Raw genomic sequence first — 69,865 nt, forward strand, 5'->3', positions numbered from 1 at the left:
GAGCACCTACTATGAGGAACAAGGCTGAACTAGAAAGAAGAAAGGAAATACTTTAAATGACAAGCTGGGGAGAGGTCACTCCAGCAGGTGACTGCTGTACCCCTTATCTTCATCATCCTTATTAGCAATCACTGAGGGCACCATCGGCCATGCCCTGGGGCTGGGATTGCCATCATGGGTTCAGTCTACTCAGGGAGGTCAGACGCAAAGAAATGACAAGTAAGCTAGTTGCATATACTGAAGTAAGAGTAGGACACCAACCAGAAAGTGTCAGGGACCAGGGAAGGGACTGCAGTGCCCTGCCCTGGATGAAGTTCCCAGGGAGAAATGGTGGATATGAGTAGAGAGGGACAAACTGGCATAGACAAGGGACAGCAAAGAGAACACAGGTGGCATGCTCAAGGGACTGTGACCAACAGTTTATTATTCTTTTTCTATCACTTTGTATTTTGGATCCCTTTCACATACATTACCCCAGGAAATGACTCTGCTGTCCTTCACAAACCCCGCTAAACCCTGGAACAGATGGCCTTCTGTTCCAGGGAGTTCAGTGGAATTAAACGAATTCCTACTATGGGTAAATCATTGTTAAGTATTGCAGGGTATATAGAAAAGTGTAAAATATAGTCCCTGCCCTCAAGGACAAAAAGGATTTTCCTTCTGTCAAAAGGCCAGGGAAGGAGATCCCGGGACGACTCTGCAGCAGTGAAGTCTTATGTCTGACAAAAGGCAGCAGGCTCTGGGCGGTGTGGACAAGCCGGAAGAAAATTGGATTTACCATCCATCAAGATGCTCCATTTGGGGGTGGTCCAAAAGGTTATTCTGGTGACTCTGCAGTTTCCTTCTCAGAATTGGTTACTGAGCTCGAGTCAGTCTGTCCTTCACATTCTTCCCAGTATATTACTCCACAAACACAGAAGCCCGTCTGCAGCCAAACACCAGTTCAGAATCAAAAGCCAAAGTCACTGTAGATGTGCCTATAACTCATCCACCGCCGGGCCACTGAATAACATCCCAATCAATGAGCAGTCTTGGACTCCGCAATTAATCCTGGAGAGGAAGAGGCATCAGGACAAGAACAAAAGAACCAAAATAAGACAGTGCATCTGTGTAACTTCTAAATTAGTCAACCGTGGGCAAAGGGAGGTCTGGAACTTTTTACTCTGCCCAAAGGTAACAAAGCAACCTTATCCTGGTTGCTAAGCACTAGTGCGAACTGAGTGAGAGGAAGCACAGTTGAGCATCACCTGAGATAAACGGAAATGCAATCTTACCTCGGGATCCTCAGTCTGATGATGTGGCTACTGCCATGATGGAGCAGTCCATGGAAGAGTCTCAGGAACTTTCCAAGTTGGGTGGGCAGCATTGCCAGATACAGGACAAAATTGGCAGAAGCCTGTCAGTCATGTCTCAAAAAGCGGGTGACAGGAATATTAAGCAATGAACTAGCTATATGGGTCAGCCAGAGGGCCTGTGAACCGAAGATTCTGAGTGGTCAGCACTCACAGAGGCGTATGTGACCTCCTGCTTCCTCAGATGGCTAAAGGTCAAACATGGTGAGAAGGAGCTCTCTGGAGCCTTGAGGTTCTGTACTCTGAATTTTTAGTTGAAAAACCTCTTTTCAAGACAAAAACACACCAGAGGACATTTGGAAGTATTTCCAAGAACAACTTCACATGCCCTGACTTTGTAACAGAGGGAGTTGCAAACCTCACTTCAAGACAGTGGAGGCGGAATCCTTGCCGCAGGCGAAGTCTAGAGGAAGGGACTTGTACATTGTGGATCAAAGCGGAGTCTTCACATCAACTGAGTCTCCCACTTACACCACCCCCTTATTCAAAAAAAAAAAAAAGCAAAGAAACAGCCAGTACAGAATCTTAAGACTCTTTATTTAAGAGAAGGATCTCTGAGTCAAGCTGCTGTATAATCGAGCCAGAAAATCTACTGACTCTCGACGGTCCTGACTGACAGCCTTTAGTCTTGGATGTTAAATGAAATGTTTGTCTTGATGTTGTTTTGAACCAAGGAGTCCATAAGTCCACTTTCATGTTTAATTCAGAAAATTCCATTTCATGAAACATCAGGCTCTGAAGTGAAGAAGTGGGCACAATCCTCCTTGCATTAAAACCCCCAAGGCAAGCATAAGATGCTGCCCAGATAACCAGTGGTAACGTGCCCCCGAGGAGGATGTCACACAAGGAATCTGGATGTTGAGAAAGTGGATGATTCACCCTAGAACTTTTTAAAGAACTTTTTGGGCAACTGAATGATGTTTTTAAACATACTGGGTTGCTAAACCTGTCAGGAGAAACATCTGGATCTGAGAAAATCTGGCAAAGCTATCTGAATGAACACCAACTGTTCTCTATCCTAAATGTTAAGATTATTTTTAAAGGTTAATTTATAGATATTTGGACAACAGGGGAAAAACTGTCTGGTGGGCAGAGAGTTGGACAAGGGAAAACAGAGGAGAGGACAGACAGGCTGTGGATATTCTATGTATTAACACACCCTTAATAACAGGTCTAACTCCACCCACAGAATACAGGCCATCCTAGGGTTGATGGGCTGACAAGCTGCTGCCAGGACATTTCAGATTCCCCAGTCACACAGTCTCAAGGTAACTCTGGAAACAGAGTTCTCTCCAAAAGCTTTCAGCACTTTCATGGTCTCTCTTTTACCCATCATTAAGCCAGTTACGAGCATTTCTGAGCATTCAGGGTTTCCCAAGATACTGCAATGAAATACTGATATCCCTAGGTCAGCAGTGCTTCTGAAAAACGCATCTCTTATAGCACAGGACTGGACTGGGGAACTAAGAACTCTGTGCTTTATTTCCAACTCTTTCTCTGGCCTCCTGCTCACCGCTCTCTTCACTACCCACTATGTCTCTGAGCCCTCAAGAGGTGGTGCTGGAAGACAGGAAATGCAGGCTAGCACCAGCCAGGCTGGTGTCTGTGGGCCACTGCAAAGTGACTTCAAGTTAACTACCAGCTACTCCCCACTCACTTGGCAGACAATTATCAAGCGCTGCTCCTGGCCAGGCCCCATGCCCTCAGTTACTTTCTAAGTTTCTCCCACCCTCAGAGATTAGGTTGGAAATCATTTTTCTCTGCTCTTTCTTAATTCCTGCAGTATGTAAGCCTACATGACTGAATGAGAGTTGGGAATATTAAAGACATTTATAAATTATAATAAAGGAGTCACATATATTACAAATGAGAGTCTGTTATTTAAAAAGCCACAAATTATCTCATTTAGATAAGACACTTAACAAAATATACATCTTAAAACTTTGGCAGTCAAGAATGCTTTTTATAATTGCTTCCATTTGAGAAACACAATTAAAATGGGTTAAGAATTAATAGACACAACTTCACTCAGAATATGTAAGAAGCGTCACATGTTTTTCTGATATTCCTCTTTGTGATTAGCTAACCACGCACAGGAGGAACCAAAGTCCAAACGTTCACATCCCGAAGTGGCGGTGCTCTCAGGGGGCTTCTTCCCTCAGTAAGCGACAAGTGGTGGGGGGAGGAAGCATTACCAAGATGCACACAATCCAGTTCCTTACCCAGTCTTCTAGCATCATCAACTGTCAAACCATTTGCTCCGCTTTGCAAGAGGAGCTCCTTTAGAAGGTCCCAATAATTTCTGCTTATATTGTTCCACCAGCTGGTTGAAGCGAACTTCCGTCTTATTTCCTTTAGCTTTTTTTCTAGGTACCTACAAATGAAAGGAAAGGAAACATAAGATAATCAGTTTCAAGCATTAAGCATTACCTTACCCTCAGGCCAGCCAAGGGAGAAAGTTAGGTTCAGAGATCTTGTCCACCACATGAGGGACTTCTAGGGAGTGATCCCAAAACGATTGTCCATCGGTGAGAGAACAGACCAGGAATGCCTAAGAGAAGGGCCCCACTAAAACACCGCTCCCACTCCAACTCTCAAATGCTCACACAGATCTCCTCAAGGATGAGTCAGCCTCGAGTCCGGATGGTCTCACTTGCCCTTTCCTTCACCAAGGATTACAGGGCTTCAAAGAGACCTCCATAAGATAGTCAGCTGGGTCAGAGGCTTCCCAGAGACACAGATTTCTTGAGTAGGATGAGAAAGCAAATCCATCTTGTACCCTTAAAATAAAGGGACTAGGCAAGGAAAAAAGAAAATTTGACCTCAAGTGATAAAGAACGTATGACCGCCCCTTTCTACTAAAAAGAGCCAGGGCCCCTTGGAAGCTAATGCCAGGACTGATAAAGTAATAGATAAGTGGGGACATCCCAGTGTTAGAAGCAAGGACACCAGCACAGGCAAGGTTATGTCAGGACTCAGGAGTCAACCTGAAGGGGCTTCTGCTGGCCTCAGATGGGACAGAATAGTGACTGCATCTGGCTGAAACATGTCAAGCACACAGAAACTCAGGAATTCACAATGCTACAAAAACCTTACTGGTAGGGCAACAACTCATTACTCTGGGAACTGATAAAAAGAAAAAAAAAACTCAAGCAATTACCTTGCTTTCCCTACACAAATGGTATGCCATGGTAACCAAACAGTTGATAAAGGAAGGCTCTTTTTTCTAGAATTTTTCTTAAAAAACACATAAGGGTTGATAAAATTAAGAAATTACCATTCTGCAACTCGCACTGAATACAGATCTAAATAAAGAGCAAAAAAATAAATAAATAAATAAATAAAGAGCAATCATCAATGGGTGCTGAGACTTTACAAATGAAGGGGTGAAGCAGACAATCTCTAAGGCTACTGATGAATCAGAGCATCACTAGAAATGGGGGAACCAAGGGAGGAAGAAGGGGGCGACGGGGCAGTTAGGGAGTGTGGACTGACACGCACACTTTGTAGTATTGTTTAAAATGGATAACCAACAAGATCCTACTGCATTGCACAGGGAACTCTGCTCAATGTTATGTGGCAGCCTGGATCCCTGTATACAATGGATACATGTATATGTAGGGCCGAGTCCCTTTGCTGTCCACCTAAAACTATCACAACAGTGTTAATCGGCTATAATCCAATACAAAATAAAAAGTGAAAAAAAAAAAAATGAGGCAAGCAGACACTACGCACCTTATGGTACAACACAACAGAAAGCGCGCAGCACCAGCTATGAGAGACTCTCACCAAGAAAACTGAACCCAACTCCAATCAAGGCTCTGGGTCTAACGTCGTTTGTAAGCAACATGGGGTATTACAGGAACAAGTTAAATGACAGCAACAAGGAAGAAAGCAGCTAAATTTAAAAGGTAATATATTCTAAAAGGCCAAGGACTTGGCTGATCCAGCAAATTAATGGCATGGAAAAAAGGGTGTAGTAAGGAAGACTGGATATTATACGGGAAAAAAGATTTAAGAGATTTAAAAACCAAGTACAGGCAAGTCCCTGGTGGCCCAGCGGTCAGGACTGGACACTTTCACTGCTGCGGCACTGCTTCAATCCCTGGCTGAGGAAGTAAGATCCCAGCTTTTTGTTTGGAACCCAATTTATACGAACCAACTTAAAAATATGTATTTTTGAGGTAACTGGGAATGTTTTAATATGGGCCATATATTAGCTAGTAAGGGTTTCTTATTAATTTCATTAGATGTGATGATGGCATAACATGTGTCTGTGTACATGTGTGTTTAAAGTGAAAGCAAGTGTTAGTCGCTCAGTCGTGTCCCAATCTTTGTGACCCCACGGACTGCAGCCTGCCAGGCTTCTGCTGTCTGTGGAATTCTCCAGGCAAGAAGACTGGAGTGGACAGCCATTCCCTTCTCCAGGGGCATCTCCCCAACCCAGGGATCAAACCCGGGTCTCCAACCCTGCAGGCAGATTCTTTACCATCCGAGCCACCATATGTGTGTTTAAAGCCTGATCAGCTGGAGATGAATCCTGAGATATTTTTCTGTGCAATATACCTCACTTCTACATGGGATACATCTACAAGTGAGGTAGAGTTCACTGTAATATACTCATAGGATGGGGTGGGGGGTGCGTAGGTAAAACAAGATAATTGTTGAAGCAGAGTGACAAATACATGGGGTTCATTGTATTCTTCTCCCTATTTTTAGGACTGTGTACCTCCACATCTGCAGCCCTGTACATAACTGCAATCTAGAAGAAGCCTTTTCCTTTGCTTAACTAATCAAGGCTCAAGTAGCTGCTGACCCTGGCAGAGCTGTACCAAAGCCTCAGGGCGTACAGAACTTACCTGCTTGGAAGATAATTTCTGCTTCTCTTGCTTCTGGTGGTTTGTCTGGGGCTTTGGCTTCTTGGGAGGGAGAGGCTTCATTTTGCCTTTGTCCCGCAACCTGAAACAACATGGTCAAGTGTCACCCTGAGTTCTTCCTCTAATTGGCACTCCTGAGGTTTTCTCAGCCCAAAAGATAAAATGTCTCCTCTTATACTGGCTCTTTCTAAGCCCCTGAGAAATCAAGGGATACTGCAACAAAATGTCCTAGGGCTCAACATTTGTATACTTGTCTTTTGCTTTGGCTTAAAAACCTCAAGGGACTTTCAAAAACCATTGTTTACTTAACAAAAATTTCATAAAGATTGATTTTTGTTGACAGCATTAATCTGTTGTTCCAGACAGAAACCTCAAGTAGGTGGGCCTCAGAGACAGCCATCAAGGCAAGAGGAAGCACTTCAGAGGAAGAGAAAAACGGCATGAGAGCCCACCCTGGAAGGCTCTGCTGAGGCGCCCAAGGCCAGTCCTGTTCTGGCCTCCATTTGGTCCAAGAGTGACTCTGCCGGCACAGAGATACTGCTTGCGGGACTGGCGCAACCAGCATCCCTTTTATCCACACAAAAGCCTCAAAGAGGAAAAATGGTGAAGTAAGACAAACCCTCTGAGAAGCCATCCCACTTCTCACCTGATTTTGGGGCCTCGGTGTGAAGGGAGCGCCAGGACCTTTCTTCTCTTCTTCCCATCAGGCAGCTCCACGTGCTCCACTTCGGCCTGGGTCTGGAACCCTGCCCACGAGACAGAGCCCGCCGGCCCCTTCCGCTGCATGGAGGCCTGGCTTTGCTCCTGCATGTGGTTCTGAGCTGCTTTCTGTTGCTGCTTTTTCCCAGGCTCTGGTGGTATCTGCTGGGGCTCACCAGTTCCCGGCCTGGATTTCACTTTTTGCTGCAGAAGACGAGAGAATGCTACTTGGTTACTAGGTGAGATTTATTCGCTGGAAACACTCAGCAGAAGAGGACTGAGTTTGGTGAGAGAAGGGGAATTCTTCCCCCAAATAGTTAGAGACTTTAAGAAAGTGAACACAAATAGTTCACAGGCCCTGACATTGTAACAGAGGGGTACCGGGTAGGGGACACAAAACAACCATGCAGAAATGAGGGGAAAGTGTAGGTACACCCCAAACTCAAAATCCAGCAGAAAACAAACAAGAAAGGCCCAGCAGTATGGGGCAAAGGTGTAATGGGAATGAGAAGAAATATCTGAAGTAATGAGAGTTGAAGATTTTCAAACTTAACAACAGACACAAAACCACAGATTCAGGAAGCTCAGACAAACACCAAACAGGATTTAAAAAAAAAAAAAAAATGTACATCTAGGCATATCATATCAAATTGCAAGAAATCAAGGAGAAAAATCTTTCCCCAGAGGTGGGGAAAACTCATTACCCACAGAGGAACAAAGTTAAGATTACACTGGATTTCCCTTCAGAAACCATGTGAGCAAGAAGAAAACAGAATAAAGTGTTTAAAGTATGTGTGTGGGGCAGGGGAATCACCAACCTAGAGTTCAGTATCCATGTAATTATCCTTCAAAAGTAAAGGAAAAACAAAACTTTCCCAGACAAACAAAAATTAAAGAAATCTGGGGATTCCCTGGGGCCCAATAGTTAGAACGTGGTGCTCTCACCGCCAGGGCCCTAGGTTGATTCCTGATCAGGGAACTAGGATCCTGCAAGCCAGTTGGTGAGGCACCTACCCACCTCCAAAAAAAAATTAAGGAAATGTATCACTGGTAGACCTGCATCACAAGAAATACTAAATGAATTTATTAAGAGAGATAAAATGATAGGTTAGAAACTCAAATTCACATTAAAAAAAAGGAAGAACCTTAGAGAAAAAAATAAATGAAATGAAGATAAGGAAAAGACATGAGAAGGAAGACATAAAGTATGTTGCATATTTATTTTGCACAAGTGGGGGAAGACAAAGAAGATTCATGTGAAATCAATGCAGTAATAAGAATGTTATTCTGTCCTTTTCACCTCAGAAATCTAAATAGGCACAGTGAGAGAACAAAGATCTATTATTAATTTATGCCTCTTATGAGCCAGTCTCTAAGTGGTAAAGGTACAGATGAAAGAATGAAGTGTCTACTTTTTAGGACTCGCAGCCCAGTGGAGAAAAGATATATAAACCAAGTAAAAAACTAAAAAAGAGTCTAAGGAAGATAATGAAAGCACATGTAATAAAGTCTGATCTCTTTTGAGAGAGGTGGGGAAATGCTACTTGGGGAATATAAGTATGGAAACTGAGTAGATGTATCCCTGAGTCAGGGGAAAGGGGCACAGAAAGATGGGTATGTACATAAGTGCAGATAACAAATAAGGCCACCTGAATTTTTTTTTAAATCCAGAAGTTACAGAATCACCTCTGATTGAGGCATTAAATAATTCTATAACTACAATAACAAAGCTGCCTTGAATAATAAGCAGAACCCAGGTTTTTTCAACCTAGGGTCATGGGATGAATCACTGAAACTCCTCTTCTATGGGTCAAGCTCATGATATACACCATAAAGACCCAGAACACAGCAAATGTTTGGTATATATGCAAGTTAAGGTACAATATCGATGCGATCTGTAAGAGTTATGATATCAAGAATAACCTGGCCTTCTATGTCCTGTGGCATGATGGACAAGAGAATGAGTACTGACTGTGTAGCTTGTGAGACAACTTACACATGTTAAACGCAGATGATATTACACCTATTTTTATAAACTAGAAGCTGAAGCTGAGAGGGGTCGTAACTTGCCAAGGAACTCAGAAAGGGGCAGAGCCTGAGTTTGAACAGGCGTCTTCCTGTTCCCAGAGCTCCTCTACATTACACTAGACTAGAAACAGTACTAAAACTACCAGGCATCACACTTCTGGAGCACACAAGATGAAAAAAAAGACAGCTGAAATCTACAGGTAATGTACAACTTAACCTTGGCTGTTAATTTTGACATGTACCAGCACCAAGCACTGCTGACCGGTAACAGTATCAGGCTGGTTCTCCTGTCCCTTTCCTTCTGTGGAGCTATCCCCAGCCCGGCCAGCAGAAAAGAGATGGCCTGCAGAGTTCTAGGAAACTAAGAGGAAAGGGTAACCACGAACCTTGCAAGGCAGAGACCTAATTTAAGGGACTAGAACCACAACTGAACAAAACAAGAGCTTAAATATGGTCTGAAAAAAAAATTGAACTGTATGTTTACACACAGTAGAGTTTATGTGATGCATATATTACCACAATTAAAAAAACAAAGAGAAAAGAAAAAAATTTCAATTCTGTACCTGGCTGCGCTGGATCCTTAGTTCCTTGACTTTAAGCTTCCTTCGATCTTCCAAAGAGAACTCCACTATTGGTCTCTGCAGCAGTAGGAGACAGATTGTCATTCATTTGATTTCTTAATCTCTGCAGGCAATGAGCTGAGATGCTCGTCACCCCCACCCCCACTACCCTCTTGCTTGCAAGTCAGAGGGTGATGCTCACTTCCCTCTACTTGAAGGGCAAGGGGCCGGTTCTGCAAGCAGACTACCCAATTTAGAGTTCCCTCCAATCATCTCATCACCTGAATCACCGCTCACTTCTCCAAGGCCTTGCCACTCTTACCCATCACACAAGTGTCAGAGGGCTTCCCATATGGCCCCCGGAGGACAGATTCCCCCCACAGGACAAGGCTCACTTTCTGAGGCCCGAAGATCTCCGGATTGTTGTTGATGTGGCGTAGGGCTGCCAGGGCATGCTCGTGCTCCTGGAACTCTGCAAAGGCGTAGCCCAAGGACTGACCCTTAATTTTCCCATAAGCTCCTTTCAGGTCTCGCATCACCCGACACTACCAGTAGAGTGAGGAAAAGAATCAGTAGTTAGAGGATAAAGATCTTTAACAGCTTCAACAAGAAATCAGGTTATTGAAACAGTCTTCATCTATATCACCATCACAAGAGTTTTACTGGAGTAACACTTATGAATGTCTGTTTTATTAGAATATACCTACTGAGAGCACAATACACATTAAATAGGTATTTTATTGCTTTCTAAGGGTTTACAGACATCCACATAGACCTCCGGAGAAGGCAATGGCACCCCACTCCAGTACTCTTGCCTGGAAAATCCCATGGACGGAGGAGTCTGGTAGGCTGCGGTCCATGGGGTCGCTAAGAGCTGGACACGACTGAGCGACTTCACCTTCACTTTTCACTTTCATGCATTGGAGAAGGAAATGGCAACCCACTCCAGTGTTCTTGCCTGGAGAATCCCAGGGATGGGGGAGCCTGGTGGGCTGCCGTCTATGGGGTCGCACAGAGTTGGACACAACTGATGCGACTTAGCAGCAGCAGCAGCACACAGACCTCCAAATAAGCAAGTAGATAAACTTCCCAAGGAAGAATTTTAACGGCTAACTGCTTACATGACAGCACATATGAGCTGAGAGATACATGGTACTTGGGACTGTATAAGTCAGCACCAAGCCTGAAGTGCTGTCTGCAAGTCTCCAACTGAAGAAACCACTCAGAAGAGATATTACTGAAGAAGGGAAGGATGAAGGCCTGATAGATAAGAAAGTTCAGGCATGAGGAAGACCCTGACCAACAAACAGTCTCAGAAATACAGGGAGAAGCTTCAGCTGTATTTGCTCAGAGCTCAGATCTCCTCTGGCATGATTTTCTCCTAAAACTTTAAGCTGTACCAGGCGTCTTGGGGCACCGAGGAATGGTAGGGTATTTTGGGAAAACTGATCATTTACATGGTTTTACTCCCAGGAAGCTGTGGTTGTCAGGAAATGGAGAAGTCTAGGTATCGGGGACATGTGGACGCCGCATTTGGTATATGTCCAGTATCTACTGTGTGTGCCTAGAATGGTGCCATGTACTGCAGGGAAATCGAGAAAAGCATATAGGCAGCCGGACAGGCTGCACAGCCCTCCAGGCTCCTCAGCTGCCTCGCCCAGGCCCGGCCAGGGCTTCGCCTCGATGCAGCATGGCACAGCACCCTCGACTTCAAGCTCAGAGCCAAGGTGGGTGGTGAGACCATTCCAAAGGCCTCTAGTTCATTTTCTGGGAGCAGGTGATGACGGAGTCAGTGCACACCCGGCAGGACCATGGCTATTTAGCAACCTACATAAAAATGGCAGCTTTTGCCAATTTGAGAATTTACCCGCCTGGATCTGGATTTATTCTGGACCTTCAGAGTTGTGACTGTGATGCCCAAGGCAAAGAAGCTGACAGTCTTTTGAACAAAGCAGAAGAATGAAAGAACTGAGTCAGGACAGTACTGAGCAGGTGAAGTGATTACCACCCACAGCCAGAGGAGGGGCCATCAAGAGATACTGGCCCACCACGGACGGCAGACTGGCTGAGCACAGCGTCAATGAAGCGGCATGTGATGAAGACGCACCTTAGCGAAACATTAAAACTCTACACTCAAAACAATGTGGAAAAAAAAAAAAAACAATGTGGAAATATCCTCCATGGGGATGTTACTAAATATTCCATCTCTTGGCACTACTGGTAGGTTGTTTTTATTTTTGAGATGAACATTTACATTGTATTAACCTGTGGCTCATCTGGCATGTTTTATAACAGAGCCATAGAAACTGTGTCTTGATACTCTTTTTTTCCTTAGTTTTCTTAGTGATTAAGAAATTTGGATTGTATTTCAAAAGAAATATAACTGATTTTTCTTGCTTTTTAAAAAATTTTTATTGAAGTATAGTTGATTTACAATGTTGTTAGCTTTCAGTGTATAGTAAAATGATTAGGTATTCATTTAAAATAAGAAAAGCATAAAATGAGGCTCTTATCTCCAAAAAGCTTACTATCTTAGCTGAAACACTATACTTACACATACAAAAGATTTAAAGAGAAAATTCAATATAATGCAAATCCTGTTAAACACACATACATGTCCCTAAGCGATGACAGGTGTTAGATATGCAGACTCTTACTAAGCACTGCAGATGCTGATGAGAAATTACACAACTGACTCCTATGACAGTAACTCTTTGAATGGTTTTACCAAGAGTGGCGTCAGCTATGTTCACATTCTCTCCTATAATTCTCCGAATGGCAATATCATACGTTTTGAAGAGGATTTCCAGGAGTAGGAAAATAGTTTACGGTGATGAATCAGAGCAAAGCAGATTCGTCATACTGGCTATGCTACTTATTCAATAAACACTGACCAAGAGATGACTATGTGCCAGGTACTACGCCAACCACTGGGAACAATGAGATGACACCTGCTCTCAGAGAGCTCAGTGTGGTTGGGAGAAATGACTGATGAACGACTGACGAACAATCACAGGACAGTGTGGTAATAAATGCCACAACAGGAGTGTGGGGGTGCTGTGGGGGCAGGACAGAGGTTTCTGTAGTCACACAGAGCCTGAGGAAGTCCTGGTGTGAATCCAGAGTTTGTCTAACACAGCTGCTGAAGACCCGAGTGATTCCCCGTGCTCACCACAGGGCACGGAGAATTTCCTACAGCGCAAGAGCCTAAATGGCAGTGAAATGCTCCTCTAAAGAGCAGAGGACATGGATTATTTTCTCTGCAAGAAAACTAACATTACAGCACCTGGTATAATGCTGAGAATGCAGCGGGTGTCCAATAAATGCTTGCTAAATTAAGTCATGAGCACAGATACTTCTGCACATTCTACTGCAACTTGGTCAGATGTGAAAAACAGTTCTTAGAAGAGGGAAAAAAGTTTTTTAAACCCCCACAAACCATGAAAATCACCAAACTCAGTCTTGTCTGCTGACAATGAGCCCAAAAGAAAATCTGTCAATCTACTAGCACGATGGGCGTGCATGCTCAGTCACATCCGTTGTGTCCAACTCTTTGCGACGCCCTGGACTACAGCCCGCCAAGCTCCCCCGCCCATGGGATATCCCAGGCAAGAATAAGAGTCGGTTGCCATGTCCTCCTCCAGGGGAATCTTCCTGATCCAGGGATTGAACCTGCGTCTCCCATGTCTCCTGCAATGCAGGTGGATTCTTTACTGCTGAGCCACGAGGGAAACCCACTAGCACCACAGCCTGAACTAAACATGCGCTGTGACCCAGGATGAGCGCCGAAGTCCTGAGTGGGAAGGGCCAACTCTCACCTCCTTGATGCGCACCGCCTTCTCCCCTCTGGTGGCATTCAGCAGCAGCTTTCTGAGCTGCTTGTCATCCACGGCCTTTGGGAGATTGTGCAGGCACAGCCTGGTCCGGGAGACAAAGATATTTTGGTCCTTGAGTTTCTGATGCTTCAGCAGCTCGAACTGAAAGAACAACGAATTGTTAACAGTACAATCCACCCTTTAAAGATACAGACACATAATTCTCCAACAGGAAAGAACCATGACCCCAATCCAGTAACCACACATCTAGAAAAAAATATGGGAAATCACCCACGCTGCAGCCTTTTGATGATGCCCAGCACACAGGGAAAGAAAGGTTCGAGGAGGCAAGAGGGTGGGTGGGTGATAAGATCATGGGCTCTGGAGTCAGGCTGAATTCGAGAAGTTACGTAACACTTTTTAAGCCTCAATAATTTCACCTACAGGGTAGAACTGCAGATCAAAATATAATGCCGATCTTTCAGTACTGATGTGAGGCTGAAATAAGGCAATATGCATAAAATCCCAAGCTCAAATCTGGCCCAGAGCAAATAATAAATAATACTGTAGTTAAACATCTATGCCAAGTCCTTACCTATCCATCAATTCAAACATTATTTAGTCCTTCCAAAAGGAAATGGATTTACTTAAAGAATACGCGACAGAATACTGTCTTGTCTCAACTCTGCCACCTTGAGGCAAAGAAACGTCAATAGAAACAGATTCCAGAGCCTCACCTATGTTGCACAAAGCACTGGCACCAGGACAACCTATCTCTAAAGTGAAAGGGTGACCTTCTTCTCCTGACTTGTTTGTGAAAAGCAGCTCAGTAGAAAAAAGTTTTTTGTTTGTTTTAAGGTTTTTACATATCTTGATTTTTATTGACATATAGTTGATAGAAAAATTTTTAAGTTAAACTTTTATCAAGTTTCATTTTTGCCACTTCTTATTTGGTAAAGGTACTATTACAGCAACTCACAAAATAAATACCCTGGAAACGAATATTAAAAGGGCTATTTGAAGGGTTATCATGTTAAATTCAACAGTGCAATTTTTCTCCCAGGAAAAGCTGTGTCTGCTGTTTAATGCATATAATCTAGTGAGCCTTTTGCTAGGAAAATTCACCTTAAGGAGAATTAAATATGTCACTATCGCATTGTGATCAGAAAAGGGCATCCAATGCCCCCCACATACCATGATCTCCAGATGTTCACTACCAAAAACTGTCGAGGACACCAGTCTAGGACCTGCACACAGAAGAGACACGCTGCCTCCGGCTGTCACTATATTCTCATCTCTGTCCATCAGCTTTTGTACTTATAGGTTCCAGAGCTAATTCTATTAGTGATCATGCATCTTTACCTTTCTAGGCTGGCTTAGCTTTGTGAAAGTAAGCAACAAGGGCAAAAGTATACATTATTGGAACAAAGATGGCCAAGCAGCAAAGGAACTCAACAGTATCAGTTATCACTAGAAATCCCATAATATGGGGTTTTCCTAAAATGATTTCATAATCTGGAGGTACCACCCTCCCTCCACCAAAATACATCTTATCTCTCCCTTCCAAGACTCACATCCACACTTCCCTCCCTGTTTACTCTAGCCCACAATGACCTTCCTTTCTCATGTTATTCTGCATTTATACTGCCACCTAATTATATATAGCCTGAGCCTCTAAGTGTCTACTTCATGATCTAGAAGCATACTATCTGGCAAACACATACTGTTGGGCATTATGAAAACAAAGAATAAGACCCAGTACGTGTGTTGACAAGATATTATGTGTAGCATCGGGTTAGTGGCTGTTCCACCCGTACACCTGTTTTCTAACAACAGTGTTAAGTAGCGCCTGTGACCGATACTTGCTTGGCTCTTTGATGAGCACCTTTAGTATTATTATTTATCGATTTATATTAAGTCCTGCAGAACCTGAAGCTGGTGCCTAATCTACTCACTCGTTCTCTCTTGGCCATATCAGCAGCACTCACACCCTCTGCAGCCTTCGTCCCAGCACGAATCACTGCAGAAAGAGGGAAAAAGGCCAAGACATCAGCAAGGGAATTTTCACTGAGCAATAAGAGGAATGTGATGTGAATGATGCAAGCTCTCTGAAGAGGGCCCAGAGGACTATGCTGGCCAGGACACAGTGGTATCTGGGTAGGTCCAGAAATAGGCTACAGGGCTAAGTTCTTGTCTATGAGCTGCTCTCAAGGACTAAAACTCTGAACATTTTGTGATTTTGTTCCTCTTCTTCCTTCCCTTCAAAAAATTTCATGCTGTGCCCAAAGTCAGATGGGAAGGCCTAAAGGAAGTTCTGGAAATACGTACATTTTAGGCATCCGGAATGCCAATATGCTCTACCTATGACCTGTCCTTGGAAATCTCCCTGCTCATGTATTTGGGAGCCATTGCTAAGCGGCGAGATAGGCCAACCAAGAGAACAGCCACACTGTAACACAGGGCCCAGTCTCAAAGGTTAAAGGCCTCCCATTTGCTAGTTTGGGCGGTAAGGTGCAGCAGGTGGCAATACTGTGTGACCCAAAGGAAGGAATTCTCTCTTTTGTCTTAATGAAAGCTAATTTCTGATTATCTTTCTGACACTAAGGAAAAGGTACTCAGTGCATATTTAAAATCCATGAGTAGTCCAAAAGAGTTATTTTAGTCATAATTTTTAACTCCTTCAGAAAAGCCATCAGAAATTATGACAAGGGACAAAGGTAATTTGGGTTTTTCCTCCCTCTTTGCCCTAATAATCTTCTGATGAAAAGGTCTAAAGGCAGTCAGTCAGTCAGAAAGGAGAACGGGGACTGGCTACTCTGTGAACTGAGTGAAGGCTTTCTAATAGAAAGCTACATCTGCTAAAGTGGAAAAATAATAATATACCACAGTTAAAGAGGATGCAGGATTTTTAATTTGAAACATGCTCCAAACATACTACTGCCGGGTCGCTCTCATGGCAAGTGGCCAGCTACTCCAAATCCTGGTTCCCCTCTCCCTGCCACTACTCACAGCCTTCTCGGGCCAGATAGAGGTTACGGGTCCCAGTCGGCTTCTTCACCTTCTTTGTCCGGAGTTTTGCAGCCTCATCACGGGTCACTGCCAAGTCAACCTTAAGCTGCCGGCCATCCAGTTTAAGTCCACCACCCTGAAACAGATTGCGACCTCTCTCTTAAAATTCATGATGAGTAGAAACTAAGCACCTGAGAAGAAGCACCAAGGAAAGGGAAAACAGCAAACCCCCACTATGGTGTGGACCCCCGCCTCTAGGATGTTTTAGGCCAGCCACATGCAAGTGGATCACTGAGCCGAACAGTATTTAGCACAGCTGTTCAAAGGTCACATGTTCATTTGTTTTCAGGGAGTTGATTAGTCCCAAAGTAGGACCAAATTAAGAAAAACGATCTGTAAATAGGCAAATTTTTAGTATGCTAAAGAAAGCTAATGAAATGGTAGTTATAACTCTACTCATGAGAATTTAAGAGACAATGGCAACACACGATAACTTAGCTCAAAACAAGTTATACTTGGTTATAGAATACACAGAAAAATTCTCTATCACCTACACACTTTCTCTCTCAAACATTTACTCCACTTCACAGATGGCCTTAATCCCTTCTTGTCCCAGTCTTTCACGCCATCAGCCTAGGATAGAGACTGATATACAGAAACTGATCCATAATATAGATTATTATACCTGCTTCCTCACCTATAAAGGATAATGATATCACTACTTACCTTAGAAACAACTATAGGGCTGATGTGAAAATTAAACAAGGTCATGCGTGGAAAGCTCAGTGCCTCACACACACTGTGCTGTACTTAGTCGCTCAGTTGTGTCCGACTCTCTGAGACCCCATGGACAGTAGCCCACCAGGCTCCTCTGTCCATGGGGTTCTCCAAGCAAGAATACTGGACTGGGTTGCCATGCCCTCATCCAGGGGCTTTTCCCCACCCACGGATCGAACCCAGGTTTCCCACATTGTAGGCAGATTCTTTACCATCTGAGACACCAGGGAAGTCCTAACACACATTATGTGTTCAATAAGTCATAGCTTTATTATTTTTATATCATTGACAATAATAATAATAAAGTTTTGTGGAAATATCAGCTGTTGCCCCTGGGAGCTACTATCACCTAAGTTACAGAGTAAAGGAAACGTCTTCCTTACCTCAGCCTCTGGAAAAGCAGCTTCAAGACATTTCTGGGCTGCTTCTTGAGTCATGAACTGGGCAAACGCACAGCCTGCATAGAGAGATAAAACTAAGTGAGATCCCAAACTCCCATGGCCCACCTGGAAGCCAAAGACAACACTATGCATGGCGGCAGCCTGACATGAAGTGGAAGGGGTGGTAGCATCCTTTTGTTAAGTACAATGAAACTTACTAAAAAGCACTGTGTCCAGCACCAGGGGCTCAAGACAGGCAAGACAGCACACCTGCTCATGATGAAATTTTACTATTACTTCCTTCATCTTTTCTAATGCTTCTTAGAAACTTTAGTCGCACCATCTCATGCAATGAGAAATAGCCACAAGAAATACTAGAGAAATTCCAGCCTAATGTTTCAGTATCACTTTCTACGTGCTTGTTAGAGGACCAAAAAAAAAAAAAAAGCAGCAGCAGCAGCAACCACTTAAGCCTGAAACTACAGATCTGTCATCAGAATCACTTAGGAGGCATCAGATGAGGGCAGGTCCAATTCCTGGATTAAAAGTCCCTGGCCTCTATCCCATGAATATACTGCTGAACTGGAAAGTCATGAGCTCAACTTTTGACTCCTGCTATAGAATTTCCACAGTCACACCTTTCACTGGTTAGAGGCAGGGCCTATCAACTATCCAAATCTTTTGCTTTTGATAAAAAGCAGCTTTTATAAGGAAAAAAAAAGTTCACTTTACAGTAAACTAAAAAAAAAAAAAATTAAGTTCCATAATACTTTGTTAGCATTCCTATAAACCTTAATTCTTCCCTCACAGAGGAAGGCAGTGCCCTATTTCCTAGAGCTACTGGGACACAGACCTTTAGCACCTCTAAGAATGAATGGCAGCTAACTAACTGCAAATACACCCATGGCAGGCCAACCCAAAGGCCACATCTAGTGAGGTCTTCCCTGCCTCCTGCAGGCAGAGCTAAGCACCCCTGCATCCCTCCCCTGCCCCCGCACTCTACCCCAGCCATCCTTCACTCCAATTTCTATTATAAATGTCAGGGAGCATCTTCCCCAAAAGACTTGAACATCTCAGGAAGAAAGCCCATGTTTCTTGGCTGTTTCTACATCCAAAGCACCTACCATAACGTCCACCATTAGTAGATACTCAATAGGAAGCAACAAGTAATACAGAAAGAAGTTTAATATGAAGAAAATAAGGTGGGTTCTTCTCTCTGAATGGGTAAGAATGTTATCATGGGAATTTCCAGGGTAACTACTGGGTCAGTTTTAACACTTCCCTAAAAGTCTTCAGATAATACTTAGCCCTTCCAGGCAGTAAAATAGCAGCTGACAGGAATGAGGGGTAGGAGGTGGCCAAGGCTGTGTGAGTAGGCAGAAAAAGTACCAGGAAAATCTAATATGAGCTAGGGAAAGACAATGTATCATGGGGAAAAAAAAGCAAACTATGCTTATTAAAACCATTAACTCTCAGCTAACATTAACAGACCAAGAAAGAGACTGAGCAATTCAACCACAGACTCCATTCTAAAAATGTCAACCCAATACATCAGAGCACTCAGAAACAGATAAGAGATGATCAGAGTCAAGCAGTATCGGACAGTACTTGCAACATTCTATGCAATTCTAGTTGCCCATTTTCAGAAAAATAAAAATGGAGAAGGTCCAAGAAGTATGATTGAGTATCAGAGCTAAAGGCACCTTAAGTGATTACTGTAGTTGAACCCACTCATTTTACAGATAAGGAACGAAAGCCCACAGTAGTTTAATGGGTGCCAAAAAATCACCCGGCTGGTGATTTAGCCTCCAGAAAGCAGTTTAGTCTTTTTTCCATTATACTACTCCATTTTACATCTTCTATAGCTATATAAAAACTAAAAATGATCAGGTTTCATCAAACTGGAAAATAAGAAGATTTAGAATGGAGGTAATTAATTCATAGATAGGCTCCAGAGAGCTCCAAAACACTCAGAAATGGCATTTTTATGAGGATAGGGTTCAGAGTTCTTGCTAGATCTCAAAGGGATCAAGGACCAGAATGAATTAAAAAGTCACTGCTTTAACAGAACAACTGCACTTGATAAAATCAAAGATTATGAATGGGCTGAAAAGATGCTTATCTAACAACAGTATATCAGAATGAGGAGTGGTCAACCTTTAAGTTCAAAAGAAATAGCTTAGGGGGAAAAAAAAAAAACAGCACCACCACTAAGGCAGCACTTCTGCTTTTCCTTTTGACTGCTGGCATTGCAACAAAGTTTCCATCAGCTTCCCTCACTAACAAAAGCAACTGAAAAATATCTCAGTAATTTCAAGCACTGTGGAATGATTAATACCCATGAGATGCTATCACATTTGAAATTCAAAGAACAACAAATGGAATTCATTACCCTAAAGTAAATAAGCAAGAGCTTAAAAAGCTTAGACAAAATTATGGCTGGCAGCACCATGACAGATGCTGAGTTTGACATCACTGGAAGACAACCTCAGAATGTCCTTGGAGCTTCTACGGATCACAGAAACCTGGAAGATGGTGGACCCCTCAGAGTGGCACACTTTATGCTCTCATGTAACCTAGTCAGTGCCCATGACAGTGGTCTCAATCCTTTTGGGCCTGACCAGATGACAGCAAATACCTTTAGAATGTTCTGTGTCTGGATGCAAGACGATACGGACATATTTAAGATCTCCAAATTGCTGCAGGAGCTCCCCAAGGTCTTCTTCCTCTGAATCGAAGGACAGGTTTCTATGGAGGACAATCAGGTCACAAGAGAGGTAATTACAAAAGTGAGACCCTGTGTTCCAGTACAAGGTGAGTGAGCCAGACATCATCTGAAGTGGTTCCTTGGAACTACCCTCCCGAAGGATAGCACCAAGGGGTGACCCCCCACTAGCCAGGCCACCGATGTATGACTGTGCCCATTGGCCATAACCGACTGACCCTCCTCTGTTAATCAGATTCTCTCTCCCAGGAATATAAAACTTGAACACACATATACAAAGACCAGAAGTTGTAGATACAGATTCACCTCAAAACAGCAGTGTAGGGAGCTGAAAATGTTCTGTAACATATATATGTATCTCCACATATAAAGGTATATGTATATCTGTGGCTATATATATGAAAAATGTCACTGGGTTGTACACATACTTTACAGAATACATGTTATACCTTACAAGGGATAAAACAAGAATGAGTGTCTTCAGAGAAAGGTTCACACAGTCTTCCACAACAAAGGTCCCTTCTTGAGGTTTGCTCTTTGACAACTCTGATTCTGTGAGCTACCCTAATGTTCATCCAACAAACCAGGTTTTTCACTTAAATTGGCCAAAATTAGTTTCCCTTACAACCAAAACACTGACAGCAAATGAGAAGTCAAACATCTCTCAATGTCTCCTCTGTACTCCTATGAAATCTAGGTTTCAGTTAAAATTTCACAAAAGTCAGAAAATCCTTCAAAATAGTAACTCAAAACCAAACATGGTAAAGTTTATTAGCTATGTACAAAAAAAAAAAAAAAAAGAGAGAGAGAGAAAGAAAACTACTATTTCCCTTGATGGGATTAAAAAATGTTGGAAGGAGATTTTGTTCTACTAAATTTCAACACAGTGTAAAGATTCCTAACCAAGTTATGCACAGCCTTCCAGGGGCAAGAAAAAGAATCCCAAATAAATATCTATAATTTTACTTCTCTTTTGCTCAATTAACAGCTCCATAAACAGTTTTATCTTATTAAGCAACCAAGATAAAAAAGATTTTCTGCAATAAGACACATCCTAGCTACATTATTGCTTCTAATTTGCCTCATCGTGTTCATAGCCTTCTCTCTTCCATCCCTTTACTTACTAAGTTCTCTTTAAATTAAAAAGATGTGTAAAGAAGGGAATCTTTGGTACTGAGGTCATAGGCTTCTAAGTGTGACATTCCTCATTCCTATTACACAGAATCCTCTACAAACATGAAATTATTTATATGGAAATTCCAAATAACACAGTAAAAAAAAAAAATGGAGAGACGTGCTATAAAGGAAGAAAATGGGCTACAGCACAGCATGTATAAGCTGAAATCATCCTTGTTAAGTATTTATGATATGAACACATGCGTGGGTATTCCTTGAGTGGTGATGAAAGTTAATTTTGTGTGTATGTCTTTTTGCCTATTCATTTCCTAAATTTCCCACAATAAACGTAAATTACTTGCATAATGAAAACCATCTTTAAAAGACTGTACAAGAGAATAAAACAGAAATCTCTAAAGTAAGACCCAAATAGCCCTAGCAAAATGGTACTTAAGAAAGGACGAAAAGGCTGTTGAGGTGTGCCAAGGACATCCTGACTTCCTGAAAATGCCAACCTACAGCAGTCAGTACAATGGAAACAGCAAAGTCAACATGATACAGTATCCCCCCTCTCGGTTTTCCAGGAAACAGACAGGATGCTTCACTTTATGGACGTGACTTTAGATCAGTCAGGCATGAGAAGAGAATTAACTTGGGACAAGAGGTACCATCCCTCCCCTGCACTCACCCTAAAACAAAGGCCAGAAGCAAGATGCTTCTATTAATAAGTTGAATTCATTTGTTCCAATGCCGCCACCCCAATTACAAAGAATGAAATCTAAACAAGGACAAGATACAGACCCCTGCTGTTTACCTCCTGTGTATAGCTGATTCTCCTACACTTTTCTCATTGTGTGCTACACTCCTAGGCAGGTGTGCTGATGGTCTTACATGCATCTAACTTTTTGGCCTAGCTAACAGAATTAGTGAAAAAAGAAGAAGAAGAAAGGAAGGGAGGAAGGAAGGGAGGGAGGAAGAAGAGAAGAAAAATTCAGAAGGCAACAGGAACAGCAGTTCTCCAGATAAAAAGTCATACCTGATAAAGACAGTCTTCCCTTCATTCACATCAGAAGGTAATTTCCTCTTCTTCTTCTTCTTCTTTGAGACTTCTATATCCAAAGTAAAAAGAAGCAACAAACTGAACTTAAGACTAGTGTAAGCCTTACAACAAAGAGCTAAGTTGTTAAATATATAAAGATCTTACATAAATTAAGAAGAAATCCAATTAAAAATGAACAAAGGATACACAACTAAATATATGAAAATGCTCAAACTCACTCCTAATTGAAGAAAGACATATCATCAGAAGTGAGATACTATTTTTCACTGAAGATTGGCAAAAATCAAAAAAGACAGACGAAATCCATTGTGGTAAGGGTGTGGGGGGAAAACAGAGTTTCCCATACACTGTCTGACGGTAAACCTTCTAGAAATGTAAAATGTAGGACATCCAAAGAGAAAAAAAAAAATATATTCACATAGACAAATATACATTACACTTTATGCCAGTGCATATACATTCATGTTTTAGCTTACAGAAGTATTATATTAACTATCCTCAGATACACAAGAAACACTGGCTGTCTGGTGATTTAGTCGCTAAGTTGTGTCCAACTCTTGTGACTCCATGGATTATAGCCCGTCAGGTTGTCTCTGGGGAAGGGCCTTAAGTGGCTGTAGATTTGGGTTTAAGGGAGATTCATTGATTTTAAGAATTGACATATATGCTTATATATATGAAGAAAATTTCTGGAAGGATACAAAAGAAATAAAAGAGGTTACTTTGGGGGACTACTGGGAGGATTGGTGAGGAACTTTTACTTTCTGTATTATACCCTTTTGCACTATACATATATTTTAAATTAATTTTCTCTCATTATTGTCTATCAGTCATTTTTTTCAAGTGAAAGAGACAGCTGAATCTAGTTGTAGAACTGAGGTCTCTCAGTGTAAAAGCTTCTTTGCTTCTAAGGTGTCTACCATTCTCTCCTCACAGAAAAAGTTTATTTCCTCAGATTTCTCATATGGTCGAATCAACATGCCAGACTTAAAAAAAAGGGAGAAGGCAGATCTGATTAGTGAATAAAAACCTCCAAAGAAACTAAAGGACCACTTATTGACCACTCTTGATTCTGTAATGACCTGCCTCACTCAATAAATAACTGGAGTTTAAACCCAACATTCTTGATGAAAGTAGTAATATGGTTTGGTTACAGTTTTACAAAATGCCCCAGGAGGTCCTTTATCCCCATTTCAATTCAAAATTGTTGTTTATACTCCACTACTGGCACAGAACAGTAACAGTGATAATACTGGTAGTCATTAGTAGTACAAATAATTTAATCTTCACGACCCTATGTGGTTATTAGAGCCATTTTATAGATGAAGAAACTGAGGTATAAAGAGGTTAAATAACTTGTCCCAAAGTCATACCTCAAGAAAGGAGCAAAGACAGGATTTGGAACTCTTTGCTAAACAAGCTACACCTGTGATCTCTAGGCAACATGGGGTTTTATTTTCTTACTTCACTCCTGTTCACCCAGTATCCAGCACTGCAGGCATTCTGAATATCTATCTGCTGTCTGAATAAATCAAGGTGTGTATATCAGAAAAAATATCAACAACCTCAGATATGCACATGATACCACTCTAACGGCAGAAACAGAAGAGCAACTAAAGAGCCCTTGAAGAGGGTGAAAAGGGGAGTGAAAAAGCAGGCCTAAAACTCAACAGTCAAAAAACTAAGATCATGGCATCTGGTCCCATCACTTCATGCCAAATAGATGGGGGAAAAGTCGAATCAGTGACATATTTTATTTTCTTGGGTTCCAAAATCACTGCAGATGGTGAATGCAGCCATCAAGATGCTTGCTCCCTGGGAAAAAAGCTATGACAAATCTGGACAGCGTATTAAAAAGCAGAGACATCACTTTCCTGACAAAGGTCTGTATAGTCAAAGCTCTGGTTTTTCCAGTAGTCAGACATATGGATGTGAGGAGTAGTAATGTTAGTCATTCAGTTGTGTCTGACTCTTTGTGACCCCACAGACTGTAGCTCGCCAGGCTCCTCTGTCCGTGGAATTCTCCAGGCAAGAATACTGGAGTGGGTTGCCATTCCCTTCTCCAGAGGGTCTTCCCGACCCAGGGATCGAACCTGAGTCTCCTGCATTGCACGCAGATTCTTTACCATCTGAGCTACAGAGAAATCAGTTGGACCATAAAGAAAGCTGAGCACTGAAGAATTGATGCTTTTGAACTGTGGTGTTGGAGAACACTCTTGAGAGTTTCTTGGACTGCAAGGAGATCAAACCAGTCAATCCTAAAGGAGATCAGTCCCGAATATTCATTGGAAGGACTGATGCTGAGGCTCCAATACTTTGGCCACCTGATGCAAAGAACTGATTCTGGAAAAGAGGCTGATGCTGCGAAAGATTGAAGGCGGGAGGAGAAGGGGACGACAGAGGATGAGACGGTTGGATGGCATCACCAATAGACATGAATCTGAGCAAACTCTGGGAGATGGTGAAGGACAGAGAAGCCTGGCGTGCTGCAGTCCATGGGGTCGCAAAGAGGCAAACACAACTGAGCGACTGAACAACAGTTAATAAAGAAAAGGTACATTTTTCTATCCTGACAGGTTCAAAAATCACTGTCACATGCAGCATCTATTGCAACAGTTCAAAGAGCAATGGGCATTTATTTACACACAATGTGGAAGGGGGTATGCACAGAGTAACATTCATTCATCAGTTCCAAATTTTTTTATCTACATTAAAAAAAGAAAAAAAAACCTCTGCAAATGCAGAAGTGTTTGTTGGTCTTTGCTTGTTTTCTTGCCAATTTGTGACTGAAAGTCATAGAGCCAGATCAAAAGTTCCAGGAGAACAAGGATTTTTTTTTTTTTTCAAAGTTTAACATTAGTAGGTGTTCAATAAGTGTTTCTTTTAAGTGAATGAAGAGGAGAGGGGACTTGTTTTGCTGAACTGAATGGAGTAGTGGAATGCCAAGATCACATTCTAGTTAGCAGAATTCAAAAACTGCCTCTACATCCATCCTAGTTACAGCTAAAGCCAGAAGATTCTATCAGCAGCCATCTCACATCTAACTTGATGAGATTCACATATTTTTTAGAAAACTGTTGGAGGAGGAGGCCATAAAAAGAAGACAGCAGCAACAAAGGCAACTAATACCACTGAGTGTCTACTGTAGGGAAGGTACCCTTCTAAATGTCAGGAGATGAGGACCTCTAATATCCAATCACAGATGAGGTAATGAGGACACTAGAGGCAAGGACTTGACCAGACCTATACAGCTGGAAATAGAAAAGTCAGGACTTGAACCCACGTGATTTGACTCCTAAGCCCATGCAATAAAAGGTAAAGATGACTGCTAAAAGGAACTGAGCTTTTCCAGATAAAAAATTCTGAATTCAATAGTCTGTTGCTATAATAATGGATTACTTTATTGCTGTTGTTAAGTCTCCATCTTGGAAGGTGTCAGTGATTCAAGCACCTCTGATGTTGAGTAGCACATACCAAGCTGAGTTTCCGGGGTTTGCTAACGTTGTTGTTTTAGTAACTGTGTTGTGTCAGACTCTTTTGCGACCTCAAGAGCCGCAGCCTGCCAGGCTCCTCTGTCCATGAGATTTCCCAGGCAAGAATACTGGAATGGGTTGCCATTACCTTCTCCACTACCAACACTGTAGTCACTTCAAATAATACCTCTTAATTACTGAGGAGAAAAAACACCCTCTTTGGGTTTTCAAATCTACTTCATATAGTTTGTTTTTTTTTACAGACAACAGCAAGAATGGAAGAATACAGCAGGGATGGAAAAATGAGTTTGTCACCATTTAACAGAATGTAATTTTAGTACAAAAAGAAAATAAGTAAATTAATGAGAGAGGACCTACTTTGGTGGCAGGATATAATATCCTGTTTATCCAGTTATTCATTCAACATGGATAATTCAGAGAGAAAGAGAGGCAAGACCTCAGCAGTAAGATAGGTTTTAAATTCCCTAAGAATCTTAATCCTCAAAACCACTCCAAACTCATTTAAAAAACAAAAATATGTTTAGAAGAAAGGAATATAAAGGTTTCACTTTCAGCATTTAAACACAAGTTTGACAGGACATCTTAAGGTCCTATTTAAAAAGAGGCCTGAGTCGAACTGATGCCCATTTCTCAGTAAACTATTTTAAATTTAAAGGTGTTTACAAAAAGTCCAGGCAAACCTTCCTCCTCTTGCTCTTCACTGCTGGTATCACTCTGAGCCAGGTCCTCTCCACCATCAACACTATCTCTTTCCTCCAGGTCTCTGTCGTCATCAGAATGCTCCTCGTCACTGCTTTCTACAGGTGCTGGCCTCTTGACTGCTCTGCAATGGCACAGATCAGAACTGAGGTTCTGGGCTGAGAGGGGGCCCTTATCCAACTTTACCACTCATGCCAATTCTCCAATGTTGGGGCCAGGGAAAGATACCATCTTCCTCTTAGGGACAGTCCTAAATCTTCCTCTGTTGTCTCAGAATACACTGAGCCACTTACCTCTTGTGAATCTGTACAGGGTTGGGCAGCTTTGATTCTTTATCCTCCTCCTCCTCGTCATCATCATAATCACTCTCATTCTCCTCCTCCTCCATATCCTCTTCTTCCCTGCCATTTTCTTGACCCAATTTCTGATGTTCAGGTTCAGGCCTCTTCTCCTCACCTTCACAGTCGATAAAGAAAGTTAGGAATTCATCGAGAATCCAAAACAAGGTCATTTAAACAAGAGTACCTAACACCCCAAGTTACTGGTTCCTATGGTCTTACAGACACTCATATATTTTTCTTATTCTACCCAACAAGAGAAAGTATGAGAAAAAAAAGCAACAAACCCCTCACCCCTGAGGTTTCCTTGGGGGCTGGTCCATTCATCAGAAGCCTTAAGGTTAATCTGGCTCAGCACCTGAGCCCCTGCAAACAGTCCACCGCTGTGTGCCAGGCCCGCACGAGGAACACTCTCGAGCCCAGCCATGAGCTTTAACCTCTGTGAGTCCTGTCCTCTGAGCTCCTGGTGGCTTAAAAGCCAACTGTTTTCTAAATAAAACTCAAGTCTTAAGCTTCCCTATTTATAATGTTCCATCACTCCATATTATGAAAGCTGAGAAAGGACAGCAAGTAGCAGGGACAATGAGCTTGGGCCCCACTACTCACATCCACATCGAGGAGTGAGCTTAGACTCAAAAGGTCCTGTTTGAGGACCAGATCACCAGATGGTACAATGCGGGCTGACACACAGTTAGGACACACAACCCCTCATACTCAACACCACTGCATCTTACCTGGGACAGAAGTAGACTGTGTGTTTTTATATTTATCCTTTGCCACGGCCCAATCCACAGCCACTGTCCGCCCTGTAAGACACAAAAGTAGCATCAGAAAGGCGTTCTTCTCTTTAACATTCCTATTTCCTATAAACAACTTCCTAGTCATCAAAGATAGTAATGGAACCAAAGGAGGCAGGTAAACTGCAGACTCAGAGGCTGTTGGTCCTAAAACAAAACTCCTGGTAGGTATCTATTCTTTTAACCCTTAACCTTTTTTAACAGAAGTTTTGTGTTTCTACAGTCACTACACTTGGGATAAGATAGACTACAAAAAATAAAGCGTTAGAACAGTGCTTCCAGTTAGATCAAGTTTCCAGTTATATTAGCAAGAGGGAAAACAAGACGTTCTGGAATAAACTGCACGTTACTCAGAAGTTAGGAAGTCTCCAAGCCAATCCCTTCTTAAGGCATAGTACCTGGTAAATCAATACCCAAAGTAACCTCAAGGTCAGTTTAGGAGCCCACATATGCTGAATAGGGATCATAATCAAGAGGGAAGAATGTGCTAATCCCACATCCCCTAGACAGCAATCTGCCTGTTTATCAATGATTATTTCAGTGACAGTTTTTCATTAAGAGATTTAAAGGACACTCATCACTGAAAAAAGAAAAAGAGAAGGCTGGCAAGGGTCCTGTTGAGTTTAACCCTAAGATCAAGTCCTAGGAACAGTTCACTAAAGCAGCTTCTTTTTTTTTTTTTTTTTTTTTCCCACTAAAGCAGCTTCTATATTAGCAGTGAGACTCTCAACAAGGCAAACACCTCTCGGAAATGTACAAAGTGGGTTACTGCGTTAACCTGCATGAACACCAGAAATATCTGAGTCAATGGTATGGGCACAGAAAACTTACCTTTTATCTCTTTCATGTTCACGCCTTTTAGAGCCTTTCCTGCTTCTAGGAGGTTTTTAAATTGAACAAAAGCAAAACCACGCATCTTTCCATCTGTGTGCAAACATAACAAAGAAATTAGAGGTAGCTGGAGGAACCAACAGACACTAAGAAGGACTATACAGCAACCTGGACTGGCGAGAAGGCTCAAACCCTGCCAGGCAGTCAGCCCCCTGCCCAAAGCAGGAGCCTTTATCCTGCTACCATTAGCCTGACACAGGCTCGGGAAAGCAATGCATTAAACTCATCTTCTAAAAGGAGTTCTGATCTAACTAAAAACACCATCTGGGGAATAAACATTGTTCTGTGTCAGGCACTATACTTTATACATATCATATCATCTGGGGCTTGGAGAGTATGACCCGAACCTTATATTTCTATTTCAAATAGTGCTTAGTTGAAAGGTGACATGGAAAAACACCATTATGTAAAATAATCTAATCCACACAAAATAAAGGTTGGCAGGTACCTGGTTTCCTGGGGATGTTTACTTCCAGGATAGTTCCAAACTGAGAAAATACTGTCTTCAAGTCATCTTCTGAGCACTAAAGCGGAAAGCGAGAAAGAAAGAGGTGTTATCATGGCAAATAAATATAAAACATCAATTATTAAATTAGTTCACTGGGAAGAGCTTGAGTATTTTTACTCCTTTTAAAATCTTGAGACTAGGACATCAAACATTCCCAAACAGAGGACATCTTGCTTTGTACCTAAAAGGTAAAAAGGACAGACATGAGAGAGTTTGTCCTCCTCTCCCAATCTCAGCAATAGTTTCCACAAAAGGAAGACATCTTCATGCTTTCTGTCCGCAATAAATTCTTGTTTATACAGGCCCATTTTCTGAATTCAACACTGCTAAAGTTCATTCCCAGAAGGAATGAAGCCCAATTATACCACCCTGGTGGGGAGTTCAACCAACAAGCAAGCCTTGGCTCCAAGAGCTTTCAGAACACTCACTGTTAGTTTTCTCTCTCTTACCTTAAAGCTCAGGTTTCGAATAATTAATCTGGCTTTCTTATCTGCCACTTTGGCTTTTTTAGGCTTCAGCTCCTTCTTTGGGGACTCTGAATTTTCTGAAAAATAACAGGCAACGAAGTAAGTATGTGATCCTCTCAGCCCAGAATATCACAGGAAAGAAGTACTAGCAACAGAAAGCATTTATCACAGGGTTAAGTATGGCAATGCCCAGCAACAGCAGGTTTTCCAAACTCGTAAGTAAACAAAAGGCTAAAATGAGTAACAAAACACACTGGATGATTGTGGACATCAAAAGAAAATTCAGGAAGCTTTTAAGTCTAGATGTTATCCCCAGCCAATCTACAGTCCCCTCACTCCTGGGGGAAAATTCCTTTCAGTTACTAGAAACTCACCAGTTTTCCCCTTTTCCTTGGACTTATTTCTCAGTTTTTTCTTGGCAATGGTCACGTTGATCTTGCGGCCTTCAAAGGTAGTAATCTCCTTGAGGGCCCTCTGAACATCCTCCAGCATAGAAAAGGTGACATAGCCGAAGCCTCGACATGCCTTACTCCCTGGAACAGTATGGGGGGGAAGGATTAACAGTAAGCCAAGATCTCTAAACCAGTAAACTCTCACAGCCCTAAACTGGCAGATATACAACCAGGCCAGCCAGTTATCAGTTGGCCAAAGTTCTCAAGAGGGAAAGAGACAAGATTAACATGAGAGGCCCCCCCCATCTCCTTTTTCCTCAGAAATTGTTAGGCTTCCTCTTCTAATGTGGTGTCTTGGCTGTTAGCTCCCTTTCTTCCATCTTTCCTGGTAATCTCAAGAATATGGAGGACTCTATAATATGCATTACACCTCCAAAGAAGAACTCAACATCACACAGAACAAAACATCATCAGAGAAGGTAGGAAAGATAAGTATGGTAGTTTCAAAAACTACAATGAAATAATTCAGTTACCCCTCCTCAGAAGAGAGGACAGATCAGCAATGAATGCGGGGGGCCCTGAGGAAAAAAGCTCAAACAATAAACACTGCTTCAGGAGCCTGCAGATACTATTACCGTTATTACCAAGCCTTAGAAATCAATATCAAATTAAACCTTTCCAAAGCAGCTGTAAATCTCTTATCTCATTTTGTCAGAACATACCAAGAAGGGAAAAGCCAATATTGTCATCGCATTTTTCCAAAGGAATCATTGAAGATGAACAGTTGCAAATGTCAGCTGTAACCCACCTTTGCCCCTTCTGGTGTGCTTTTTTAATTTTAGTTTAATATTTTTGTGTAGTAAAATTTTAAGTAATTTACTGCATCAAAGAAGAAAAAGACAGACCAAGCAGTCTGCCTACTACTCAGAAAAGAAACAAAACTCCACATGCTCTCCTTTACAACTATACCCTAACCTGCTTTAGGGTGCAAGGCTTCTAACATAGGACGCTGAGCCACATAAACTGGTTAAAGTTGACACCTGGCACTAGGAGAGCATACTATATATCTTTATCCTTGAAACTCCTCCTCAAAAAAGCCTGCCCACTCACCTTTCAGAAAACAAGAACAAGAAAAATCAGGGCCCTTCCTAATCAGTACAACCAAAAATAAAAAGCAGCTAAAACGTGAAGGAGTTTGCTGACAAAATAAAAGCATGCACTCACAAAAACACTGTCCTTTATAAACAATTACAACAATCCTGTGAAATTATTCCCATCTTAAAGAGGGTACGTGGCAAGTTCAAGTCACTACTACTGGTAAGACCTCATCGGCCACCCCCTCCCTCCCATCCTTGGAAGTAGAGGACTCAATACATTCAACTGTCTAGACAGGAAAGCACAGTTTTTTTTGTTGTTGCTGTTTAAAGGGAATAGGAGCTTTTGTTAAAGATGCTGACTATGTACATAGCTACAGGTAAGGTTACATGTAGCCTATATTCTGAGGACCCAAAGGAGAATTCCCATTCAAAGGCCTGCTCTTCCCTGGAACGCAACCAACCATCGTAGAGCAGTGTTTCTCAGACTGGTTTGACAACCCACAGTAACAAATGTAATTTATAGTGGACCCAGTTGTTTATATATTGGAAAAAAAAAAAGTCATATGAAAACTTCTCCTTTACCATACATATATAGATATACTACTTTATTAAAAAAAAAAAACTCCAGTCATGAACCACTCAAGACCCACAAACGGACAATGATCTGCCGTTTAAGAAATACTGCTGACCAGCACTCTCATTTGCCCATATCTATACTTAAAATGATAAAGGCCCCAGCTGTGTGTATAGCAATCAGAGCCATGTCAATGATGTTAAATCTAATTTCTGTTACTAGCAAAACAGAAGATAATGATGGAGTGATTATTAGCACACTGTTAGCCTGCCTACTCACACACTCTGGTACCATGGGGGAAAAGAGGGGTACCCAAGATATTACTTCAAACCAGTTGCTAGCCTGAAAGGCAAGAAGGTAGCCACCTATAGCGACAGACTGATGACTTGAAAGGAAGCTAAATTTGTGTTCTGGGCAACATCAGGTGCCAGGTAGTATAGTCTAGGTAAGAAGAAATGCTTCTACAATTAAAACCCTTACAATTCTTACTCATTCTAATACATGCTAACCCTCCTTCATAGTGATGCCATGAATATTAAATAGAATGAGAGGCAAAAAAAAAAAAAAAGAATGAGAGGCATATGGCAGTACCCCACAAGTCAGTAAATACTTTCCGTGGCTCAAGTCAAAACCCTTGGAGTCAGACTTGACACTTTTCTTCTCAGACCCCAAATCTGATCCATATTCCAATCACGTTTTACCCTTTTCACTACTAGAGCACCTGGTCCAACCCCATGACCTTTCACCTGGATTACCACAAAAGCCTAATAACTGGTCTCCTGACTCCTGTCCTATTCTTAACAGCCTATTCTCAGCATGGCAGCCTCAGAGAATCTTTCAAAATGCAAGGCAGATCATATTCACTGCTCCCTGCTCAAAATCAATGGTTTCCTATCTCAGAGTAAAAGTCAAAGTCCTTTTGATGGCCTGTAAGGTCCTACATGATCTGGAAGGACCAGGTGGCACCCGCTAATTCTTCCTTCACTCAGAGCACTCCAGTAACCCTGGTCTCGTCTATATTCCTCCAATATACTATACGCACTCCTCTTCAGTATCCTTGAGCTCCCTCTGCCTAAGCTGTTCCTTGCACTGAGAAACACAAGTTCTTTCTCTCACATCAGTAAGGTTTCCCCTGTCTATCCTTCACTCCTCTACAGCTTCCCCACCACCACCACACATACCTACAGAGACTCCCTATCTTTCTTCCCTGACTTATTTTTCTCCTCAATATTTATCACCATCATCACTATATATTTTGCTCACTGGCTGTCTTCCACATCCTGAACACAGAGCAAGACTTTTGGTCTGTGCACTACTGTATCCCGAGGACCTACAACAGTTGCCTGGAACCTAGTAAACATTCAATTAATATTTACGGAATACATAAATGGGTGAATGAATAACATATTGGTTAAGAGCTCGGGGTCTGGTGATCAAATTCTGAATCCACTGCTTACTAGCAGTACGAACTTAAGCTGAAGTTACTAAATTTCCCTAAGCCCTAGATTTCTCATTTGTAAAATGGAGTTTACTCTCCACCCAAGAAGACTGCTGGGGAAATTAAAAGAGGTAACAGATGAAACTCAAGCACCGCACCTGACAATCAGCTTCTTCTCAGTAAGTCTTAGTGGTGTTTTATTAAGTTGAGTTCAATCCAGTCGCCTGGTCGTGTCTGACTCTTTGCAACCCCATGAACTGCAGCTCGCCAGGCCTCCCTTTCCATCACGCTGTCCATCCCATTTATTAAGTTATTCAATAATAAATGAGATCTTATATGTGAGCGCACATAATAAACAGGAAGCCTACATAAACTTAAGTGGCTAACTTGACTTTCAGAAACAGTTCCTATGGATTTCTCTAGAGTAGAGTCCGTTTGGAAAAGAAATTCAACTTCCAAGGCCTTTCATTTAAGGGCTCACTTAAGGCTGGGAGAATGTCCTCTGCCCCCATCCGGCTCCCAGGAACCCCAACTCTCTGTTCTCGATCGCCCCGCCCCCTACCTTTTTCAGTCACCACGAAGCACTGCTTGACCGGCCCCACCTGACTGAATAGCTCCTCCAGCTTCTCACTGCGAGCCGAGGGCGGGAGGCGACCCACAAACAGGGTCAGTCCGGCCATGAGGCCGACAAGCAGGGACGCACCGTCGCGCACGCGAGTCAGGTAACTGGCTTTAGTCAGCGGACCACGCTTACTAAAGTTGCCGGGAGACTCCGGAAGTGCGCGTACTCAAAAGAGTCCGGAGGAAAACGTAGTAGAAAGGGAAAAACCATTCCGGAAGGGAAGAAAAAAAATCGTGCCGCCTGAGGGCGGAGCTTCTTGAGCGGGGCTCCACCCCGCTAACCCAAGTATCGCCCCCGCCTCTGTAGGGAAATTTGGCTTCGCTTAGTTTCTAGGCTTATTACAATCTAACCTGCTGGGGATCGATACCAAACTCAGCAAGGCAGGCCGGAGAAGCTGTTTTCGCTCTGGGTCTAACCCAGGATCTGACATATAGTGGATATTTAATAAATATTTTCTAAAGTGTCTGTGTTCCAGGATCCAGGAGCACCCAGACTAGGTGCATAAAACACAGCCATAATGCAACTCAACACAAGTAATCACATATATTATTCGAACAAATCTCCAGTTCTCAGAGAATATGAGACAGCTGTCACATTTTAACAGATAACTGTATCTGTGTCTTTAACACTTCGCTGACAAATTATAGCTATTAAGGTTCAAATAGGCACAGGTCATACATAATCATTCTTTCAAAAAATACTTACTGAGCTCCTACTATGTGCCAGGCACTAAAGATAAAATTGATGAGCTTAAAAAAAAAGACAGAGCTCCTGCCTTCATGGAAAATAGTCTTGTGGAGATAGACAAACATCAGTACAAAAAAAAAAACTTATAAGTAAATTAAAACCTGCACCATGCAAGATCACAAGAGAACACACCCAGAACAAGCAATACATCCAGCTTACACGGACCTAGAACCCAGGTCTTCCCAGAGACAGCTTTCCTCAGGTCAGCTTATTAGATGGACCCAAGGATGTGTAATCTCATTGGCCAGGAGATCTGGGTGCTTCTGGATCCTGGAACACAGACAGTGTTTGCCATCCCATTGGGCTCAGGAACTGACCTGTGTGCAAGACTGCAGTACCCTGCAGAACATTTGTACAGAACAAAAGTACCCAGTGAGATTTTTTAGTAATTACTTTTAAACGGTATAGCCGAACACAGGGCAGGTAGAACATTCAAAAAGTACAAAAGGTACAGTGAAAAGGGTTTCCCTTTCTCCTCAAACCCCATCTACTTTCCACACATTTTGGATTGGTGGATAACTGGTTAATAGCAATGGGGGGAAAGGGAAAACGTTTAATATTAGATTTATGAAACCCTAACTCCAAGTATTTTATGCTTGAAAGAAAATGCCACAGTTATTTTTAAACACATAATTCAGTGGAGGAAGTATTGAAATATGAAACATATTTATAAGGGCATGGGTTAATTGCATCCAGAATAAAGAGAGACAAATAGACAAAGGAAAATTGACCCTTTGAATAAAGTTGGTTTGCAATTCCACATTTCTCCTTTATTTTCTCCTCCTCTCCTGCCCCCTCACCACCTTAGAAATCAAAATTTCATACCCAAAGTCTAAATTACCAGTGTCAGGGCCGTAGCCATGGGGACACCTTCCCAATCCTGGCTGCAGTGTGCACTGGGGAAAGAATCCTGAGAAGGCTGCTCCAGCTTCCCTTTGGGACATCCCCTACAGTGTTAAGTTAGAGATGCTTTGGACCCAAACCTTCCCTACAGAACAAAAAGAAACTGTGGTCCTGTGCCCATCAGAGGGCAGCAGCCACCCACAATGCAGAGTAGTTCCTTGCCTCTAGAGAAGGAAAACAGTGCAGCTGACCTTTTGTACTCTTCCCAACTTTCAGACCTGGCTCCCCATCTCAGTCTCCCAGCCTCAGCCTCAGCCCCATCCTCTCCTATCCACTCATATCAGGAAGGCCATGCAGTTCTTCAATCAGGAATATTTGCTCATTCATCTTCCAGGACACATGCAGGGTTCTTTATTAAATAGCAGGAGTCGTGGTACCCTGCACCACATCAGCAATGTGGCTTCCAGGGGAAATAAACTGCTGGACTCTCTCTCATCCATCATTTGCAGGAGCTTGGAAAGGAAGTAGGAGAGGGCTGGGCTGTACTCAGCCAGCCTCTCCCAAGCTCCATCCTTTTGGCTCCATTCCCGCTTGCAAGCTAAACATTCTCATAATACTGCGTACTTCTCATTCTTACCACTTTTCACCATTGTATTTAATTATTTGTGTTATTGGAATTACTTATATGATGTCCTCTTTAATATCTGATTTCCCCCAAAGAGCTTCAGCTTCACAAGTTCAGGACTGTTGTCCACCGAGGTCACCTTTTTACTCCCAGCATCTAGCACATTGTAAGAACCCAATAAAATGTTTTAAAGAGATTGAATGAAGATGAGTTTGTCTCTCAATCTCCGACAGCACTAAGAACTGGAACTGAGGGTGTATATATTACATCCTGGTCTACCCAGGCTTTTCTGGGAAACTGCTTTGGGTTAGGAAGGGCTGAGGCATGAGATAATAGGGAAGGGTTGTCTCACCAGAGCCTCAGCCTCTTGATCAAGTCAAAGGGCTTAGGCGATTCTCACTGAGGAAAACCAAAGAAGTGATGGAGCTGATGGACACCAGGCTCTATTCCCCCACCCCACCCCCAACTCACCAGCCCCATTCTGAATGTCCAGACAGAAGAGGAGCCTGTGTGTATGTATGTGTGTGTGTGTGTGAGAGAGAGAGAGAGAGAGACAGTGACTGGAGGTACGTGGGTCTTAGACTGCTTTGCTGGGAGGTGTGTGCCTGAACTCAAGGACCCATGGTGGGAAGAGTGAGTGAGAGCAGCTGGCAAGCATTACAATGAGGACGAGACAGCAGAGAGGAGTTGAGCGTGAGCAGAGGCAGATGGAGGTGTACGTGGGGAAGAAAGGAAACAATTTCTCAGAGCAGCAAGCACTCCTTCCATGACACAAAGCAGCTCTGAGGCTGGGGCCGCCACAGCCACTACACCAGTGAGAAATGCCTGTAATTAGGAGGATGGCAGTTCTCTGGGCCTCAGCCCAGAGTGACGATGCAGCAGGAATTTCTGAGCCAAGCTGAGCCAGGTGATGGAGGAGGCACAGTCAGAACCACTTGGGTCCCATCCTTCAGCGGCGCCTGCCCTATCCTCCTCTCATTTTCTTCCCTACTATGACCCTCACTTACTCCCCTTCTCCTTCTGAGGTTCCAAGCCCTGGACGCTCCTTTCAGTCAAGACAGAGCTTCAGGGGCGAGCTGAGCAGTGCTGTAATTCTTCCACTAGAGCATTAGACCTGGTCTGGTGAGCGCCCCACCCCCTCCCAGCCTGCTTCCCTCTTGGCTCCCTTGCTTCCCTTCTCAAATCCTCATGAGCTGATGGGCAGAGTTGGAAGAAAAACCATTCCTATTCCTGTTTTTCCACTTCAAGCCTAGAATGTGTGCCCCTGTGGGCCTCCCTGGGGTGTGCAGGACATCTGCCCAAACACTGCCAGAATTTCGTTCTAAAATCTACAACTCTGTTTTAGTGCCACTCTGAACTTACTGTGTTTGAGCCAAATGACAAATGCACACTACAGAGCTCAGAGCCAAATGCCCTGGACAAGGGAGGGATTACAGAGCGCCTGGTGGCTGGATGTATTCATGGGTCTCTGCACTGTGAGTTCTGCTTCGGTGGGTAGGATGGATCTGGGGCTTGGGGAAGACAGACTTTCCCCAGGGAGGCTCTGCACCTGTGGGAGATGAATGTTGTCCAGGGAAGAGGGTTGTGAGTGCAGACTTGAAGAGGTCCTGTTGGTAGATGGAGCGAGCAATTTCTTCTGTGAATCCAAAAGGCCTCTGTGAATTCCTCTGGGTATGTGGCAGGGAGATTGCTGAGAATCCCAGCTCAAAGTGGTCATACTCTTGAGATGCATATCAACGTTTCCACGAAGGATTTTGCCACTAACTAGTCCCTAACCAGTTGTCCCCCAGGATATGAAGCCAGGTCCCTAGGAATACAGACATTTCCACCAACTACTGCAGAGTTTCTGCCTCACCTCTCAGGGCTGTGTTCTATCTCTGAAAAGCCACTTCCTGGGGAGTCAAAAGGATCTTCAAGGGGCCACTCCCAGGACCTTCGCTTATCCCAATGGGCCATGGAGCCATCTATGGGGAAAGGTCATATGGAGGACAAGACTCATTTCGGTCAGGAGTCACTAGGGTCTGAGATGGACCCACCCCACCCAAACACTGCTTCTCTTCCTGTTCTCGCAGAACCACTGCTGCTGTTGCCTATCTAGGCTTTACCAAGAAGGTCAGACCTTTCTCCTCTGAAAATATTTTATTGATAAATTAACTCTGAAAGCGCTCATCTCCCACCCAACTGCTGCAGAGTCTCCTAGATGGGCCATGGACCCTTCTACGGGGAAGGATCATGTGGAGGACATGGGAGTCTCACTCAGCAGGGATGGGATTCCTGGGCGTAGCTGAGGTGGGTCTGGGGACAGAGGTGGGTCCTGAGGTCTTCTAAGGACAGCCCCTCTCACTCAGCACCAGAGTGGGAAGTGGTGGTCTGGAGTGGAGCACCTTGGAGCTTTATTGCTGGTGAATGCCAAGGACTGTGGGACCCCTGCCAGCCTAGTATTGCAGCTGAGGGCATCAATGCCCCAGGGCTCCAGAGAAGGTGGATAGTTCCCCATCAACAGAGCCTGGCTGCTGACCCACCCATCCAGGGTTCTCCGGATGGGAAAGGAAGCCGGGAGAGGTATCTGAGCCAGGCAGGATTGGGGAAGGGTTACAGTGTGCAGGTCTCGGGTGGGGGGGTCGGGGGGCAGAACAGGCGCCAGAAGGGGGCGTGCGATCGGGGGTGGCTGGGGGGCCACCTCTTCACAGGTCAATGGTGTCGCTGCCCATGCTCAGCTCGTCAATCTGTCGGCAGGCGTCCAGGAATTGCTCCTGCAGCAAGGCCTCTTCGGCCTGCAGCTCAGGAGCAGGTTCTGGGGAGTCGCGGGAGGGTGGGGACAGGGCCTGGTAGGATCCTGAGGCCGGGAGGCTGGGGCTGCTTCCTGAGGGCCGCGGAGGGCTGAGGACGCAGACCAGCGGACAGCGCGGGGCCCTGTCCGGGCTGGAGCACAGGAGCACGGACGAGCTGTCCCGCGAGAGTCCGCACAGCGAGCCGGAGGAGGCGCTGCTGCCCGCGGGCCAGGTCCCGGGAGAGGGGAGCTCGCGGGGTGCCGGGGAGCCAGGGGCCTCCCCAGACCTCCCAATGGGCCCGGCCCCGGCCTGAGCCCCCAGCGAGGCGGTGCGGTAGACGCCGAGGCTAGGCAGAGCTTCCCCGAAGGCCGGCACCTGGAAGAGGCCGGGCGCCAGCAGGGCTTCGCTGCAGAGGGCCTCCTCGATGCTGCGCCTCAGGTTGATGGGGGAGGGCGGGCGGAAGTCCACGGTGTCATCGCTGCAGGGAGACGAGGCCGGGGAAGGCGCCGGGTGGGCTGCCGCGCCGTCGAAGCTCCGGCAGCCTCCTCCCTGGAGGAGGAGGTCGGGGCCCGGTCCGGCCAGGGCGCACAGCTGCAGCAGTTCCGCGTCGCCACGCGCGATGGCGCTCCCCAGCGGCTTCTTGTCCGGGGCCCCGGTGACCCAGCCTCCGGGCAGCAGCGGGGCGGCGTGGCCGGGGGACAGGCGGAAGAGTTTGGCCCAGCAGCGCGGCGGCACGCGGGGACTGCAGAGCGCCGGGTAGAGGCCCAGCAGCGCCAACGGGAGCGCAACGCCCACCTCGCCGAGGCGCAGGCCGAGCTGGAAGGCCCACCAGGGCCAGGGCCCCTCCAGGCCAGGTTGGCCGCCGTAGCCCAGGGCGTGCAGCACCTCGTAGCCCTGCAGAGCTCCGCTCAGCAGCCCGAAGGTGCCGGCCACTGGGGCCGTGCGCGCCGCTCGCCGCCAGGACTCGCGCGGGCCGAAGGGGCTGCGCGCCTGCGGGAGAGGCGTGGCGCCCTTGAAGCCGGCCCCTCCCAGGGGCGCTCCGGCCCGCCGCCGCCGGCCCCCCCAGCAGGACAGCGCCAGCAGCAGCCCGGAAAGGAGGGCGGCGAGGAAGGCGTGCAGCCCGCGGGAGGCGAGCCGCAGAGCCCGCAGCGGGCGGTGGGCGGCGCTCCCGAGGGCGGCGGCGGCCGCCAGCCCCAACCCCAGGAGCAGCAGCGCGGCCAGGCCGGCGGGGCAGCGCGGCGGGCGCGGCCGGGCCAGCAGCAGGCAGGCCAGGCCCAGGCCGGAGGCCAGGCAGGGCAGCGGGAGGTCCTGCAGCAGCAGCCAGGCCAGCGCCGGCAGCCGGTCGCGGTGCCCGTAGGCGTCGTAGAAGAGCGGGAAGGCCCGCGTGGTCCCGGCCGAGAGCAGGAGCATGTCCAGCAGCGCCAGGCAGGGGGCGCCGGGCGGGCAGCGCCAGGGCAGGAGGGCCAGGGCCAGCAGCGCCAGCATGGCCACCAGGCCGAAGAGCGCGCCTACTCCGTACACGTGGGCCTCCCAGGCCAGACCCCAGCGAGCCTTGGCCTCTGCCCAGTCGGCCTCCAGGGTCAGGAAGAAGAGGGGCAGGGGGGCCGCAGGCGGCTGCCCTTCGCGTTCAGGCCGCTCTCTGATACTGCAGGACCCTGGCCCACACTCTGGCTGCACCGAAAGGTTCCCAAGGCTGGCAGGAGAGGGGTCGTCCAGGCCAGAGGTGGGGGTGGTGGACTCTGTGGGCAAAGAATGTTCGTCTGAGGCATTCGTGCCACCCTCCCCTTACCCACCATACAGCCAGTAGCCTGTATGCCAATGGGAGTCCTCCTGACATCCAGGAAGGACTTGTCATAAATAGGAGACTCAGGGACCTGGCCGCCCCTCCCATATCAAACTCTTACAGAGTTTCAGCTCTCATCCCCTCCCCTCATCCCATCCAGGCCCAGCTCCCAGCTTTGTTCAGTACACCGTGATTCCACTGAAAAGGGTTTTTCTTAAGAGGTCACAGAATTTTATAAGTGGAGGGAGCTATAGAAGAAGCCCCCTCTAACTGAACCCTCCTGCCAGGAAGGAGGCGTCGTGAGAACAAGGATTTTTGTTTGCTTTGCTCACATCTGAATACTCCTCCCTAAAACGTCCTGGCACAGAGTTGGTGTTCAGCAGATACTCACTGAATACATGCCAGATGAAGATATTGAGGCTGCGCCTAGAGGCAAAGTGACTTCTCCAAGTTTACACATTAGCAGAGCTGCATCTAAAATCCAGATCTGAGCACCAGTTTGAGCCCCTCTTCTTGATGGCACAGCAAGTTCATAATACTACCTTGCTTATCTCTTGTTCTGCACCCCTGACCCCCATCTCACACCTTGGTGCTAGAAGGCACTTCTCCAGCCTTTTTTCAAAAGCTTCCCCCTTCTCCCAGTGTCTTCAGGGAAGGCCACCGCGGGTACATGTGCGCGCGCGCGCACACACACACACAGCAGAGGAAGTGATACAACCCTCCTGTCGCCAGCAATCTTTCATATTCACTGGCCTTCCTGCCTGCTATACGTCCAACCCTCAGCCTACCAATGGCCATGGTCCCCATCCTGACTCAACTACAAGCCATTAGTCTGAGGTCCTTAATACTCCTTTGGTTTTCACCCCTTTTACAGAAGATGCCATTAAGATCACTCCCCTAGGTCTCAAGACTACCCTTGAACTCCCAGGAAGGAACAGCTGTGGGGATCATAGTGGGATAAAATGCCATCTTAGCGAGTGAGCCCCTCAGGTGCTCTGGGGGGCTCGGGCTAACTTGGGCTCCAGTCCCACACATCCCCCGAGGAAAGGAAAGTCAGGTAAGAGAGTGTGAGGACCAAGATCCCCCATGCTACTCTCCTGGAACAAGAGAGGAGTGAGAAAGAGCTAGACCCAAAGATTTTCCTCCTGGCCAGGGAGCAAGGGAAGACGCTTCAGTCTAAACCTCCCTCCCCCACCTGGCAGGCTGGGCAGAAGCACAGCTGTGGGCAGGGATGGAGGCAGAAAGATCGTGGTGAAGGATGGGGGAGCCAGCTGGGGATGGGGAGATGTGCAGGAGACAGGTGTAGATGTGGCAAGGAGGATCTCTTGACAAGCAGACCCCTGCCCCAACTGTTTGGCCATACTCAGCCCTGCCTCGGTGGGACAAAACAGGAAGGCCCCAGGATCACCCCCCACCCCACCCCAGGCAGTGCCAGCTTGGACTGAGGACATGTAAAACTGAGCAGTCCTGAGAACAAGGGAAAGGAGTGAGAGGGCCGGAAAGCAGTCCCGGAGAAAGGGGAGGGAAAGGTAGAATTGGGCAACTGGAGAGGGCAGAGAGGGAGCTGCCAAAACATTATATATTTACAGCAGGCTGCCTGCTCAGTGGCAGCATGTTCCCTGGTTCCTGTCCCTTCACATGCCTCGAGTCTGAAATGGGGAAGACCGCAGGGCTGTGATGAGGATAAATGGCCAATGTGTGCAAAGCTCTTTAGAGAGCCTGGTGCATAATCAGCGTTCGATATACAACTGCTGTTGGTCTCATCATTATGGGCTAATGTTCATCACCCATCAGTCACTGGTGTGTGTCCGTGTGAGTGTGACCATTTCTGGGGCCTCAAACTCATTCTTGATTTAACTAACAAAAGGCTGTTGTCCCTCATAAAGTCAACAATTAGCCAAATCAGTGAACATCAACACATTGTCTCCCTCTGTGAACCCTGTTTGAAGAACACCATTTGAATAGACTGACCATCCCCAAACACCTACTGAAGACACAGCAGTGAATTAAATGGAGAATCATTCAGCTGGAACTGATGGTTTGCTGGTGGGATGGGGTGGGGCAGAGCCAGCCTGACAGCAGTGGGATCAAATACACACACACTCTCCCTCACCCCTCATGTTTTGGTCTCTTCAGATGCCCTCACATGACTACTGGAAAAACCATAGCTTTGACTATACGAACCATTGTTGGCAAAGTAATGTCTCTGCTTTTTAATATGCTGTCTAGGTTTGTCATAGCTTTTCTTCCAAGGAGCAAGCATCTTTTCACTTCATGGCTGCAGTCACCATCCACAGTGATTTTGGAGCCCAAGAAAATAAAGGCTGTCACTGCTTCCACTTTTTCCCCATCTATTTGCCATGAAGTGATGGGACTAGATGCCATCATCTTAGTCTTTTGAATGTTGAGTTTTAAGCCAGCTTTTTCACTTTCCTCTTTCAGGTTCAAAGAGGAACTAGAGAAGAGAAGCCCTAGGGCCAAAGGTTAACTGTACCTAGGTTAGAAAGTTCCTAGAGAAGATACAGAGAGATTCCTTTATCCCCCAACTACTTGGTATTACTCCCCTCAGAAGGTACTGGCGTGAACAAAAAACCCTTTGGCCTTTTCTCCAGGAGGCCTGGAGCCCTCTGGGGTTTATCCAGGAGGAACAGCCAGGAAGAGACTGGCTTCCTGCAGCCATCACTGAGGAGGGGGAAGGAGGGTGGGGCCACCAGCCAGCCGGGCTGCCTCTGATACTGTCCAGACTCATTAAACCTGCCTGGCCAGCGCTGTCACCAAGGCTGACAGACCACCAGCCAGCCTCCTTCCCTTGAGGCCACAAAGCCTGCCCTCAGCTCCACGGCAGATCCTGCCACTGCTGCTCACTGGGCTGGATGGGGAAGGCAGGCTTCCCACCCACATGCCCGGGAGTGCTGGGACTGCTAGGGAGTGAGCGACAGTCAGGTGGTCAACAGTCAGTTGCTGTGTTAAGTCTAGAGCTGGAAGAAGCTTGTGGACCAGTGGTTTCCTTTGCTACACCAGTTCCTGGGGGGGGGGGGGGGGGGGGCGGCAACCAGTTACAGTTGGCCCTTTGCATGGCTCCCTTGGCTTCACCTACCAGAACCCCTCCCCAAGGAGCGTGTCCTCTGCCTTTTACAGTATGTGTTGTCCCATCACATTCTGGGGCCACAGTTGCAGTGTCTGAGAGGAATACCTAGAAGTGTATTTGGAACACGATGTGGGGGAAACCACATTAACAGGTACTATATTTAATGAGCTAATATTTCATGACCAGCCTCATGCCCGAAATTTACATTACATGGAAGCTTTACAATAGCAAAATAGGCACTATTACTAAACTCTAGATATATGAGAAAATTAAGGCTCAAAGAATTTAAATAGCCTGTCCAGCCATCATTGAGGAGCGGGAAAGAGGGTGGGGTGACTAGCCAGTTAGGAAGCAGACTGGGATTCAAAGCCAGGTCTCAAGATCCCACAGCCCCTGGTCTTTCGTCTGCACCACCAGCTTGTCTCTACACATGTTCTGAAAGGTTCCCTTGACAAGGATGGCATCTGTCTGCTCAGGGTCTTCTCTTCAATGTCTTCCCAATGAGGGGCCCTGCTCTGCCCATATGTGACAGCGTGTCATGTCAGATCAGACGGCAAAGGAGAGAGCCCCAAGCTCAGAGTGGGAGGGTGGGAGGCAGGCCAGGCAGACTGAAGTGGAGGGCAGGGTTAGTACTGAGGCTGTGGAAATCATGAAGGAGTTCCTGAGTCTGTTTGCCCTGATACATTTGTCTACATCCTGCTCTGCCTATGATTACAAAACTCCCAGAGGACTGCTATTTAACTCTGTGGGACCATCCTCAGCAACACTTGCTCTCAGACCATTTATGTACATCTCCATGGTGATAATGAAGAGAATGGTGATCATGATGACAGTCAAATACAAGGATCCCAGAATGTCAATGCATGGCTAGCACGTAGTATGTGCTCAATAAATAATCATCAAGTTCAAATGAATTGGACACTTACCTAATGATGCTGTTGCAATTAACGCAGAGCTTAGAGAAGCAGCTGGGTCCAGTGGCCTTGGACTTGAGAGCTTTCTCTCCTGGGGGGATGGGGGTGGGGACAGAGTGGTGCCAAAGAATCCTGCAAAGGGAGCACATAGGGCTAGAGTGCCAGCCAGGCATTGGCCTCTGGAACTTTGGAGAAAATCAAGTCCTTTCTCAGAGCTTGACCAAAAGGGGACACTGTCCCAGGAATTGTAGCCACATGTATGTGTGTATGCGTGCTAAGTGGCTTCAGTTGTGTCTGACTCTTTGCAACCCTAGGGACTGTAGCCCGGCAGGCTCCTCCAGGCAAGAATACCTGAGTGGGTTGCCATTTCTTTCCCCAGGGGGTCTTCCCCACCCAGGGTGACCCCGTCTCTTACATCTCCTGCATTGGCAGCAGGGTTCTTCACCACCAGCGCCACCTAGAAAGCCCAGCCACGTGTATGTGCTGTGCTGTGCTTCACCGCTCAGCGAATCTTTGCGACCCCATGGACTGTAGCCCACCAGGCTCCTCTGTTCGTGGGGACTCTCCAGGCAAGAACACTGGAATGGGTTGCCATGCCCTCCTCCAGGGGATTTTCCCAACCCAGGGATCGAATCCAGGTCTCCGGCATTGCAGGCGGATTCTTTACCATCTGAGCCACCAGGGAAACCCGAGAATACTGGAGTGGGTAGCCAATCCCTTCTCCAGGGGGATCTTCCCAACCCAGGAATCAAACCAGCATCTCCTGCATTGTAGGTAGATTCTTTACCAGCTGAGCTACCAGGGAAGCCCAGCCATGTGTATACCAGAAGCTAAACTAAAAGGGCCAAACCAGACTTTGTATGACAAAGAGGGCATTTCCCCATGGGAGCAGTGGCTGTATCCCAGGGCCTGGGGGAAGGAATGCAAGCTCCCCTTAAGTCAGAGAAAAAAGGAGGCACTGTCATTTAGAGATGTTCTATAAACGTTTGTGGCAGTGAAATAGACACTCACCTGGAGAATCTGAAACTCCAGAGGCAGAGCCTGGGGATGTAATTGGGCCTGGGGGACTCGGGCCTGATAAGTTCCGGAGCGGGGACACTGTAGTGCCAAAGAACCCTGCAAAAGGAGCCCCATGCTGAAGCTTCCTCCTACCTGCCGGATGGCCCAGCCACGGCTCTCCTTGGGAGGGGGTGGGTACTCACCAAAGGGTCCCAGGCGCCCAGCAATCTCTGCCAGGCTGGCCCGCAGGCTGGGCAGCAGGGGCAGCGTTCGATGCCCAAGCGTGGGGGCCGCGCCTGCTCTCAACGCCACGTCGAACTTCAGCTCCAGCTCGCTCTGGCGGAGCCTGGGTGCACTGGATGGAGTTGTCGTGGCTGTCAGAGCAGTGTCCCAGGTCACAGTGCCCATCCCGGGCCGATAGGGCACAGTGGGCCCGTCAGCGGGCCCCGAGAGGAGGGACGCAGACTCCAGAGCCGGGGAGGAGGCCCGTGGAGTAGAGCTGCCTTCTGCAGAGCCCCACTCTGGAGGGGAGTTTCCGAGAGAGCCCATCAGCAGTTCCCAAAGCGGATCAGTTCTCAGCCCATCGGCCGCCTCTTCCTTGGGCTCCCGACTCGGCCTGGGAGAAAGTGCCTGGGTCTCCGTGATAGGGTTCCCCCAGACAGCAGCTGGTCCCCGAAGGTGGAATTTGAAGTTAAGTCCCAGGTTGAGAGACAGCATAGAGGCCTCACTCTGGGGTGGGGGGGTCAAAGTGGTGAGAGGGGCCCCTGGGACAGAGGAGGCAGGCTGGGGGCCCGCAGGAACAGCAAGCAGGACCCAGCAGAACAGCCCCAGCCCCAGGTAGCCGTACCCTGCCATGGCCTGGTGGGGCCGCGAGCTCGGGTCTTCCGCACCTTTGAGCACGAAGGTCCTGGAGAGAGGAGAGGTGCTATGAGCCCTGGAGGGTTGGAATCTGATGCCCCCAAGAGAGGCTGCGGATCCAGGAGAAGCAGGTGGTGGGGGCAAGACACAAAGGCTTCTGCCTGAGGAGAGTGGCCAGCTTCTTGCTGAACATTCAGGTCCCAGCACCAGTCTCTCCCCTGCAGTTCCCCTTCCCTTCCAGCCAAGGCTCCTTCTCCCTAAGTGCCCACCCCCCACCCCCACCTGCTCAGTCTGAGGCCTGGGGTCTGACTGCATCCAGCTGCCCTCACCCTTGACTGATAGCAGAACACGTGGACTTGACTCCCAGACTCTGATCCCCTCCCTTCCTTTCTTCCCTTCTTCCTCCTTTTGCCCTAGAGTATCTGTTGAGGCCTACTACGTGCCGAGCACTGGTAACAGAACTGTGAACAAGCTCCCCTCACAGATGAGTGTCCCCCTACTCCCACCCCTGCTCCAGCCTCACTCTCACTCAGACCCAGGCCTGGAGGGATAAAGCACAGAGTGAGCGATGGCAGAGGTGGAGAAGGCGGCTCTGGCCAGGGAAGCAGAGTGCCCGGGGCTGGCAGAAGCTCTGCCCCTTCAGCCTTTTCCCTCTTGCCTGGGGCTTGGCATGCTCGCCATCCCTTAACCCTAGAAGTACTGGCGGGAGGGACAGCCTGGCCATCTCTGGCTTCCTGAGGGGAAGATGGCCAGGCAGGCAAGCTGGACCAAGGGCTGGCGGCAGTAGACGCCTGACCCACCCCAGGCACACACAGCTGGAAGGGGAAGGGGAGGGGAAGCCAGGGGGCACACACGTGTACCCACCACTGTTACATCACACACACGGCCACACCTAGCACCCTGACCCACACTCACCTACTCACCCTTCACACATCCCTGCGCCTAAGTGCACACACACAAACACACATTCAGTCCTGCCAAGCCCCCTCCTTCCTACACGGGTTCAGATCCGAGCTCTGTGAGCTTCCAGCCTGCTCTGTCTTTCTCTCTCTCTCTCTCTCTCACACACACACACACACACACACACACACACATACCTCACAGACACACAGTATACACAGACACAGAGGCACACACACCCCTACACACACATTCACACACTCAGAATACAGATACACATCATACACCATCACTCCCCTCCACAAGCACATTCCTACACACCCACCCCTACAGACAGGCACACGCGCGCACACACATACACGCGCGCGCGCGCACACACACACACACACACACACACACCCCTCCCTCTCCCCGTGCCCAGACGGCAGACCTGCTCCTCTCCCTCAGGCGGGTCTCCTCGGCCAAGTGCCCCGAAAAGGGGCGGTCGCGGCGACCCAGGCGCCCGGCTGGGCGACGCTCCACCGAGTCTGGCCGGTGCTCCCAGCGCCCGACGCCCCCTCGGCTCGTCCCGGTCACGGCGGCTTCTCCGACGCGCGGCCCCCAGTCTGGCGCGGCCCGGCCCCAGCCCGCAGCGCTGGCCCCAGGCGGGCGGCCCGGCCCGGCTCGGGCTCCGCGCTCCCACCCGCCGCGCCGCCTCCGGGCTGCGAGCCTCGCTCCCCGGCAGAGCCGCCCGCGCCGGGCTCCGCGGCAGCCGCGCTCCGCCCGCCCTCCCCGCCTCTTGCGCTCCCGCCCCGCGCGCCCGCCCTCTCCCCTCCTCCTCCCCCGGCCCGCGGCCCGCGGTTCGCCCCCCACCCGGCCGGCAGGCGGGCGCGCCCCGCAGCCCCGAGCCGCCGCCTCTGTGCCCGCGTCCCCACGCGCGCTCACTCACTCAGCGCTGCCCGCCGGCCGGGGCGGGCGCCGGTGCCGCGCTCTCAGCCTGGTGCCGGCGGCCGCACGCTCCCAGGGCAGCCCATCACACACAACCACTCGCATGCCCTCCCCGGGAAACCCCGCGGGCCAGAGCACCGCGTGCACACTCGTGTGCACACACGCGCGCGCGCACACACACACGGCAGCCTGCCCAGGGTGGCACCCGGGCAAGAAGAACCACTATGTTTATTAAGCCGTGAGTGGAAAGTGTAATAAGCACGTCCACACCCCTTGTTTCATTAGTCCCTGACAACAACTCTGCGGGTGTACCCATTTCACAGATAGGTAAATTAAGGCTTGGGGAAAAAAAATAAATAACTCAGGAATTTGTTCAAGATGGCACAGCTTGGCAACCTGAACTCAGTCTCTCTGCTGTCTTCTCCATCACCTGGTGGCTTTCAACAGTTGGAAGTGCCTCCAACATTTCATAGGTGAACAGCCAAGGTTCAATCCGTGTGTAACATTTCTTTTTGCTAAGACTGAGTTCTCAGAAAAAAAAAAAAAAAACTGTTTCAGAAATGTCTCTTACCTTGTGAGACGTGGTTTACAACTTGTTTCTAATAAGGGGCAAGAGGAGAACAGTGAAGTCAAAGAGTGTTAGCCCAGGAATATAACAGCACCCAAGCCAGTGTGGAAGATTATTCAAGAGCAGGGCAGTTACTGTGGACGCTTCAGGGACCCTGTGGTTCTGTCGCAGTGACCGATTTAAGTAGCACTGGCTGGTTTATGTAGACTTGAATCTCTAAATCCCCAAAATGTTCCTATTTGAAAATATCAGGAGAACATAAAACACAGTGGGGTCTCTGCACCATATAAAGCTGTCCTGGAAAAACCCAGACATCCTACTGTGTGCCAAGCACCATGCTGGGTGCTTGGGCGTCTCCTCACTTAGTCCTCATCACAAGCCACATAGAGAGAAAATGTGTCACCAGATTACAGCCTTGGGTGTTACCCTGATCCCCCTAACTTGCTGCTCTGTAAGATTGGGGAGTGGGTGCTCAGAGTTACCTAGGACAGGTCTGTCTCAGATACAGCCAGCATAGCACTTGGCCCAGGGGCATGCTCACCGTGTTTTAGCAAAGTGAATAACAAATGAATGAACAATTCTGGGGCCCAAACAGGCAATGGGTAGCATTTCAGAAAAGCATCCAGGGCTCACTTTCTTATCACAGAATCCCCCCCAATTGATGTAAGATAAAATCAGGCCACTGACTGAACACCCCCCATCCTTCCAGAGCACATCACTGATGAAGTCTGGGATTTATTCTGAATCTCTAAACAAAACATTGCCAAGGGCATTCCCTAGATGCACCCTCAGGGATCGCTATAGGGTCCTTCCTCTAGTAGGGAAACTCCCCCCACCCTTTGTCATTTAGGGGCTGCCTGGAGACTACATACTGAGATCCAGCCTCTGGGCTTCTCTTATATACTTAATAAAAGTTATCCCACTAGAGACATTTTCCTTTAATCCTCCTCATAGAAAGGCTCATTTCCTGCTAATCATGTTCACAGAAAGACTTCTAAATGGAAAGACAGAAATAAACATATCCTGGTACATTAAAATAACAGCCCTTCATGACCAAGGAAGGTGATTCCCAGGAATTATATTTTTAAAAACATATTGAAAAGGGAAGTTAGGGTTCTGGGTTAAGACGGTAATTGAATGTGTACATATACTTTCACTCCTTCCCAAAACCCCACTAAAACTTCAATAAAGAGGTTTTTTAAATCAAGAGATAAACCTACAAGGATAGAGAGAACATGGAAAAAGACAACAGCCACAGAATTTTTGAAGCAGAATGGCGGACCAGTACTGACTCATCAGCGCCAAGGAAAGAGTCATGTCAGCTGTCACGGCGCAGGGTGGGGGGAACTGAGAACTAACTAGATCTGCATTGCAAGATTCTCAGAGGCATAGAGAACCTCTCCGTGGTACCTATGGATTCCCAGAGGTGAAAGGTGGAAGAGGTTGCTAAGATAAGGACCAGGATGGGCAGTTAGATCCCTCCATCTCTCCCCCAGCTCCAAACTCCTGGGCAATAGCCCCTCTCATATCCCAGCCAGAGTCTGGGGAGTTTTCTTCTGAAGATAAGATAGAGGGTGTCCGGGATGGAGCACAGTTATGAATGGAGATACCACACTGAAAAATACTGAAATCCAAAGGACCAGTTGACCTTGCCACATGGAATGGTGAAATGCAGAGATGCTGAGCTTTCTGCCACCATCATGCTCCCCAAGTGCTGGGAGTAGGACCTAGACAGGAAACTGGACGGCACTACTCTGGGGTATTTCACCAGTCCGAGAGGGAAGACCTAAAGTTACTGACGTAAGAAACAGCCCAGCTAGCCCACGCTGCAGTGGCAAACCCAGCCTCTCTCTGAGCTCAGAGTTTCTGACTAGCCTCCCTCCCATCCCCACAATCTTATTCGTAGCCAAAGATTGCCAGACATCTAGGGAATTTTCAAATGCAGAAGAGAGTAACAAAACAATCAGAAAAAGTAACTTCGAGGAAACAGATTACCCAGAGAGAAGAGAGGGTCAAAAAGACCACAGTATCCTTAGAGAGATAAAATCTGCATCGAAACAAGAACAAGGTGCTATACAAAGAAACATCCAGAGAATAGCAAAAGCAACAATTATGTCTTGAGAAATAAAATCATTACAACAGAAACAAAAACATCAATAGAAAGACAGGCAGGTAAAGCTGGTTGAATCTCCCTGGAAAGTAAAACAAACATACAAAGAGATAGAAAATGTAGGAATGTAGGAGAGGAAAGATGAGAGCGTTTTAAAAATTGGAATATAGTTGATTTACAATGTGTTATTATAGTTTCAGGTGTATAGCAAAGTGAATCAGTTATACATATACATATGTCTATTCTTTTTAAGATTATTTTCCCAAATATGCCATTACAGAGGGTTGAGTAGAGTTCCCTGTGCTATACAATACATTCTTATTGATAAGAACTTTAAAGGACACTTTCAGGATAATAGAAATAATCTAAATAGAAATAATATAAGTTCTAAAAAGAGACAAATGAAAGGGAGGAAATCATCAATGAACTAATTGGAGGAAATTTTCCAGAACAGAAGGATATGAGTTACTGGATTATAAGGGTTGGTTGGATGAAAATAAACCCATACCCAAGCAAATTAAAGAAAACAGTCAAGAAACTTTCATAAAAGGGGGGGAAAAAAAGTAACATACAAAGGATTACATATAAGAAAGGCTTTGGATTTGGATTCATTCAAGTTATCAATCAAGTAAAAAGATAGAATATATAGATTTTTCAGAAACACAAGATTTCCAAAAGTTTCTCTTTCATGCAGGTTTTCTGGAAAGCATAGGAAATCTGTCACAGGCGAGAGGCAAAGGCCTCTCCTGGGAAGATGGTGAAGGGGGATTCCAGGGCTTCAGCTCTGTGCCTCATGTAAAGGGACATGGGTGCAGATCGGAGCAGTGTGACGGACTCAGGAGACGGACACATTGACAGTTGTTGTCACCAAGATCCTTGACCCCAGATCCTTGCACCATCTTTAGGCTCTCAGCTCAGAATGTCCGGGTGAGCCTGCCGCAGTCGGTCTTTGTACCTGCCTTGTCTTGACTGAGCACAGTGAGGCTGCTGTTCACCCTTCCACACCTGCTGAGGAAGTGTCCCACCGTGACCTGCTCCTGAGACCGGATGGGAGTGAGCTCAGAAGCAGAGAGCACACTCTGCTGCCTGGCAGCCTGGATGGGAGGGGAGTTGGGGGAAAATGGATACACGCATATGTATGGCTGAGTCGCTCTGCTGGGCACCTGAATCTCTCATGACATTGTGAATCAGATATACGCCAACACAAAATAAAAAGGTTTTAAAAAGAAGAAGAAGCACAGAGCAGCCTACCGCCCTAACCATATTCCACCCAGATGTCCGAGGTCTAGTTCTCAGCTACAGCTATCGCCGCAGTGAGCTCTGTGTTTCTCAGGACTCCCTCAAGACATGGTCCACAGTTATTCCCAGCAGAGGCTCTTGTAAACTCTCAGGGAAGCCAAAGTCACACCAAAACCCAGAAGCTCTGTTCAGCATCTCTCATCCTGGAAGAGTGCAAGATTGGCCTTTCCTTTCACAGTTAGGATTATGTTTCCTTCTCAGCCCTGTTTAGGAAAATACACAGATGTGGTGAAACCATAAACAAAAGCAAGGAAGGGATTACACTAAACATCAAGACACTCATTTCCTAGGGGAGGGGAGGTCATAACCAGGGAGTGGTTAAGACTGGATGAAGGGAACTCAGGGGCTTCTAAGATGCTCCCTTCCTCCCAAAGGAAAGGAGGGACTTCCTTGGTGGTCCAGTGGTTAAGATTCCACACTTCCATTGCAGAGGGCATGGGTTTGATCCCTGGTCAGGGAACTAAGATCCCACATGCCTCACTGTGTGGCCAAAAAACAAAATAAAAGATGAGATGCTGGTCATATTCTATTTCTTACCTTATGTGGCGGATATATGAGTGTCCATTTTAGTATAGTTTTTATAATATAATATTACATATACTTTTTTCTTTTTTACATATAAGTTTATAATTCTTTTGAATGCATGATACCAATACCTTTTTCAATAAAAATTTAAATGCACTAAATAGTATATCAACAGGCCCACTAAGAAAAATATATTTTCTCATTTTACTAGATGTTCAAAAGATATTAAAAAAAGAATAATGGGAGGATATCACCTTTATTGATAAAAATTATATTTCAAAAAAATATATTTCAAAAAAACAGCTAACCCCATACTTAACAGTCAAACACAAGAGGAATTCTCATTAAAATTAGAAGTAGAGATTCTTCTATCAATGCTTTCTCCAACACAACTTTGTTTTGCAATTTGTAGCCAAATTGAGATGTAAAAAGGTGAGAAGAAAAAGGAGGAGGAAGGTGAAGAGGAATAGAAGGAGGAAGAAGAAACTTAAGTATGAAATATTGGAAAAGAGTAAATGAGAAGCCAAAATAGCATTATACTGTGAAACACTTGGAAAACCATTAGGAAAAAACTGTGATTAAGTTAAAGCGAAATATCCCCATCAATAGCTTTTCTATACAAGATTTGGGAGAAATATCCCATTTGATATAGGCAAAATGCATTAAGGAAAGAAATAAACTTAACAGGAAATGAAAGAAACCTAGGTGAAGAAAACTACGGAACTTTATGAGAGCTATAAGAGACTGTAAAGAATCCTTCCACAATGTGCAGGTACCAGATCATCACATGACATGCTTACCTATCTTACAATTTTATGTGTCAATTTGTACCTCAATAAAACTGAATAAGTTGAAAAAGACCTTGATCAATGGAGAAACAAATCTCGTTTCTGGGTAGAACTTATCACTGTTTTATAAGATCATTAATTCTTTCCAGCTTGACTTATATGTTGAGTACTGTTCCAATTAAAATATCAATGAGATTTTTTAAAATTTTGAAATAGTTATTCTGTAGCTCAGCTGTAAGAATAACAGGTAAAAATACTTAACAACTTTTGGGGACGGAAGAGTGGCAAATGGGATGTATGGCAAAAACTTGCTCCTCGGGTAGTATGTATCCATTTACATAAATATTAAACTATATTACAAAGTTACAATGATATAATTTTAAAGGTTACTTTCCATTTACAGTTATTACAAAATAATGGCTGTATTTCCCATGTTGTACAATACATCCTTGAGCCTATCTTACACCCAGGACTTTGAATCTCCCACTCCCCCCACCGCTATTTTGCACCCCAACTGATAACCACTAGTTTGTTCTCTATATCTGAGAGTCTACTTCTTTTACGTTATATTCACTAGTTTGTTGTACTTTGTAAATTTCACATGCTATATTCACTGGCTTGTTGTACCTTTAATTTTTATTTATTTTTTTAAAAAACTTTTTATATGGACCATTTTTAAAGTCTTTATTGAATTTGTTACAATAGTATTTCTGTTTTATGTTTTGGCTTTTTGGCCGAGAGGCAGGTGGGATCTTAACTCCCTCCCTAGGGATCAAACCCACTTAATCACTGGACCACTAGAGAGATCCCTGCTGAACTTTTTAAGATTCCACATATAAGCGATACACAATGATTTTTTTTTTAAATGTAACTCAACAGAGCACAAAAACCAACAGGCAAGAAGCACTAGCCAAGCAACTGGCCCACTGCTTTGCTCCTCACGGCAGAACTTCTCCAGTTGTCTGCCCCATCATCTCCACTTCCTTACCTCCTGCTCCAGCATGGCCTCCATCCCACTGCACTCCTGAAACAGCTCCTGTCAAGACCCAAGTGCAGTGGACCTGAATCTTCTTTCTTGACTTCCCTGAAACAGTAGACACCCTCCATCACTTTTTCTTCTGTCACTCACTCCTCTTGGCTCTGGAGACACTATGCCTGCCCAGCTCCCCTCCTCTGCTGCTCAGCCTCCTCCACAGATGGTAGATAGTCTTGCTTAGGCAATCTCATCTGGTAACTTGGCTTTAAATACCAACTCTGACTTCTGGGCTCCAGACTCCTATTGTCTAACCACCTACCTGACATCTCTACTCAACTAAGAGATGCTTCTTGTCATGTCCAAAACACAGCTCTTTCCCCCAGTCATTTCCCACAAAACACCAGCCAACCTCTCCACCGAAAGAACTTTCCCTTCAGTCTCCCTCATTCTTTCCTATTTTATATAATACTACTGCTTTTCCCTCCTCAGTTGACTAACCAAAAATCTAACTGTTTTTCCTGATTCCTCTCTTGCTGTCACCCTTGCATCTAATTCATCAGCAAACCCAGGCAGCTTTATCTCCAAAAGCCTTCTCAGTCACCGCTCACCACCATCTGTCACCATCACTGTCTCACCTAGATTACTGCTTTCTGTTCCCCAGCCCCCGGCAATGACTGATCCTTTCACTTTCTCCATTCAGTTCAGTTCAGTCCCTTAGTTGTGTCCGACTCTTTGTGACCCCATGGACTGCAGCACGCCAGGCCTGCCTGTCCATCACCAACTCCTGGAGTTTACTCAAACTCATGTCCATTGAGTCAGTGATGCCATCCAACCATCTCATCCTCTGTCATCCCCTTCTCCTCCTGCCTTCAGTCTTTCCCAGCATCAGGGTCTTTTCAAATGAGTCAGTTCTTCACATCAGGTGGTCAAAATATGTTTTGCCTTTTCAAAAATGTCATTTGGTTGAAATCATATAGTATGTAGCCTTTTCAAACGAGTTTCCTTCATTGAGAAATATGTGTCTAAGTTTCCTCCTTGTCTCATGGCTCGATAGCTCTTTTTTTTCTAGTGCTGAAGGATATCCCATTGTCTGGATGAACCACAGTTTAGTCATCCATTCTCACATTATCACATTTAGTTATCCATCCACCAACTAAAGAACATCTCGGTTACCTCCCAAGTTATGATACAGCTGCCACAAATATTCATGGGCAGGTTTTTGTATGGGCATATGTTTTCAATTCATTTGGGTAAATACCAAGGAACACAATTGTTAGATCATATGATAAGAAAGTGTTTTATTAAAACAACCAGTCTTCCCACTTTGCATTCCCACCAGCAGTGAATGACAGTTCCTGTTTCTCCACATGCTCAATAGCACTTGGTGATGTCAGCATTTCAGATTTTAGCCCTTCTAATAAATGTGTGATAGAATCTCATTGCTTTTTTAGTTTGGGATTCCCTGATAACATAGGATGTTGAGCACCTTTCCTTTGCATCTTCTTTTTTTTTTTTCCTTTGCATCTTCTTCAGTGAGATGTCTTTCAACTCTTTGACTCATTTTAAAATTGAGCTGTTTCCTTTTCTTGTTGAGTTTTAAGCATTCTTTGTATATTTTGGATAATAGTCCTTTATCAGATACATCTTTTGCAAATACTTTCCCTCAATGAAAAACCCCGCGATTTGTCCAAACATTACTTTTTAACCAGAAAAATAGAGCTTTTCACGTTCAGTACAACACGCATCACCCAGGCAAGTGCTTCAACACCTCCAACACCTCCATCACCCAAGAATCCTACAGTCTCCCTGAGTCCCACACCAGGACCCCTCTCAGCTCCTCCCAATGGCCTGGCTAACATCTTCCCTGGCTAACACTGCCCTGTCCAGCCTTCCTGAGCCCGGCCGTTCTCTAACGCTCCCTCTGAACCTTGCTCTGAGGCTTCCTACCCCGTCTCTGCAGACAGAGGATGAGGTCATATTCCAGGGATGCCCCTGGCAGCCATGAGCCAGCCACCTCAGAGTGGAGTTTGGTTTGACCCTCAGAGGCAGAAGGGTGCAGGGGCCACAGCAGGAACCATCCAGAAGAGTCAGGTTTCAGGCCTGGGGTGGGGGCTGCTCTGCCCAGGAGGTCAGAACACCTCTCCAGCACCCAGAAGGCCAGTGCCTGCGGCTAATTGCCTGTTTTCTCCAAGAGAGATGAAGGCAAATAGGGGTGAATGAGAAGCAGTGTGGTAAGAGGAAGGAGGCTCCAGGAACCAGGCTGGCCCCCAGGGTGGAGGAGCTGGGGCAGATTGGCAGAGAGCCTCCCCCGCGAGTCCCTGCATCTCATCTCTTTGTGTCTTTAGCTTTTGGGGATTAGGAGTGACTGGAACAAGGGTCAGGGAGGTCTGCTGCACACATTACTGTTCAATTTTTTAAAAAAGAAGAAGAGTGCTTTCATCTTTTGACAAGGACAGCTGTTGCCAAATGTCTGCTTTGGGGCTCTCTAGTGCCTTGATTTCTGCAGTCCTTAGACTTAACTCAACCTGACTGTTTTCCAGTCATTCAGATTCCTCATTTGCCAAATGGGGATAACAACAACCCTTCCTCCATAGAGTAACTAGTAACTGGAACCACTAGATGAGTCCGTATACATGAAATGCATATATATATATATACACATATATATATGTGTATATATATATGGCTGCACTGAGTCTTTAGTTGCAGCATGTGGGACCTAGTTCCCTGACTAGGGTTCGAACCCAGGCCTCCTGCATTGGGAGGGCAGAGTCTTAGCCGCTGAGCCACCAGGGAAGTCCCCAGAATGCTTTGGATACAAAGAAATGGCACACAAAACACTATGGAGCTGTTTGCTGCCATATTACCATGGTGTTATGGTCCCAGGGCTAACAAAGCCTCTGGGGTGAGTGGAGGAGTTGAAGTTTGGGGGGAGCATACAGAAGAGACTGGAGGGGGATGGGGGACCAGGAGCAGGCAGAACGAGTGAGACAGAAGTGGCTGAGAGAGGAGGGTTCCTACCCAGGAAGGGACGGCAAGGTGCACTCTTCCCAGCAGGTAGAAGTAAAGAGGTTGCGGCTGGTAGGAGTGGTGATACCATCTGTGAGGTTGATCTGTTTAAGTTTTATAGGGCAGAGTGGGCCCCAGGGAAAAGTGTCCTGGTTCTAGCATCCCAGTGTAAAAGCACACGCCCTGCTTAGAGCCGAGGTCCCTACTCTGCCCCTCCCATCCTACCCAGACCCTGGGACCACCCAGGATCGGGATCAGAGGGCAGTGGGGGCAAAAGGTTGAGAGCTGCAACTGGGGCTCGGCCCCTCCTCCCACACAAACAGGGGTTGGAGCAAACCTCACCTGGGCTTTGGTTTTTGACAGAAGGAAGCCTTCCCACAAGGGCCAGGAGAACCCAGTCATCTTCCGTAGCAGGGGAGTGGAGACCCGCGGCCCAAGTGCTTCTGTCTGTCACCTTTCCCCTCCTGGTGATGTCCCCAGCCCTCAGGTGCTGGGAGGAACAGAGAAGCAGCTGAGGGGCCCATGGGGCCGAGGGGGCATGACCACAGCCACCGAGGCAGCACTCACGTGAGGTCTGGTCAGGGTGTGGATGGGGGGAGGCCCCCTACTCTACCTCTGTCGCCAGAGGAGAAGCCAGCAGCCCCAGCCCAGGGCCGGCTCCTCCTGCAGCTGGCTGAGGAACCTCACAGCAATCTCCTGTCCTCATCTCAGATCTCCTCCCTGTTTCCTGAGACCTGATGCCTTCATTATGTAAACGGCAAAGTTGACACCAGGAACTCACTTCTACCTCACCTGCCACAGCACCTGGGCTGGGTGAGGAAGGAGGGACGGGACAGGCTCCGGGCTTGGGGCTGCCCAGTTGGATGCCCTGGGGTCCCCTCGCCCTGAAACACAGGCTGTGGGTACAAGTGGCCCATGGTCTCTGGGTTTCTGTGCTCTGGGCCCTACTCCCAGCACAGGTGTAGCCTCTGATCAGGTTGCCTGTGGGAAGGGGGCTGGTGGAGTTTCTTGCAAAACTATTCTGGGAAAAAGGACAAGGGTGAGGGGCAAATCAGAAATATTGTTGCCTCAGGCAGTTGGAGCAGATTGCTTATAACAAGCATCTTGTTTCACAATGTGAAATAATCGATTCATCAAACTCTATATTAACAGTATCAGTGACAATAATAATAACAACTAATAATGTGTCTGAAGAAGCCTCACTTGGGAACCGGGAGGGCAGTGTTCTAGTCCTGGCTCGGGCAGAGCTGTGAGGAATGCTCACTTTTCCCTTTGGGCTGGGTCGATGCCGATAGGAGGGTGAAGTCATGTCTGCAGGGTAAGGACAGGAAAAACTTGAAGGGTGGAGACCGCCAGGAGCCTTGGGGCAGGCAGGGGCTTGGGAGGTGATAAGGGAAGTCAGAGTGGACACTGAGATACGGAGAGTGGGGGAGAGGTGGGGGTGACTGGGGGGAGGGCAGAGAGTGACATCCTGTGTGAAAGTGAAAGTGTTAGTCACTCAGTTGAGTCCGACTCCTTGCGACCCCATGGTCTGTAGCCCACCAGGCTCCTCTGTCCATGGAATCCTCCAGGCAAGAATACTAGAGTGGGTAGCCATGCCCTTCTCCAGGGGATATTCCCAACCCAGGGATCAAACCCGTGTCTCCTGCACTGCAAGCAGATTCTTTACCGTCTGAGCCACCAGGGAAGCCCCATACTGTGGAAGTGCAGAAAATACTGAATCATGGACTGAATGCAGGGGAGAGTGCACCACGAACCAACCCTCATCCCAGCAGCTCCTCACAGCCTCCTTGGCCTCGGCCCCTGGTGCCGGGTAAATCCTTGCAGAAGGCTGCTTCAGAGAAGGGAGCCCAGGCAAGGTGGGTGAGGACCAGCCAGAGCAGGGTTTGTTGATCCTCGGAGGTCAACCCCCTTCTGAGAATCCGGTGCTCCCTCAGTCCAGAAAAATAGACAACCTTACATGCATGGCAGGGGGGCTGCCAGAGCCCACAGTCCCAGCCCACAAAATCCTCTCTCTTCTTACCATCCTGACATTGCCCATGTGCCTGCTCCTCCATGCCCCATGCCAGAGCCCGAGGAGCTAAGACACAACCCCCTGCTTCAGGGCAGCCTGTGGGCCAGACCAAGATGCAAACCCAAGGGGCTCAGAGCTAAAGCAGGGGGGCTGGTGGGAATTCCCAGGAGGGAGGGGTTCATTTCCAATCTGGGGAAGCAGCCTTGGGAGCACAGCAAGCCCACAGGCTCTGGAGTCTGCAAGCTCTCCATCATACAGTGGGGATCTGGAACCACCTCCTAGGAATGGTGTGGTACATAGTGTCCACTGCATTTCAATTTGTATTTCTTTGGCTGCACTGGGTCTTAGTTGCAGCACACGGGGTCTTCCATCTTCACTGAGGCACGCAGGAGCTTTAAGTTGTGGCATGTGAACTCTTATTTGGGATCTAGTTCCACGACCAGGGATTGAGCCCAGGGCCTCCTGTATTGGGAGCAGGGAATGTTAGCCACTGGACCACCAGAGAAGTCCTTTGTCCGTGGTATTTAGCAGACAGCAAGGCTCAGGTGAAAGGGCCATAAACACAGAGGAGGTGAGCATCCTGCTGGGTGTGGTAAGCTGAATGACGGCCCTTCAAAAATGCCCACATGCTAGTCACTGGAACCTGTGACTCTCACATGGCCAAAGGGACCCTGCAGATGAGACCACATCAAGGATTTCAAGGCGGGCCATTATTATGGATTATCCGGGTGAAGTGATGATTACAAGAGTCCTCCAGGGAGACTTCCCTGGTGGCTCAGATGGTAAAGCATCTGTCTGCAATGTGGAGGACTCGGGTTCAATCCCTGGGTTGGGAAGATCCCCTGGAGAAGGAAATGGCAAACTACTCCAGTATTCTTGCCTGGAAAATTCCATGGATGGAGGAGCCTGGTGGGCTACACAGTCCATGGGGTTGTAAAGAGTCAGACACAACTGAGCGACTTCACTTTTCACTTTCCAGGGAAGCAGGAGTGTCAGTCGGAGCAGATGTGACCATGGGAGCAGAGGTCAGAAAGGCAGGGTGGTTTGAAGATGATGCACTGCTGGTTTTAAAGATGCAGGAAGGGGCCCAGAGCTAAAGAATTCAGGTGGTCTCTAGAAGCCAGAAAAAGCAAGGGAATTTTCTCTCTTCTAGGGCTTCCAGAAGGAACAGAGCCTGGGACTTCCCTGTTGGTTCATTGGCTAAGACTCCCTGCTTCCAATGCAGGGGATGCAGGTTTGGATCCCTGGTCAGGGAACTAGGATCTCACATGCCATGCAGCATAGCCAAAAAGAAAAAAAGAAAAACCAGAAGGAACACACCCTGGAGGATCCATTTTCAACTTCAGGCTCAGAACTATAAGATAAAACATTTGTGTTGTTTTATTAGAAGCTAAATTCGTGGTAATTTGTTACAGCAGCCACAGTAAACTAATACACCAGACCTTGCCGGGAAGGCCTTATCTGGTTGTGATGCAGGAGGGAGGTTGCAGGGGGCATTTTGCAGCCCACAGGGCGAGGAGTGAGACTCTGATGGGAGGGAAGAGGGGCCATGCACCGAGTGCTCAGCCCGTGACCTCACCCTTGGCCAGCCAAGCTGCCCTGGCATCCGGACGCCTGTCAGCCCGGGGTTACATGCCTCACTGGGCCAGAAAGGGATCCCTGTGTAGCCAGGCCCCAGGCAAGGGTGGGGGTGTGGCAGAGAAGGCTGGTGCCAGGGGAGGGAGCCCCATCAACCCCCCGGGGCTGCAGAGGCCACACGAGTAAAGGGGTGGGGGGGAGGCCGGCAGGGGCTGACGAGGTGCCCGGTCACCCAGGGCCCCCTGCCGGCTCAGTCCCACTCTGCTTCTCTCCTGTGGGGCAAAAAACTCTCCCTTCCTCTCCTCTTTTTCGTTCTCCACCCCTGGGATCCCCTGGGAAAGTGGGAGGAGGAGGGACTTGGGGGCTAGAGAGCAAGAGATGGTGTCACAATCTCAGTTCCATGGTTGAGTAGCTGGGTGACCTTGGGCAAATCACTTTGCCTCTCTGGGTCTGTTCTCTCCTGGAATTGAGGACAGAGTCTCCACTTCATGGGGCTATTAAATGACATAAGACATGCCTATACAGTGCCCAGCATACGGCAAACCCTCCAAGGGCATCGTATGTTGTCATATGTATACACGCCACTGCCCACAGATAGAACAGCAAGTTTATCTGCCCAGCCAGGTGCCAAGTTCCGCCAGGGGAACACGGTGTCCTGTCCATCTTTCTATCTCAGCATTTTTCTACTTAGCGGTGTGTATTAGGCAATGCATATGTGTTGTACTTAATCATTCACTCATGCAGAGAGTATGTTTGTGATTGTTATGAAAACAACACAGGAAGAAGAGGGAATGCCAGCAGGGGGGTAGGGCGGTGGTTTGCTGTTCCCTACAGGGTGTCAGAGAGAAGGTTGTCTCACAAGACGCAGCTGGAGTAGAGACTCGAGGGTCATGAAGAAGTGAGCCCTGTGGGTTTCTGGGGAAGTGGAGGGCTCTGGCTTGGTGGAAGCACTGGAGGATAGCAAGGCTTGTGCGGTGGGACCAGAGCGGGTGAGGGCAGAGGGATAGAAAACAAGGTCTGGCATCGTGGGGCCGGATCACACAGGGCCTTATAGGCCACAGTAGACCGAGCTTTGCTCGCTGAGCCTGAGGGGGCCTTCTTGGTGAAGCCTTGCTGCATGGGAGAGGCCCCCAAGGGCCCTGGGAGGCAGTGCTCCACCTCCCATCGGTCTTCTAGGAGGGGATCATAGGGGCACCCCTAGAGTCAGGCCACCGCCTGGGGAGAGGCAAAGGCCCCAGTGGGCACCCTACCCTTACTGTGACTCCTCACACTCAGCACTGACCGGTGGGCTGGGGCACCCGGGATGTTTTTAAACCTAAGCTCCATCCATGTCACTCACAAGTTTCTGTCTACATTTCTAGCTTTTTTTTTTTTTAATAAAATTTTAAAAAACAGAAGTTTTCACAACACAAAAGTGTGCCGGGGGTTGGCACACTTGTCTGTGCCCACCTGCCCCGCCCTGGCTCCCTGGCCCCATTCCCTGGGCAGATTCACACGCAGGAACCCTTTCACTAACAGACCAGGTCACACACGCAGCGGCACTGTAACAGACTGCCACACACATACTCTCACTCACCTGTGGGTTTTGGGTTCCGTTCACTTGGGGTTTTTAACTTTATAGGGTCAGTTCTGGTTTGCCACTCCTTTTCTATGGAGTTCCTTCTGAGGGATTTCACCGCCTGCTTCAGTCCCAAGGCCTCCTGACCCTGACATTGTGATACACCCCAAGTCATCTGTTTCTTATGTTATTATTAATAATAATTATAATATTATTATGTAATAAATGTATAAGAAATGAAAAAAAAAAAGAGACTGGGCTTTACTTTGCCACCAAGGGTGCCTGGCCTCTGGAAGGCTTTGAACAGATGCATGAGTTGCTCTGGCTTATGTTTTAAAAGAATCACCTGGGACTTCCCTGTTAGTCCAGTGGCTAACACTCCGCACTCCCAATGCAGGGGGCCCGGGTTCCATCCCTGGTCAGGGAACTAGATCCCACACACCACAACTAAGAGTTTGCATGTTACAACTAACGATCCTGCATGCTGAAACTAAGACCTGGTCCAGCCGAATAAATAAATAAAAGCTTTTTTAAAAAAATAAAAGAATCACCTGGTGGCTGTGTTGGGAAGATTCTGTAGGGAGACAACACCAGGGCTGGGAGAACAGGAGCTCACTGCAGGAACCAGGAAAGAGATGGTAACAGCCTGGGCCAGTGTTGCTATGGGAGAGACTGGAGGAAGTGGTCACACTGAAGATATATTATGAATACAGTGAAGACAGGATTTGCTGATGGATTAAACATGGGGTGTAGGAATTGAGGGTTGCTCCAACAGTTTGGGTGGGGGTTGTTATTGTTTGTTTATCTGAGCAACTAAAAATTGGAATTGCTATTTTTTGAGATGGGGTAAGTTTAAGGAGAGTAATGCTCAAAATTCGCCAAGCCAGCCTTCAGCAATACGTGAACCATGAACTTCCAGATGTTCAAGCTGGTTTTAGAAAAGGCAGAGGAACCAGAGATCAAATTGCCAACATCTGCTGGATCATCGAAAAAGCAAGAGAGTTCCAGAAAAACATCTATTTCTGCTTTATTGACTACGCCAAAGCCTTCGACTGTGTGGATCACAATAAACTGTGGAAAATTCTGAAAGTGATGGGAATACCAGACCAGCTGACCTGCCTCTTGAGAAACCTGTATGCAGGTCAGGAAGCAACAGTTAGAACTGGACATGGAACAACAGAATGGTTCCAAATAGGAAAAGGAGTACGTCAAAGCTGTATATTGTCACCCTGCTTATTTAATTATATGCAGAGTACATCATGAGAAACGCTGGGCTGGAAGAAGCACAAACTGGAATCAAGATTGCCGGGAGAAATATCAATAACCTCAGATATGCAGATGACACCACCCTTATGGCAGAAAGTGAAGAGGAACTGAAGAGACTCAATGAAAGTGAAAGAGGAGAGTGAAAAAGTAGGCTTAAAGCTTAACATTCAGAAAACGAAGATCATGGCATCTGGTCCCATCACCTCATGGGAAATAGATGGGGACACAGTGGAAACAGTGTCAGACTTTATTTTTTGGGGGTCTGAAATCACTGCAGATGGTGACTGCAGCCATGAAATTAAAAGACGCTTACTCCTTGGAAGGAAAGTTATGACCAACCTAGACAGTATATTAAAAAGCAGAGACATTACTTTGCTAACAAAGGTCCGTCTAGTCAAGGCTATGGTTTTTCCAGTGGTCATGTATGGATGTGAGAGTTGGACTGTGAAGAAAGCTGAGCGCCGAAAAATTGATACTTTTGAACTGTGGTGTTGGAGAAGACTCTTGAGAGTCCCCTGGACTGCAAGGAGATCCAACCAGTCCATCCTAAAGGAGATCAGTCCTGGGTGTTCACTGGAAGGACTGATGCTGAAGCTGAAACTCCAGTACTTTGGCCACCTCATTTGAAGAATTGACTCATTGGAAAAGACCCTGATGCTGGGAGGGATTGGGGGCAGGAGGAGAAGGGGACGACAGAGGATGAGATGGCTGGATGGCATCACCGACTCAATGGGCATGAGCTTGAGTAAACTCTGGGAGCTGGTGATAGGCAGAGAGGCCTGGAGTATGCAATTCATGGGGTAGCAAAGAGTCGGACACTATTGAGCGACTGAACTGAACTGAAGTTTAAGGAGAACCAGGTCTGGGGGGATGGTGAGGGAGTGTGGTGATTATGTTTTAACCTGACTGGGCCATGTGTCCCCAGATATTTGGTCACACATTCTGGGTGTTTGCGCAGGTATTTCTGGATGGGATTAACACCTGAATCTGCTAGGCTGGGTAAAGTGGATTGCCCTTCCCAGTGTGGGTGGGCTTCATCCAATCTGCTGAAGGCCTGAAAAGAACAATAGCAACAAAAGTCTAAGAGAGCATTTGCTCTCTCTGCCTAAGTCCTTGAGCTCAGACATATATCTCTTCCTGCTTTTGGAACTGGACTCAGGCTGGATGGCTCTCCAGGTTCTCAGGCATAAATAAATACTGTGTACATGTGTCCTATTGGTTCTGTTTCCTTGGAAACCTAACAGAGTCAGAAGTGGGGTGCTGCTTCTGTTCAGCATGAGATCCTACTCAGTATCCTGACAGAGATGGGGAGCAGGCAGAGATATGAGATCACGAGGCAGTGAGAGCCAAATCGATCACTGAATTGAATCCTCTCAATCTCTGTCCTCCCCCCACCAATATTTATTTATTTGGCTGCACTGGGTCTTAGTTGTGGCATGTGGGATCTAGTTCCCTCACCATGGGCTGAACCTGCAATGGGAGCTTGGAGTCTTAGTCACTGGACCACCAGGGAAGTCCCCCAGTCTCTGTCCTTTGACCCAACAGAAGTTGTTTTTCTCCTCTGCACAGCTGCTGAAGCATCGTTTCCTGATTCTTCTCCCCAGAAGTGTCCTGGGCTCCAGCTTTGTGTCCGGTTAGAGAGCTCACCTGTCTTTGGTTTCCCTAGAGGGTTCACATAACCCCCAAGAAAGCCTAAATCCCCTCCCTTCCAACTGTGTGGTCCTCTGACAGAGGGGAGCCCCCTACAAGATGAGGGAGCCCTGAATAGAGAGGGACCCCACCCACACCAGGCAAGAACAGCTGGGCTGGAAGGGGTGGACTTCTCTTCACTGCCCTCTCCTGGTCTCCCAACAGGTCTGGGCCCCAGAAGCACCCCACACACCAGCTTCTCTTGTGGGGTTGGACCCTTTACATGGGATCAGGAGGTGCAGTGGAAGGGAAGTGTCATCCAGGCAGGCCCAGCTTCCTAACTGGGCACACCTCTCATCACTGGTGACCTGGGCAAGACACTTTGTCTCTCTGAGCCTCATTCTCCCCATCCACAACACAGGGATACGTGTGAGTGCCTTACAGTATAGCTGACGGTAGGATGCACCTGCTGCAGTGACCCATCCTTGGCAATAAATGACAACAGAAAGTGGCTCTTTCAGAGTCCTCTCCCATCCTCAGCCAGCCTCTCTCCTTTCTGAGATTAGATTATTTTACCCCCAGCCTGTCCTTCAGAAACCAAATTTTTACTACGGACACGGGCAACCAGGGGTCGCTTGCCAAGGGCAGGGCTTTCAGAAAGGCTGCCCGTCGCCCAGGAAACTGCCCCGCTCTGGTTCCCTGGGGTCCCGCAGGTCGATGGATTCTGGTGCCACCTGCCGGACACTGTGCCACACTGCTCCCAAAGCACCCACACGCGGGAGTCCCCGCATCCCTCGGCAGGGAACACCCTCTGCCCCGCCCCTCTTCTCGCCCCAGCATCTCCACCGTGAAAGGTCCTTCCTACTTCTTGTTCCTAGGTTTTCCCAGAGACCAGAAGAACGGAAAGGAGCTGGAAGCACTGTGAACCACGGGGAGCGGTGAGAGCAGCAGTGTCCTTCCCGGAGAACGACGAGGACCGAGGAGCAGGACTCCCGGGGTGCGGGGTCCGAAGGAAACCCCTCCCCTTAACTGACTTCCTGAAGCCCTGACTCCGCAGGGCAGACACACGTTTCGCTTCTCATTCGTTCGCTTCCCACCGAGAGCAGCGGCGGGGTGGGGAGGAAGAGGTTAACACGGGGTGGGAGAATGACGTGCGAGGTCACAGCCAGGTCCTTATGCAACGTCCCCTCCTGGCTCCCTCCTCCTTGCCAGCCGCTCAGCCCCCGAAGCTCTAGGCCGACTCCCCTTTTCTTCCCTGGGGAGAACCTGCCTACCTACCTTGCCGGCGTGTCAGACCAACCCCACCCCCCAGCCCCCCACCGTGGAGCCTCCAATCACCCTGCTTCAGAGGGAATCCTCGGTGCAGGGCAGAAGAGCAGAGAAGCAGAAAGCCCTCTTCCGTGAGAGACCAGGTCTCCTGAGTTGGATTCCTGTCCGGGACAGCCCCTGTGCCCGGCCATCCCGAGGTCAGCCTGCCCTGAAAGGTGAAGGGTGAGGTGGAGACGCAGCTGAGTGGTGGGGTGGGGGGTGATCTAAAGACAGGAAGCTGTTGGGGTGCCTGTGGATGGCTCCTCTTTCCCTGGTTAGGATCACAAGCAGAGAAATTGAGGCGGAGGCACTTCCAGAAGGAAAGGCTGGTCGCTACCTACCAGTCCCAGGGGAATACTGCACCTTGCAACCCACATGCCTCCTCCCGGGCTTTTATCTGGGCTGGGGATGTTGCTGACTTGTGAGCCAGACACCCTGGCTCCCAGCCCAGAAGTTCATGTTGCCAGCGGGCTTAAGGGTGGTGGGGTGGAGCAGGAGGTTGGGGACAAAGGTCTCCCAGGTCCCGATCCCTCCCACCTTCCCTCTGGAGCTGAGTGACAGGAAAGGGAAAGAATGACAGAGGTGAGTCCGCATCCTGTAGGTGAGGGATGCTGCCCTGAGGATAGTAGGTATGGGGAGCGGAGTGGGGGAGCTGGGGCCCGGGAGAGGCTACGGGGTAGGGGGGCCTGCATGCTTTGACTCTGGTACTACCCTCTGACTCCAAACTCCCCTCAGCTGACAGCAGAAGGGCTGCTGGGAGTGCACTGGGGTGGATAGACTTGGCCCCTCAACCTCCAAATGGTGTGTGTGTAAAGCAGAGAGGCAATCAGAGATGCTGGGATGGGGATCCAAAGCTCTTCTGAAGAGTCTAGGGAGATGCTGCCTTTCCCCCAGCCCCCAGGGCTGGCCCCTCCTCCTCTCCAGACCCAACTCCTGGGAGTGACCAGAGTTGGCGGGCAGGGGTGGGGGAGAGATTGAGACGGAGATTGAGGACAGCTGGGGTATTGACCCCTCCTCTCCAGGCTGACTACCCAGCTCCCCGATGGGTATTAGAACCGCAGAAGCTTAAAGGGCCCTCCGAGCGCTAATCCCAGCCGCAGCCATCTGAGAGCGGATGTGTGTGGGGGGAACGCGGGGGCGAGTGGAGGCCCGCCTACCACTCGTCCTCCCTCTGTCCTCCAGGGTGCGGCCATGGCCCCGCTGCTCCCCGCCGATGTGACGGTGACCCGGCTCTCCCGCTCCATCCACCTGTACTCCAGGCCGGGCCCCGCGGGGTCCCTGGGGCCCCGCCCACTGCTCCTGTTCCTACCGTGGCTGGGGGCGGGGCCAGCTGCCCAGGGCAAGTACCTGCAGCTGTACCTGGCCTGCGGCTTCGACGTGCTGGCCGTGGAGAGCTCGCGGAGCCACTTTCTGTGCCCGCGCCGGGGCCTGGGGTGGGCTGCCCACGTGCTGGCGCTGCTGCGGGGGTCTGGGGCCCTGGCCAGCCGCCCACTGGTGGTGCACGCGCTCTCCCTGGGTGGCTACACCTTTGCACAGATGCTCCTGCTCATGGGCCAGGACCTGGGGCACCACGGCAGCGTGGCCCAGCGCCTGAGGGGCCATATTTTCGACAGCCTGGTGGTGGGCAGCCTGGACCGCATGGCGCTGGGTGAGTGTGCTGGGCCAAGGGTGAGGAGGCACCTGGGCCACACAAGCCAGGAAGGACTCCAGGTGGATGGGCAGGTCTGCAGAGTGATGGGCCTGTGATCTAAGTGTCCCAGAGGTGTCTTGGGTCTCTGACCGTCCCATCTGATGTGATCTTCCTACCTGGAGCGTCAGTCGTCTTGTCCCACCTGGGCCTTCCCCACTGTGGCTGAAAATACAACCCAGAGTGAGCGTGCTGCCTGGGTCCAGCCTGGCACGCCTTTATCTCCAGCCTCTACTAGGGCTAATTTACTGAGCTCCTGTAACTTTCCATACATACTCACATAATCCCCACATTGGGACCATGAGATAGGTGGTCTCTTTCAAAAAGATTGCCTTTTGAAATTCTTGGGACACAAGCTTTGGAAAGAGTCTCAGCAATCATGTACGGTTGACCCATGAACAACAGGGGTTTTAACTGCTATTCGGGTCCATTATATGGGGATTTTTTTCAGTAAATACGTATTATAGCACTACTATCTGAGGTTGGTTGAATTCTCAGATGTGGAATTGCAGATACGGAGGCCTGACTATAAAGTTACTTCTGATTTTCAACCGCGTGGAGGGTCAGCACCCCTAAACTCTGCAGTGTTCAAGAGCCAACTGTGACTGGGTGCACAGGTTTCCTCTAAAACAGTGATTCTGAAACTGGTGAGTATCAGAATCACCTGGTGTTGAATTCTACTTCCATGAGCCTGGGCCTCTGAGCTCTAGATCTAGGTGGTTTCTGATCCACACCACAGTTTCAGGACCACTGTGCTCTTAACTTTCTCTAGAAGGACCAAAGTAACTAACATACCTCAAGTAACAAAGTAACTGCTCACAAAAGAGTTGGGCACAATTTAGTAAAGAATCTGCCTATAATGTGGAATACTTGGGTCTGATCCCTAGGTTGGGAAGATCCCCTGGAGTAAGGGATTGGCTACGCACTCCAGTATTCTTGCCTGGAGAATTCCATGGACAGAGGAGCCTGGTGGGCTACAGTCCACAGGATCACAAAGAGTTGGACATGACTGAGCGACTAACACTTTCATTTTAACAACTAAACAACAACAACAACAACAAAAACCATCCCATGGGTCAGTTCTAATTGACCAGTTAGGTCTAGTTCAAAAGGAGAATTCACCCTTGATGCAGAGTGACTTGGCATTTCTCTAAAAACCCTTAGATCTTTTCCATTTCGATTGCTGGTCAAACTGCTTCCTGTATGGTTTTTGTCAAGCAATGGGCAAGACAAACTGTGAAACTCGGCCCTGTTCTGATCCATCCCCTCTTATCTTTTACCATCCCTGGGTATCTGGATTTCCTTCTCCCACTCAGTCAGGTCACCTCAGACTCCAAGGTGCTCACCAAGGACACAGAGTCCAGGGCATAAGGCCTCAGG

General features: G+C 47.2%; 2 protein-coding genes across 3 annotated transcripts; both read right to left on the reverse strand.

Annotated features, from left to right (window-relative positions):
- Positions 1–1,868: 1,868 nt before the first annotated feature.
- On the reverse strand, positions 1,869–33,872 carry RBM28 (RNA binding motif protein 28). Of its 2 annotated transcripts, none has more exons than XM_061165734.1 (19): positions 33,656–33,872; positions 29,967–30,125; positions 29,575–29,669; positions 29,066–29,141; positions 28,558–28,650; positions 27,664–27,735; positions 26,885–27,047; positions 26,573–26,715; positions 22,375–22,447; positions 20,136–20,245; positions 17,501–17,574; positions 16,341–16,476; positions 15,287–15,351; positions 13,335–13,493; positions 9,912–10,061; positions 9,520–9,594; positions 6,876–7,132; positions 6,212–6,311; positions 1,869–3,726 (listed from the first exon to the last, which is right to left on the reverse strand). In XM_061165734.1, the coding sequence occupies exons 1-19, from the start codon at positions 33,771–33,773 to the stop codon at positions 3,592–3,594; spliced, it is 2,253 nt and encodes a 750-aa protein (XP_061021717.1). In that variant the 5' UTR covers positions 33,774–33,872; the 3' UTR covers positions 1,869–3,591. The 2 variants fall into 2 exon arrangements, with proteins under 2 accessions (XP_061021717.1, XP_061021718.1); XM_061165735.1 differs by having other exon boundaries at positions 33,696–33,827.
- Positions 33,873–38,081: 4,209 nt separating this feature from the next.
- Positions 38,082–46,340, reverse strand: PRRT4 (proline rich transmembrane protein 4). The gene is made up of 4 exons (XM_061166408.1): positions 45,689–46,340; positions 45,498–45,602; positions 44,499–44,618; positions 38,082–40,440 (listed from the first exon to the last, which is right to left on the reverse strand). The coding sequence occupies exons 1-4, from the start codon at positions 46,338–46,340 to the stop codon at positions 38,615–38,617; spliced, it is 2,703 nt and encodes a 900-aa protein (XP_061022391.1). The 3' UTR covers positions 38,082–38,614.
- Between the last annotated feature and the right edge of the window lie 23,525 nt (positions 46,341–69,865).

Source organism: Dama dama, chromosome 18 (assembly GCF_033118175.1).
Source record: "Dama dama isolate Ldn47 chromosome 18, ASM3311817v1, whole genome shotgun sequence".
NCBI lineage: Eukaryota > Metazoa > Chordata > Mammalia > Artiodactyla > Cervidae > Dama > Dama dama.

Coding starts and splice junctions, on each gene's coding strand:
- RBM28 (XM_061165734.1), bottom strand. CDS start 33,773: ATGGCCGGACTGACCCTGTTTGTGGGTCGCCTCCCGCCCTCGGCTCGC. Junction 30,126..33,655: donor CTTCGTGGTGACTGAAAAAG/GTAGGGGGCGGG, acceptor ATACTGTTCCAG/GGAGTAAGGCATGTCGAGGC. Junction 9,595..9,911: donor AGATCTTCGGGCCTCAGAAA/GTGAGCCTTGTC, acceptor CTACTGCTGCAG/AGACCAATAGTGGAGTTCTC.
- PRRT4 (XM_061166408.1), bottom strand. CDS start 46,340: ATGGCAGGGTACGGCTACCTGGGGCTGGGGCTGTTCTGCTGGGTCCTG. Junction 45,603..45,688: donor TGGGCGCCTGGGACCCTTTG/GTGAGTACCCAC, acceptor CTCCTTTTGCAG/GGTTCTTTGGCACTACAGTG. Junction 44,619..45,497: donor TGGAGTTTCAGATTCTCCAG/GTGAGTGTCTAT, acceptor CTCCCTTTGCAG/GATTCTTTGGCACCACTCTG.